The 72,089-nt window shown below is 43.1% G+C and overlaps 3 protein-coding genes across 7 annotated transcripts; 2 read left to right on the top strand and 1 right to left on the bottom strand.

Annotated features, from left to right (window-relative positions):
* Nucleotides 1-11,310: 11,310 nt before the first annotated feature.
* On the top strand, nucleotides 11,311-13,153 carry LOC148331495 (uncharacterized). The gene is made up of 2 exons (XM_088303701.1): nucleotides 11,311-11,711; nucleotides 11,781-13,153. Exons 1-2 carry the CDS (start codon nucleotides 11,600-11,602, stop codon nucleotides 12,641-12,643), a joined length of 975 nt encoding a protein of 324 aa, XP_088159827.1. The 5' UTR covers nucleotides 11,311-11,599; the 3' UTR covers nucleotides 12,644-13,153.
* A 9,561-nt stretch (nucleotides 13,154-22,714) lies between these two features.
* Nucleotides 22,715-24,399, bottom strand: LOC148331494 (uncharacterized). The gene is made up of 2 exons (XM_088301688.1): nucleotides 24,157-24,399; nucleotides 22,715-24,087 (listed from the first exon to the last, which is right to left on the bottom strand). The coding sequence occupies exons 1-2, from the start codon at nucleotides 24,266-24,268 to the stop codon at nucleotides 23,225-23,227; spliced, it is 975 nt and encodes a 324-aa protein (XP_088157814.1). The 5' UTR covers nucleotides 24,269-24,399; the 3' UTR covers nucleotides 22,715-23,224.
* Nucleotides 24,400-31,048: 6,649 nt separating this feature from the next.
* Nucleotides 31,049-55,150, top strand: iqce (IQ motif containing E). Of its 5 annotated transcripts, none has more exons than XM_088302452.1 (22): nucleotides 31,049-31,385; nucleotides 32,128-32,241; nucleotides 33,418-33,459; nucleotides 33,543-33,582; nucleotides 33,677-33,817; nucleotides 34,542-34,625; nucleotides 34,711-34,760; nucleotides 35,106-35,219; nucleotides 35,758-35,808; nucleotides 35,886-35,956; nucleotides 36,033-36,105; nucleotides 36,193-36,233; nucleotides 37,252-37,403; nucleotides 37,727-37,782; nucleotides 39,326-39,573; nucleotides 39,648-39,713; nucleotides 42,495-42,602; nucleotides 42,671-42,757; nucleotides 50,301-50,514; nucleotides 50,898-51,010; nucleotides 51,116-51,237; nucleotides 54,629-55,150. In XM_088302452.1, exons 2-22 carry the CDS (start codon nucleotides 32,191-32,193, stop codon nucleotides 54,751-54,753), a joined length of 2,049 nt encoding a protein of 682 aa, XP_088158578.1. In that variant the 5' UTR covers nucleotides 31,049-31,385; nucleotides 32,128-32,190; the 3' UTR covers nucleotides 54,754-55,150. The 5 variants fall into 5 exon arrangements, with proteins under 5 accessions (XP_088158578.1, XP_088158577.1, XP_088158580.1 ...); XM_088302451.1 differs by having other exon boundaries at nucleotides 32,108-32,241; XM_088302454.1 differs by lacking the exon at nucleotides 33,418-33,459.
* Nucleotides 55,151-72,089: the final 16,939 nt, after the last annotated feature.

The raw sequence follows: 72,089 nt of genomic DNA, 5'->3' as shown, positions 1-72,089 counted from the left end.
TGGACAGCTCATCACCCAGTGACCCCACACCCCGCAGCCAGAGCACACCCCACTCACAATCCCTGTCCATAACCACCCGTACCTCTGTTACCGCGGTCCCGACCTCGTTGACCGGCCTGCTTTGGACGCCAGTCTGCTGTGGCGCTGCGTCACCCGAACCTTGCTCAGAAGCAGCAGAACTGGAAGGAGCAGGTCCAATGGGAGTCGCGTGCGTCGGTGGCTGCCTTAGCTGCTTCCTCTTTTTTAATATTTTTATCTCTCTTGGCCTCCTAAACCTGCAAGTACAACAATTTTTAGTCACGCTCCTTAATCCAATCCCATATTTTCCTTTTCTGATGTCGTGCAAAATTAGGTACAAAATGTGTTCTATTTAGGCCGATTAGCATTTTTTCATTGATGGACTATTTCGCCTGATGTCTGCCACTGGAAGGTGCACGCCCTTGTGGACGGCCAACTGGAACAGCTGTGTAATGTCGACATTATTGGATGGGTCACTGCCGGAAGTCTCACTCCATTCACGTCTCGCCCTGGCCACATAGACCAGGCCTGTCTCCCCCTTCCCCACCTGAAAGACACAGCAACATCGACCCCAACGGGCCAGAAATATCTGATGCACGGCACGGCCAATCTCACCTGAGGTGTCCCCATTTAGCTGGTGACCATCATGCTGGTCAGCAGATCTGGCCTCGGCCTCAAGTGAGGACAGTTCCTCTTAAATAAATTTTGTCCCGCTTGTAACTCTGTATAAACCTCTCTTAGTCTGGTGTCTCCTTTGTAGGAGATTTCAACCAACGTGACCTTTTTACAACGTGTCGAATAAACCAATGTTGACCTTTCTGCTATCTTCACAGCTGTGAGAGCTGTTACTAACACTTCCTTCCCCCTTGGGTAATTACGAATGTCTTATCTTCAAACTTCTTACACGCACCCAGTATCCTGGCTTCACTAATTTAGTGCCCTGCTGGGAGACAGAAAGATCCTTATCACTCTAAATTTGCGCCTGTCTTTTGTTTTCCTAACACTTTTCACATATGGTCAGCTAAAGTTGCTTCAACATCTATTACCCATTTGTTCTTAAATTTGAGGTATTCTATAAGTTCTTCCAAACAGTGTTTTACAATGTCTTAGTCCTAAATACAATGAAATACGATACAATGGAAAATATCATAATAACATTGCATACATCCAACATAAGACAGCTGCTTGTAACCACTTCAGGGTCATTTTTGTCTGAAATATCTCCTCTACAACTGACCTACCCTTGCGTTAAGTGAGTAATTTTCATAAAAACAGTGCCACTAATTCGACATTAACTTCAAATATCACTGCTGTGGTGCTGTATTATATGAAAAAGTCTGAACACTCCAAGAAAAGTTTGCCCTATCCTTGACTGGGCGTGTGTTATCTAGTCGCGCATTCAATGTGAATAATAATAACTCCTGTGGAGCACATGAACAGGCTAAAGCAACAACTATATTTTAATCTGTTCCGTGGACCCTAAATTAGAATATTTTATATCTCCCTCCTTGTTGAGGAGAACCTCCGGGATGGGCGTGGTGAGGTGCTATGTGAAGCGTTCTCCGGCCTTCTGGTCACACAGGTCACATGTCACTTCAAACCTGTGGAGAGAGCTGGAGGAGTATCAATTGCCAGTGAGAAGGGCCAAATTACCTCCATCCTGAAACTTTCAGTTTTGCATAAATTTTGTGTAATAACGTCAATCAACCATTCACTTGATGTTTGAATTTAATTACTCCAATCTTTCTCCAATAACACTTTGAAAATCAATACTTGGGAGTGCAATAGGGGTTCAGGTTGATCAGGCCTGTCCGCCCATTGCATCCCTAGTACTGTAAGGGCTTGCTGGTGTCCTCAATCAATTTTCAGTTTCTTTACTGAGGCCCGTCCCTTAAACATTCACTCAAACCACATATGCATCCAAACACTTTTTCTTTCACACTTTCATTCACCAAAAGATACTTTCCAATTCCACACAGAGACCCCTCCCTTGGCGCGTCCGCCTTGATTCCACTGAGATTTGTGCTGGCAGTTCCTTAATTTTGCCTCAATTTAGCCAGCGTATGCCAAAATTTACAACTGTGGGTCTCTTGCTTTTCGCATTCACTCTCCGTGATGTCGTTTCTCCTCTCCTGGACGTAGCTGACGAAACTGCACCTGTGACATCAAACAGCTCATAGATGCGGATGTTAGCAGTCTGGTATTTATGGAATGCTGTCATGTCCTTTAAAATTGTCATGTCAGCGTTCGCGTCGTACAGTCAAAAAAACATCTGTCTTCCACCTTTGTCACATTTAATACACATCAGTTAATAAATCATCTACAAAAATCTTTAGTCCCACTTTATATTTGGTAAACCAATCTCCAATGGCTAGATATTCCCCGTTCCAAAGATTTTCTTTCAACATGTTCATAGAATACTTCACTTAAAACTAATCCCAAAACCATAATCCCTTTTGCTTAAAAATTAAAATTTTAATAAGATTGTCGCCGCCCTGCTGTTCCTCAGGCATCCCCTGCATGTTTCAGTGTTTAACTTGTGTTCTAATTCCCTGCTAATTTGTATTTATTGTTAGGTTGAATACATATATTTTATCCCGTACCTTACTACACTAGCACTGTAAAAAAAAAACTGCTCCACACCTCAATGAGAGGCAGATGCCTGAAGATTAGATCAACGTCTGCAACATCGAGGGGGGGTGCCGAGACACACCTCTGAAACAAAAGGACTGTGACCTTCTTTCGAGAGCACCAAAAGGCATATCTTCCTTTTCAATCAGTTAACGACTGCCATTGATGCCTGTTTTTCCTCTTGTGTCTGAAATGTTTACATGTTCCTGCTGGTGCTCCCCCCCGGGGCCAGCATGGGCGTCTCCACACTCCCCTGCTGTTCTCCGCGCCCCCTCTCTCTCTCATTATTCACAGCCTGTTCGATCAATTGTATGGTCGCTGGTGCCATCCGTGAATGTTATCTTTTGCATCTCAAACCATTCTGCCCCCCCAAGGTGACTACGGGGCCATTAATGGCGCCGTCGGATCGGGCGGCGGCTCAAACACATACTGTTGCGAGTCTGGCAACTGTGGATGAATGCCTCTCAGACATTCCGTCTTTTCTTCCACTTTTTCAATCACTTCATCCTCTTTCTCTGACTTCCTCCCCCTACTTGGGAACGAGCATCTAACTTCAAAGAGCTGTTAACTCTTTGTTATAGCACACTCATGATTTTACGATTACACCTATACCCATTGCCTTCTGTAAAATCTTCCTCACTCTTATTTTATTTAATTTTTTTTCCAAATTCACTGTAGCCTTACCAAAGCCACTCAAAACGATCAAGGTATCAAATCACAAACTACAAAGTCAGGAACCACCTATGCTCTTGCAAAGGTTTCTCATGCTCTCAAAATCTTCATTCAATCAAGATTTCATAACACCAATCTTTTCTTTTTCTTTGTGTCATTTCCATCTGTGCATTTCATTCCAGTTACTAATTACAGTAACCTTAATAGAAAGACCATCAACTCAAGTATGAAACATAAAATATTTATTTCTTCAATTCCTCCTTACAGCAGACCCTAATTCTTATCCTTTTCATTGTTTCTTTTCCTCCTCGCCGACCAGCGAACCTGACACTTTTCTTATTGAACTTCCAATCTCTACACTGACACAATTTCTTTCTCTTTTCTCTAGCTTTCTTTCTTTCTCTTTTCTTATTTCATCCCTACTTCATGTCTTTCTTCTCTTTTTATGTTTCATTTTTATTAATTTATTCTTAATCTCCGTGCCACACCCGGGACCCGAGACCACTATCACACTTACAACTCTCCTTCGCCATCTTGAAATCAAAATCCACTCGTGCGTGTCCCAAACACACTTCTTACGTAGAACAATTTTAGCCTTCACATTCACACAGCTTCCACACAGACACGTAAATCCCAGATTTTAAACCGTGTCCCGATACGTAAATCCCAGATTTTATACCGTATCTTAACCACGAATAGTTCCAAACTATTCTAGTAGATAAATCCCAGATTTTACACTCTACTAACGTCCACACTATTACACTTTCATTTTTTGAACTATACTACTTTACTTTTGCGCCATTAATTATGCTAGAAGGTAAATCCCAGATTTTACACCCTAATAGCGTCCAACACTTTTACGCTTACTACGTTCCGCTCCTCCTTCCTCTTATAATTTAGCGTTGCCAATGTGCAGAATTTGAAAGGGTTCTGCTTACCTTGTTTCACTGTGGGCCCAAGAGGAAAGACGGTCGGATGTGTGGCTCTTTTATCCTTTATCAGGTCGTCACCTGGTGTGGACGTGCGAGACCCAGTCTCATGTGGTTTTTCTCGAAGTTCCAAACTTCTTTTACCTCTCATGCATCACGTCGGCGTCACCATAAATTGTTGGAATTTAGCTTTATATCAATGTAAGAATTTAACTTTAACCCAATGTAAACTCAAATTAGTAATCTGACTCCAATTCGCGACCTTACCCAACTCTCACTCATCCAACAATATGCGCGCTCGTTCTGCAATAGAAAGGTATCAGGAAGCCGGCATTTTCACGCACAAATGGGTTTATTCCCAATACACAGACTTTCTACATGGCACCTGGGTCTCGGGTCCCTCTCAATACAACTCTACACCTCTCTTGCCACCAGCGAATGTACTACCCGAGTTGCCCAGTAATGATTCATCCTATACAATATGCAAATGGCACAGAGACAAAGGCATCCTGGCATGATTCTATTGGCTATGTGTATCCTGCAGTTAACTTTAGCTTGCTCTTATTGGTCTTTCTTCAAGTGGTGGCTCCTCCTGCTTGTGATTGAAGGGTCCAGTTTCTTGTTCGACCCCTTCCCGCTCGAGGTGTCTGTCTGCGCCAGGCACCAACCTAAAACCTCCCAAACCTTCACATTCTTTCACTTTCTTTGTTCAGCTTCACCAGCCACACACTCAGCATTCCACAGAATAACAGTGACACAAGATGCAGGACATCGAATAAAACTAGCCAGGTTTAAACTCTTCCACTCCTTTAATAGTCAAATGTATAAAATCCTTTAGTATCTATTGCATATGTGTTTGTGTTTTAGTTTGTGTTCTAATTTCCTGCTAATTTATATTACACCATATGAAAAGCGCTTTGTTACAGCTCCAGCTGTTGTGAAACGCACTATATAAATGAAGCTGTATTGTATTGTATAACACAATCCGAACAAGCTCTTCTTCCATCCATTTTCTGCTGCTTATCTGGAGTCGGGTTGTGGAGGCAGCAGCTTCAGCAGGTACACTCCTCTCTCTCCTCAGCCACATCTTCCAACTCTTCTTGGATCCCCAGGCGTTCCCAGGCCAGCTTCTCTTCCTCCAACTCTTCAAATACCTCGATCCCCTCGGATATTTTTGAGATTTCGCTTTGCGAGTCAATTTATGACTGGTTTAACACACTTTCTGTGTTAAGCTCTGCCATAGTTGTTGTAGCATGCCCTCCAAACCAAGGATGAGACTTTACTGATGATTTTGTGGTTTATTTTTGAGCAAGATGTATCCATAACCGTGTAACCTTAAAACCGAATCACCGTAAGAGCTGAAACACAGTTCAAAACATACACATACAATTAGCTGACATATTTCACATTCAACACTTAATATTTACAAACACAAAATACTTATGGCCATCGTTTAAAGATAAGATAAAAGATAAAGATGTCCTTTATTAGTCCCACAATGGGGAAATTTGAGGTGTTGCAGCAGCAAAGATATAGATCACACAGAGTCGGCGGCGTAATGTAGCCGTGAATGTATAACATTAGCAGCAGACATTCATAAAAAGCATGCAAATATACACAGTATAAACGTATCTAAGTGTAAGGAAACACTCCTAATGCCTGTCCATTATACAGAGGGGGAAACGCTGTAATGATAAAAACTACTGAATGATTGAAAATATTGCAATGATAAAAATATTGCAATGATAAAAGTACTGTAATGGTAAGAGTACTGAAATAATAGAAAATACTGCAATGATAAAAGTACTGTAATGGTAAAAAGTACTGCAATGATAAAATATACTGCAATGATAAAAGTACTGTAATAGTGAACATCCTGCAATGGTAGAAATACTGCAGTAATAAAAGTACTGTAATAAGAATACTGTAATGGTAAACAAAATACATCATTGGTCAATATTTAAGTACACCATTGGCTGAAAGTACAGTAGTAGTGTATATTGCATCCTAGGACTGCACAATTGCATTAATGCCCTCCCGTTTGTAGGCCTGACCCAATGTTCTTGTTAAAAAGTCTGACAGCAGTCGGCAGGAAGGAGCGGCGAAATCTCTCTTTGGTACAGCGAGGGTGTAACAGTCTATCACTGAAGGAGCCGTGGAGTGTTCTCAGAGTGTCATTGAGTGGGTGGGCTGGGTTGTCCAGCATTGATGACAGTTTTGCCGTCATCCTCCTGCCCCCCACTGAGTCCACAGAGTCCAGGGAGCTGGCCCTCCTCACTAGTTTGTCCAGTCTCTTTTTGTCCCGGCCCGAGATGCCTCCTGCCCAGGAGACCACTCCATAGAAGATGACTGATGAAACCACCGAGTCATAGAAGTTCCTGAGGAGTGTTCCCCGAACGCCAAAGGACCTCAGCCTCCTGAGTAGGAAGAGTCTGCTCTGACCCTTCCTATAGAGAGCGTCTGTGTTGTCGCTCCAACGTCTGTTCCCTGGATATTCATTGGCGCAGGTGGAGAGTGCCGACGCTTGCGGAAATCCACCACCAGCTCTTTGGATTTCCCAGCGTTGATTTGGAGGCGGTTCTGCTGACACCAGTCCACGAACCCTTGCGTAATCCCACTGTACTCCCGATCGTCACCGTCAGTGATGAGGCCGACAATCGCAGAGTCATCAGAGAACTTCTGCAGGTGACAGGTTGTGGAATTGTATTTGTAGTCCGAGGTGTAGAGGGTGAACAGAAAGGGAGCCAGAACAGTTCCCTGCGGCACTCCCGTGCTGCAGAGTAGCAAGTCAGACACACAGTACTGTGTTCTCACGTACTGTGGCCGGTTTGTGAGGTAGTCGTGGATCCATGTGATGAGGTGGTGGGCCACTCCCGCCTCCTCCAGCTTGTCCCCCAATAAGGCGGGCTGGATGGTGTTGAAAGCACTTGAGAAATCAAAGAACATGATCCTCACCGTGCCCCCCGCCTTCTCCAGGTGGGAGAGTGAAGTGTGGAGCAGGTAGATGATGGCATCATCCACACTGATGCCAGGCTGGTATGCAAACTGGAGTCGGTCCATTGAGGAGCTGACCAGGGGGCGCAGATGGACGAGGACCAGTCTCTCCAGGGTCTTCATCAGATGAGACGTCAGTGCCACTGGTCTGAAGTTGTTGAGCTACTTCGGATGGGGTGTCTTTGGAACCGGAACCAGGCAGGATGTTTTCCACAGCTGGGGGACTCTGCCCAGCTTCAGGCTCAGGTTGAACATGTGCTGGACGATTTCACACAGCTGGTCTGCGCAGGATTTGAGGAGCTGGGAGCTAATCCCATCTGCGCCTGCTGCCTTCCTCGCCTTCATCTTCCTCAGCTGGTTCTTCACCTGAGATGTTGTGAGGAACAAGGCTGAGCAGGAGGAAGTGGTGGTTGTCTGATGAGGCTGGGAACTGGAGCCTGTGGAGAGAGAGAGGGGAGAGAGAGGGGGAGAGAGGGTCTCGTTTGCAGTGGCAGGAGGGGTTGGTGGGGGCTGCAGCAGGGGAGCCTGAGCGGGGTCAGGCATTTGATCAAACCTATTGAAAAATAGGTTCAACTCATTTGCCCAGTGAAGCCCCCCCTCCTTCTGGGTCCTACCTGGTTGTCCGTGGCCTGAGATGGTCTTCAGGCCCCTCCAGACATCCCTGGCATTGTTCCGCTGCAGTTGTTCCTCCATCTGCATCCTGTAGGACTTTTTCCCCTCTCGGTCCTCCTTCTCAGCTGACGCTGCACTCTCTTCAGCTCGTCCTTGTCGCCTGACACAAAAGCCCTCTTTTTCTCCTTCAGGAGAGCTTTAATGTCCGGTGCGATCCAGGGTTTGTTATTGGAGAAACATCTTACAGTCCTGGTGGGAAAGGTGTTCTCCATGCAAAAGTTAATATAGTCTGTAATTGTGTCTGTTAGACCATTAATGTCCTCACCGTGAGCTTTGCTGAATACCTCCCACACAGTTGTGTTGAAACAGTCCTTTAATGCCTCCTCGGCTTCTCCAGACAATGACTGAACTGTGCGTGTCACAGCTGGCTGCCTGCGGACCAGAGGTTAGTACACAGGCAGGAAAGCAACCAAGTTGTGATCAGCTTTGCCCAGCGGGGGGACGGGCAGTGATGTGTACGCCTCCTTGGTGTTGGCATAGAAAAGGTCCAATATTTTATTTCTCTGGTGTGGCAGGTTACATATTGTGTGAATGGAGGCAGAGAGGAGGAAGGAGAAGCATGATTGAAGTCACCAGAGATAAGGAGCAGAGCATTTGGGTGCTGTGTTTGTAGCCTGCTCACAGCTGCAGTCAGTACGTCACAGGCTGTCTCACTGTTAGCACAGGGTGGCACGTACGCCGCCACCGCGATCACATGACTGAACTCTCGCGGTAAATAGAACGGACGCATGCTAACAGCTATCAGCTCAATGTCCCGACTGCAGAGTTGATCCTTAACACTTATGTGCCCAGTGTTACACCATCTATCATTAACAAACACAGCCAGCCCTACTCCTTTCCTTTACCGCTCTCCAGTGTCCTGTCCGCCCGTAGGATTTGAAAGCCATCCAATTCCACGACGGCGTCCGGTGTTATCTCTGTTAGCCACGACTCCGTGAACATCAGCAAGCTAGCCTCCCGGACAATCCTCTCGTGCCGGGTTAGCGCTGTTAGCTCGTCCATTTTATTGGGGAGGGATCCAACATTTACGTTTCGCCCCCGCACGACATCCCCGTCTCTTCCTTCTCAGCTCGCGGGGGATATCGGGTCTCGCTCCGGGAGCCGACGCGGGGTTAGCACGGAGTGCTAACAGCTGATCTCTTGAGTACACAATCGATCCGTAGCTCAGAGTTTCGTCTCCGGACACGATCGCGCAAAAAACAGCCCCCAACAGCAGTAAAACCACCGCAAGTTGTATGTCCATTGCTGAGATGAGGTAAAAAGAAAATAGAACAGGGTAAAGGGAAAAAACACACGAAGAAGGCTCAATAGTGAGCCACGCTGCTGTAAACAGGCAGCCACTCGCGCGGCACCGGAACCGGCACACACTTGCCTCTTCGGAGGGGGTGCTAGAAAAATAAATGTCCGTTTTCTGAGGCTCAATATGAAACTTTTTGCTGTATTCTTCGTTAATTTAGCTTAAGTGTGAACAGTATTAAACAGAATGTTTGCATTCAAAATAAAAGCACATAGCTTAAACCGGAAGTAGAACCGTTCAAAAAATAAAATACAATAAACAAAATCACCGCTGCTGTCCACAAAATATGAATATGGTTAGTTACACTCCCACCAAAATTATGAGTCTTAGTGTGCATTAACAACTGTAACAAATATTTTTTAACAACTAATTAACACTTCTAGTCATGAGCTTGTAAACATTCCAATAACAAAACTAACTTTTGCACAGGGCGCTCTACAATAGAAGGCCTACTAGTGCGTTGACCTCTGTCATTCAGTTTCTTATCTCCAAAGGAGATTTTCACTCTTCTCACGAGTCTGTCCTTGCCACTGACAGTCTGCAAGACTCTGGCAAGTCTCCACTCGCCTCTGGGTAACTGTTCATCAATATCCAACACAACATCGCCTACTTTGAGATTTCTTTTCGGAGTCTGCCAGCGCTACCTGGCGATGATGTAGAGCAGATACTCGTGTCTCCACCGGCACCAGAATTGTTCAGCCAAAAACTGAACACGACGCCATCTCTTTGCGCTATAGAGGTCCTCCTGTGGGAACACTCCGGGAGGGGGAAGTGCTGCCCTTGATTTCAGGTGCAAAAGGTGGTTAGGAGTGAGAGGCTGCAAGCTGTCAGGGCTGTTGAGGTTGTCTACAGTCAATGGATGACTATTGACGATGGCCATGGCTTCATAAAATAAAGTCCTTAAGGAGGCATCGTTGAGTCGTTTTTGTTGTTTCCTGCCCGCTGTAGTGACAAAAGGACCAAAACAGTCCATGCCGCAGTATGTGAAGGGCGTAGATGGCTCTAACCGTTCAGCAGGTAAGTCGCTCATTCTCTGGCCCTCTGGAGCTCTGCGAAGTCTGCGACAGATGACACATTGGCGGATAAAAGAACCAACTGTTCTGCTCATGCCAGGGATCCAGTAGCCACTGGATCTGATTTGATTGATGGTGAAGCCTTTTCCTTGTTTTACTTCTTCACGACAGTGAGCTATTATAAGCTTGGTCACATGATGTTAGAGATAATAGAATTACGCTTTTTTAAATTTTGATGACGTCATAGCCCCGCCTACAGAATTACGCTTTTGTCTCGTTGTCCCCGCCTACAGAATTACGCTTTTGTCCAAAATGGCCGCTATCCCCGCCCCTGTGTTAAAACTATCCAATCTCCAGCCACCTATTTAAAAATATTTACATATTCCCTGCCCCTTGAAGGTTTAATACCACGCCTACAGAATTACGCTTTTGTCGAAGTGGGCCCCGCCTACAGAATTACGCTTTTTGTCTCGTTGTGATGACGTTGTATGTGTGTGTGTGTGTGGGCCAAGGGCCCCGCCTACAGAATTACGCTTTTTGTCTCGTTGTGATGACGTTGTGTGTGTGATTGGGAGGGGGGCTTGGCCCCCCTCCCAAACTGTATGCTTCTTATGTTAAAAACAATGTGTTCCCTGCGTGCGTGCGTCCCCAACCGAAACTGTACTTATGTTATTCATATTTTAATATCTGAAGTATATAAAGCATCCAATGAAATGAGCTATATCTAATTAAATAAAATTAAATTAAACGAGTGAAATAATATGAGTTGAGAAGAGCAGGCGTTGTTTTTACCTTTGAATAAGATGTTTATTCGGTGGATATAGGTCATCCATATTTAAATATCTGAAGTATATAAAGCATCCAATGAAATGAGCTATATCTAATTAAATAATGTAGATGTATAAAATTAAATTAAACGAGTGAAATAATACGAGTTGAGAAGAGCAGGCGTTGTTATTACCTTTGAATAATATGTTTATTCGGTTGATATTTGCCCTTTTTGCAAACATGTCTGGACATATTCCCAGCGACATAAGTTTAAACATGGTATTGTGCAGGCTTGGGGGTTTGTCCGGGCAAGACGCCGGACAACCCTCCAAGCCTGCAGCAGCCTCAAGGTGTTTCAAAAGATAGTGAGTGGCGACATCCTGTCGATCGATGGGCAGCCGTGGGCATCCGGGCGACCACCCTCCTCCTTCTTACCTTTTTGTAAAATCTGCCGAGTCATGTTTACTTGTCTGGACATGTATCTGTTGGCTACATTTGGCCAATCGAACCACGCCATTTAACCCTCCCCCGGTCTCAAACCAGTATAAGTAAAGCCCAAGTCACGCTCTGCACAGACAAGACAATTTTTCCAGCTCGTGAAAGAAATGAAGACGTGTAGACCAAGACGTCATCTGGGTGTGAACAGCAAGGCCCGAAGGGTGACAACCATCGCCGCACCTGATCATATTGACAACAACATTGCAGAAATCTCTTCAGGTAAACGATGCAATTAATCTTTAACTATATAGCTTTCTAATATTTAATCATGGTATCTTTGTATTACAGATAGCGGTGTGGATGAACCTACATGCGATCAAGATCTGAATATGGATGTTGTGGAAACCTTTACAACTACAAACATGGAACAGGTTGAGACCTCTACAAATGTAGACCAGGATGGACCCTCTACAAAAACAGGCGAGGACCAGACTGTGCCATCATACTCCTTGTGGATGGGGGGCCCAGGAATCTTAGCAAGACCTGTTGCACCCTCGTACAACAACGGCGAGCCATCGTATTCAGGGTGGAGTCGTCCCGTTTCGCCGACACCGTCGTCGACACCTCCGATGACCCCCACCTCGTCGGCCGAATCTTCACAAAACGAGAAGGTACAACTGTCCAGTTGGTCCGACCAGGCTGATTCTCCACAAACCACGGAGATCAAGGTTCAGACCGTCAACGACCCTGACCACGGACCAGCACCTATTTCCGAAGATGAGGCAAAACATATGTCATGGGATAATCCTCCTAAGGGATGGATTGATATGGATGTCGTATTAGTTGTTAAGGCGGCTATTATTTACATGGTCAGACGTTTTTTGATAAAGTATCACAAAAAAAGGGGTTGTTTGCATAGCTATAGATACCTATGCAATTGTTATTATCTAAGACTGCACTATGACCGCATCATGCCCATCCTTTGCGGTAAAAAGTTTTTACCATGTATTCACTACTTGTTGGATTTGTGTTCTGTAAAAGCGGATAAAGAAACAGTCAAGCGAATTGCAGAGATCTTAATGGTGGATTTAGCACTCGTAAAGGACTTACCGGACCGCCTTAAAGCGGATGAGCCCATATGTTTTATGATATATCGTGATCAACTTGATACTTTCGAAGAATATCTTATAGAAAATATTAACTTTGAATAAAAAATGGGTAATGTCTTCAGAAAATTATCGTTTTTTGGCTATAGAAGCCAAGGGTGGGCAGATATAATAAATAGAGCAATTACATATAACCCCGATGATAAAGACCCTTTCATTGAAAATTTTTTATTGTTTATGCAAAAAGTGCGTGCCATGTCTTTAACAATTTTTCAGGAGCCTTGGGAATTGTTTGTGCAACATGTCATATTTTTGAGTCGCTCGGGATTGATCGACACGTTTCAAAATATTTTGGAAAATTGGGAAAATGCGATAAGTGTAGGACATGTACTTACCATACTCACGCTGTTTAACGATGTGATAAGATACCGTCTCCGTCATCAACAACCTGTGGATCTCGCGCACGAATTGAAGCTGTTTGAAGACCTGTTAGAATCAAAAGTTAATCCATCTGTTTTAACCCTGACCTATAGACTTTTTACATCTTAGAGAATCCTTATCACGTGTAACCATACTTAACCTTCTTTCAATAAAAAATGGATGTTTTTAAAAAGATGCTTTTGTGTCTGTCTGTGTGTTTAGATAAATAGCGATGTGATGTTTGTCACTAAATCATAAACCGTCATGAGCGTTAAGCGGTGGTTGAAAAAACTGTACTACGACCCCGCTCATCCAGCCAGCTTTGGAGGTGTAGAACGCCTTCATTTAGCTGCGTCGGAGAAAATGGGTCAAAAAGTGACGCGTCATAAAGTCAAGGATTTTTTATCTTCGCAAGATGCATACACCTTGCACAAACCAGCACGAATTCATTTCCCTAGGAACAGAGTTTTTGTGTCCAGTCCTATGAATCAATTCCAAGCCGATCTATGTGATATGCAAGCTCTGACCGAGTACAACGATGGTTTTAAATACCTACTCACAATCATCGATGTGTTCTCAAAACGAGCGTATGCCCGTGTGCTGATGAACAAGACGGGGCCAGAAGTTGTTCGAGCCTTTGAGTCGGTCTTATCCTTTAGCGGCATCCCTAAAAAGTTACAAACAGACAAGGGGAAGGAGTTCTTCAACACGCAATTTCAGAGGTTGATGAAAAAACACAATATTAATCATTTTGCAACAGCCAGTGATTTGAAAGCCTCGGTGGTCGAAAGGTTTAATCGAACTTTAAAAACTCGAATGTGGCGATATTTCACCGCCAACAACACACGTCGTTATATCGACGTATTACAAGATTTAATCGATAGTTACAATGAAAGTTATCATACAAGTATAAAAATGAAACCTAACCAAGTCACACCAGATAACACATGGCTTGTCTTCCAAAACTTGTACGGCAACATACCCTCTGGGGGTAGTGATAGAATAAAAATGATATTTAAACAAGGAGATCTCGTTAGAATATCAAAAGTGCGAGGTGTGTTTGACAAGAAATATGAACAGAGTTTTACAGACGAGTTATTTACGATAGCGGAGTGTGTACCGCGTTTTCCACCTGTTTACAAGCTTAAAGACTACGACGGTGAAATAGTGCAAGGAACTTTTTATGCACACGAGCTCCAGAAAGTCACGATATCCAAGGATCAAATCTTTCAAGTGGAGAAGATTATCAAACGGCGTAAAGTCGGCGGACAGAAACAGTTTCTCATACGTTGGAAGGGCTGGCCTGTGAAATATGACAGTTGGGTCCCCGCTACACAAGTCGTCGACGTATAAATAAGAAGCTTTACAACGAATCTCGACATTTACCAACATGGATCCGAATCTTGAAGGGGGGTTTTACGTCACCTTACCCTCCAATGCAAGTTCTGATGTGTATGTAGACAATACGATAGCTGAATACAGAGTGAATCTGGCTCATCATATCGATCTCGAAGGTAATTGGGAAGTAGCTCTGAGTGAAATATCCTACCCCCATACATGGTTCAACGTGCCTGAAGATCAAGCATCTTTTGACTATGTAGATGCATGGGAAAACGGTGAACCAACACCAGGTGCTTTGGCACCTCTTTACTATGATGAAAACAAATTCACCATCAAATCCTTAAGCCTGTCGGCTGGGTACTACGATAATATTAAGAAAATAGGACAAGATGTGGAAGCGCTCCTCAAAAAGATCCATCCGGAAATCCATGTTGTATACCATTATTTAAAGGAGAGATTTTTCTGGGCAGGGAATGGTCATTACAAGATACGCTTTCGTCCCGCGTTAGCCTACATTTTTGGGGCGTTACCCGATGAATGGGTTACCTGCGGACCCCAGTGGACAGCGAGCCAACATCCTGCGGATATAAAAGCGGGGATGTACCATCTATATGTTTATACAGACGTGGTGTATCATCAGGCTGTGGGTGACGCTTTCGCTCCGCTCTTGAGAACGATACCCATCGATGATAATCACGGTGACATTGTATTTAAAGCCTTTAATCCTCTTTATTACATGCCTGTTAGTAGGAAGCATATTGAGGATATAAGAATCGAAGTTAAGACGGATCAGAATCAACCCGTGGGATTTACACGCGGTAAAGTTATCGCTACTCTGCACTTTAGACCCAGATAGAAAAATGGTTGTATTGGATACGCATCATGATCTTTACCGTTTTGTCGATTATTACGAAACGACACCGCCGTCGACACCTCCGATGACCCCCACCTCGTCGGCAGAATCTTCACAAAACGAGAAGGTACAACAGCCCAGTTGGTCCGACCAGGCTGAATCTCCACAAATCACGGAGGTACGAGTACCTAGTTGGTCCGAACAAGAGTTCTCAAACCGTTCGCTTGAGCCCGCTAAGGTTCAGACCGTCAGCGACCCTGACCCCGGACCTGCACCTATTTCCAAGGATGATGTACAACATATGTCATGGGTTGATCCTCCTAAGGGATGGTTTGATATGGATGTCGTAATAGTTGTTAAAGCGGCGATTCTTTACATGGTCAGACGCTTTGTGATAAAGTATCACAAAAAACGGGGTTGTTTGCATAGCTATAGATACCTATGCAATAGTTATTATCTAAGACTGCAATATGAGCGCATCATGCCAATCCTTTGCGATAAAAAGTTTTTACCCTGTATTCACTACTTGTTGGATTTGTGTTCTGTAAAAACGGATAAAGAAACAGTCAAGCGAGTTGCAGAGATCTTAATGGTGGACTTAGCACTCGTAAAGGACTTACCGGACCGCCTTAAAGTGGATGAGAGCGTATGTTGTATGATATATCGTGATCAACTTGATATTTTCGAAGAATATCTTATAGAAAATATTAACTTTGACTAAAAATGGGTAATGTGTTGAGAAAATTATCGCTTTTTGGCTATAGAAGCTACTTTGAGTCGCTCGGTTTCAAAATATTTTGGAAAATTGGGAAAATGAGATAAGTGACTTAGCATACTCACGTTGTTTAACGATGTGATAAGATACCGTCTCCGTCATCAACAACCTGTGGATCTCGCGCACGAATGGAAGATGTTTGAAGACCTGTTAGAATCAAAAGTTAATCCATCTGTTTTAACCCTGACCTATAGACTTTTTACGTCTTAGAGAATCCTTATCATGTGTAACCAGACTTAACCTTGTCATATTTTTGTATTTCATTCAATTAAAAATGGATGTTTTTAAAAATATGCTTTTGCGTCTGTGTGTTTAGACAAATAACAATGTGACGTTTGTCACTAAATCATAAACCGTCATGAGCGTTAAGCGTTGGTTGAAAAAATTGTACTACGATCCCATTCAACCAGCCAGTTTTGGAGGTGCAGATCGCCTTCATTTAGCTGCGAGGGAGAAAATGGGTCAAAAAGTGACGCGTCATAAAGTCAAGGATTTTTTTATCATCGCAAGATGCATACACCTACGAAATTAGGAGCACAGAAAGGTTTAAAGGGAAGTCTCTGCTTTGAAGCTTGCCCCACACAGAGTAATAAAATTGCACTTGGTAACAAATAAATTACCGCAAAAGTCGGCCAGCCAGGATGAAATAGTGAAAGACAGAGAGTTTCCAGAGTTAACAAGTATCATTAAGCGTTCACTGTATCGCGTACCATCGCTATTTAGAATTTATTCTCATTGTGCCCGCAGGTGGTCAAAAGTAAAGACGGCTGCCGCCAGCACAAACGGCCCCAAAACCTGAAAATAATATTGAAGAGAGATAGAAAAAAAATCTGCCAATATGGAAATCCACTGGTGCCCGACTACGAGTCCATCATAAAACAGAAGCATTATTCGGTAAATAAATTAAGGTTGAATGATTTAGAAAAATAACATAAATTATGCTGCTTTATATTTTGATGTAAAATCTCAAGAGCTCCTTTCAGAGCGCATTCTCGCATTTAGTACGAGGGATTGTGTACATTATTTAAGAAATGAGACATTAAGTGATAAAGACTGCGTAAACATCATTTAAGAAATAATAAAAGCCTTGTTCTTCTGAACTGTCAGTAAAACACCGGACTTAATAGCTCTCGGGTGGTGCTTTATGTTTAGTGGAAAACACCAAAATTTGTTTCATACCATTTATGCTTGCATACTCTTACGCTGATATATTGTGTTTTCAGTAAGTCGATGTCAGATACACAGAATGGAATGGTGTTTATCTACTCCTTTGAAAAGGTAAATATTTTACGAATCCGATAAGAAATGTAGCAATTTTTGTAATGTTAGCAAAGTCGAGTGAGTTTTGCTGCAGATATGACTTGACACCGATTTGACAGTCTTTTTCATCCTTAATTTACTTTTCTTTTTTTTTTTAAATTTGACTTGATTTATTATCCTGACAAAATTCTGACTAATAGCTACTGTTAACATCTTTGGCAGCGAGACTTCAGCAAACTATTAAAACAATAACAATAATATGCTTATTCTCTTCCTTTGTTTTTTGTTTCTTTTGTAGGAGACATGACTGTGATATATTAACAAAAAAGATGGCAGGAATTTGTTCATATTCATTTTTTTTTGTCTTGGCGTGTTTAATTTTTTTTCAAAAGGAAAACAGGCAACATAAAAGATAGCCGCATTTTCGCAAATAAACCTCATTCTCATTTTCTGTATTTTGATTATTTGAAAAATATCTCTCGGGTTGTTGGGTGCGTGTCTTGAATTTCACAATGTATTTTTTACCAGTGATGCACGATATTCTTACCATTGTTTTTAACACGCTGGCCATCGATCATGTGGTATTGGCATTAATTTCACAGTTTGCGCCGTGACTTTTGACCGTAGGTCAGTCAAATGGTCCAGGCTGACTTTCTAGACACTGAGCATGAACTGTAAAATAGTCCCACTTTTTCCATGCATTGTAAATGATTCACTTTGTGACTATAGTAACATGGTAGAAAATAGTCAGAAATGTTTATCATTGTTTTCCAAAGTAAATGCCGGTGTTTGCCCGTCTTATTCTGAGTCACAAATCAGAGAAAATTAACTTTCGAGAGGCTGAAGTCAGGACTTGGGCAATTTGAATTTTAAGGAGTGTCTCTCAATGATTAACCGATTATCAAAATACTTAATATTTGATTCCAGATTAATTATAGCGGTCACTGAAGGTGTAGTGGTACACTCGACTCGACCGAGTTGTGTTTTTTACCCTTCACCTGTGCAAACCAGAACACTAAGAGCAGAGTTGTTGAACTTACATGTCCGTAGTTGAGGAACCCTTGTTTAATGGCAATTTGTTCTGCTTCCTCCCGACCTCCTGGTATGTGGACAGCTCATGTGTTGGTGTAGACCCTCTGACCCGTTGTTGGTTGCAGCCCCGAAACCAGTAAGATCAACAGGGATTATAAAATCAACTCCACCAGTGTGAGCTTTCGGTTGCTCGCAGAGGGAGATGGTGGGCCCGCAGCCATGGGGTCTCCAGAAGCAGCACAGTTTACGAGTACTGCCCCTTTCCGCCAGGCTAGGACTGCCCGCGGTACTTGCCAGTGTATGGAGTGACAAAGACAGGAAAGGTCACAGCTTACCTGATGGAAAACACAGGGGGAAGGTGGAAGAATAAATACAAGAGTGCATAGTTACACGTTTGAAAAGTAGCACGCAATAAAACGGTCGTCATCAGGCAAGAAAAGGTGCAACAATTGAATGATTAGGCTATCATTAATGTCATGTCATTATCCACACCGCTTATCCTGTACAGGGTCGCGGGAGGGTGCTGGAGCCTATCCCAGCTGACTACGGGCGAAAAGCGCACAACACCCTAAGCTGGTTGCCAGCTAGTCACAGGACGGACATAGACACCGTCACTGAGTGGAAACTGAACCCACGCTGCCCACACAGCACACAACTCGGTCGAGTCTATCCATTAGTCACAAATAATTACAGTGGAACCTCGGTTCTCGAACGACTCTGAGTTCGAACAAATCGGAGTCCGAACAAAAAAATAGAGAAATTCTTGCTTCGCAGTTCGAACAAACATCGGAGTTCGAACGCCGGTATGACGCGTGAGTGCGTACGCGAGGGTGGGATGCTGAGCGGCGTACGGGTGTAGATCGCTCTCTTGCTCTCTTCGTGATCAACTGTTGTCGCGTGCGGACGTGCTGCGTTTTGCTCTCGCATTTTATATAGGTGTACGAAGTGTTTTATCCCCTAATCATGCCTCCAAAGAAAGTCAGTGCAAGCAGCAAAGGAATGGTTTCGGTGTTCGAACAATTCGCTTTTCGAACAGGGTTCTGGAACGGATTATGGTCGAGAACCGAGGTTCCACTGTATATTGAAATTAGAGGACACTGCAGGGAATGTCATGGCCATCTTGACATCAATTGCGACAGAGAGCCTGAACTCGACGGTCCAATGATGCTCAACTGTTTACATCAAGAACATTGATGACTCTCATTACACTGGCAGCTCAAAGTGATTCCTGTCTGGGCAGTTGCATGTGAAGATAGCCAAGGAACTTGTTGAGGGCAGGATGGAACCACATGTATGGCGGGCACCGCAGGCAACAACACTAATGGACTTCGGAGATCCTGAGCCAAGCCACCTCCCAAATTTGGCCACCCTGTGCAAGGCAAAACAAGGGAGAAATGAGTCGGCATTAGGTGATAAAAATCCAATTTTGTCGTTGCAGCTGTTAAAGTACAGTACACCTCACAGTGGGAGCATCAAAGACATTGGACTTGACAAATTCTTCTGTCATTACTGGAGTCAAACACAAATGCATGTGTACAAGACATTGTCAAAAAAACCTCATCCAACTGTATGCTTTGATGCTAAGCATGATGTTAGCGCTATCACAGGGTGGCTAAAAGAATGGATACATGCAGGTGCACCGGTCCCAAAAGAAGCTGTAAGTGATTTCTCTCTCGCAATTCTTGGATCTCTGGTCAAAGCTTTTACCCCACATCCCGATTTGAAGAGCTACATTAATGAGTGCTTTAAAGTCTTACTTGGGAATCAGCATGCAAACCTGCCACCATGCTTTGTCAGGGTAGATGTTGCACATTGCATCAAAATGATCTGCCAGTGGGACTGCCTGAAAAATAAAAGACATTGTGTTAAAGAGTTTTATGTGAGATCATTATCACAACTACTCAAGTCACAATGTGTGGAACATTCAACAGAACTTCTAGGTGCCATCACTATTGTGGCACTGAGTGAGTCCGAAGGTAATGACAGTTCTGGAACCCCTCTCCCATCAGAAAAGCGGAAGAAATATCTAAAAACACAAATTGCACAAGAAGACTGTATCAGCATGCCAGACACAGAGGTTCAGGCACAGGAACCCGTCGAGCCAAATAGGGTGCCGATAATGATGACCAACATTGTTTTTATTTGTTTCCAGTGCTGAAGGTATTTTAATGGCTCCTGGGTTAATTTGGGCTGCTGGGTCCAAAAATGGAAAAAAGAAATCAGTTTCTTTGAGGTGCAATCTTCAGATCAATTTGCAATCAACAGAGCCACATTAATGCTCGACAGTGGGTGACTGAATTATGCGAGGAGAGCAGGTCACTTGCCATGGCTGAGGGAGACGGAGATAACATCCACTTCCTCCCTGAGATTATTCCCCACATCATCAGACTGGGAAGTTACTTACCACTCTGGACAGGAGTAATGGTCCCTCTCTTCCGAAGCACCACCATCACTGCAAGTTCGGCAGCTGTTGAAGCAGAGTTCAAAAACATAAAAAATGGGCTTTTCAAGCATGAAAGCCTTCCCATTCGTGTCGACCGGTTTGTTGCCCGTCATCTTGCCTTCATTGAGGGAAATATGCGGATTTCTGCTGCAAAACAAAAAACAGAAAAGGCTGATGTAGGTGATGCTACGACTGTCTTACGACCTGACGATGTCTCTACTACCCAGAGCGGGGGAAAAAAATTTAAAAAAGGATGCTGACCTTGGTGATGAATCTGATGCTGCTGCAAACAATCTTCATATTACCGAAGTTGAGAACTGGAGAGGCTTAGAAGTTCCACCCAAAAAAGGAAGATGAGTTCATATCTCTCTCCTTGTCCTGAGTGGCTGCATGTGGATTCATCCGTTGAACGTAAAAAAGTCAAGGTGCAATTGTTGAAAAATGGAAACCAACAACAGCCTGTTAAACTTTCCAAATTGAAAGTCGCTGTGCTCAACATTTGTGCATTTGATGTCGTGTTTCAGTGTCTTTCTTGCTCTTATTGTGACAGCTTTTCATTTGAAAAGGCTGTAAGCAGCAAGACCTGTGACAATCCATTCCTCCACTTGGTAAAAACCATCGCAACACGAGGTGTGACACAACACGTGTATTCCAAGAGGGCAGAACTCCTGAAAGAAATATTCAAGCCTGTCCACCTAACCTCTGGTGCTCCCCAAATAGATGCACAATGCCAAATCTCGACAGTGATTGAGAGAGCCACGGGGAATCTTCCAAGTGTATACTTGAAAAAACAATGTTCCTCACCGTACTGCAGCCTAAGCACTCAAGTAATAAGGGAAGTTCCGCTTGTGTGTACCAACATTGCTGTCCTGCAGACTTGTGGCATGACTTATCTTCAGACTGCTGCTGAAGAAGGACTGAGCCTTCCTGACTCTACTTGCCTCCGACCAATCCAAAATGCATCTCAGTGTCCATCTACATTTAAAAAGCAAGACAACAGTACAGGAAAGGCTCTGTGTTCAGCGAATGTTTCCCACAGCTACAGTCTTGGAGAATGGTTGTGGATTGACACCGACCTTGGTACGAGTTGGACAGAATTTGCCCTGCTTGAAATTCCCTCTAGTCTGGTGCTGCAAGAGAATATGTTTACTTTGAGAGCAGTCATAGGATTTCAAAGAGGCTTGACCCAGGATTCTCTTGGACATTATGTGACATACTGTGGGAGGGCTGCTTTTGCCTGGGAGATGTACAATGACCTGGAAAGTGGAGTGAAAGCAGCATCAGAAAAGACAAAGATAAAGTGTTATCTGGTGTGACTTGGTTAGGTTTCATTTTTATACTTGTATGATAACTTTCATTGTAACTATCGATTAAATCTTGTAATACGTCGATATAACGACGTGTGTTGTTGGCGGTGAAATATCGCCACATTCGAGTTTTTAAAGTTCGATTAAACCTTTCGACCACCGAGGCTTTCAAATCACTGGCTGTTGCAAAATGATTAATATTGTGTTTTTTCATCAACCTCTGAAATTGCGTGTTGAAGAACTCCTTCCCCTTGTCTGTTTGTAACTTTTTAGGGATGCCGCTAAAGGATAAGACCGACTCAAAGGCTCGAACAACTTCTGGCCCCGTCTTGTTCATCAGCACACGGGCATACGCTCGTTTTGAGAACACATCGATGATTGTGAGTAGGTATTTAAAACCATCGTTGTACTCGGTCAGAGCTTGCATATCACATAGATCGGCTTGGAATTGATTCATAGGACTGGACACAAAAACTCTGTTCCTAGGGAAATGAATTCGTGCTGGTTTGTGCAAGGTGTATGCATCTTGCGAAGATAAAAAATCCTTGACTTTATGACGCGTCACTTTTTGACCCATTTTCTCCGACGCAGCTAAATGAAGGCGTTCTACACCTCCAAAGCTGGCTGGATGAGCGGGGTCGTAGTACAGTTTTTTCAACCACCGCTTAACGCTCATGACGGTTTATGATTTAGTGACAAACATCACATCGCTATTTATCTAAACACACAGACAGACACAAAAGCATCTTTTTAAAAACATCCATTTTTTATTGAAAGAAGGTTAAGTATGGTTACACGTGATAAGGATTCTCTAAGATGTAAAAAGTCTATAGGTCAGGGTTAAAACAGATGGATTAACTTTTGATTCTAACAGGTCTTCAAACAGCTTCAATTCGTGCGCGAGATCCACAGGTTGTTGATGACGGAGACGGTATCTTATCACATCGTTAAACAGCGTGAGTATGGTAAGTACATGTCCTACACTTATCGCATTTTCCCAATTTTCCAAAATATTTTGAAACGTGTCGATCAATCCCGAGCGACTCAAAAATATGACATGTTGCACAAACAATTCCCAAGGCTCCTGAAAAATTGTTAAAGACATGGCACGCACTTTTTGCATAAACAATAAAAAATTTTCAATGAAAGGGTCTTTATCATCGGGGTTATATGTAATTGCTCTATTTATTATATCTGCCCACCCTTGGCTTCTATAGCCAAAAAACGATAATTTTCTGAAGACATTACCCATTTTTTATTCAAAGTTAATATTTTCTATAAGATATTCTTCGAAAGTATCAAGTTGATCACGATATATCATAAAACATATGGGCTCATCCGCTTTAAGGCGGTCCGGTAAGTCCTTTACGAGTGCTAAATCCACCATTAAGATCTCTGCAATTCGCTTGACTGTTTCTTTATCCGCTTTTACAGAACACAAATCCAACAAGTAGTGAATACATGGTAAAAACTTTTTACCGCAAAGGATGGGCATGATGCGGTCATAGTGCAGTCTTAGATAATAACAATTGCATAGGTATCTATAGCTATGCAAACAACCCCTTTTTTTGTGATACTTTATCAAAAAACGTCTGACCATGTAAATAATAGCCGCCTTAACAACTAATACGACATCCATATCAATCCATCCCTTAGGAGGATTATCCCATGACATATGTTTTGCCTCATCTTCGGAAATAGGTGCTGGTCCGTGGTCAGGGTCGTTGACGGTCTGAACCTTGATCTCCGTGGTTTGTGGAGAATCAGCCTGGTCGGACCAACTGGACAGTTGTACCTTCTCGTTTTGTGAAGATTCGGCCGACGAGGTGGGGGTCATCGGAGGTGTCGACGACGGTGTCGGCGAAACGGGACGACTCCACCCTGAATACGATGGCTCGCCGTTGTTGTACGAGGGTGCAACAGGTCTTGCTAAGATTCCTGGGCCCCCCATCCACAAGGAGTATGATGGCACAGTCTGGTCCTCGCCTGTTTTTGTAGAGGGTCCATCCTGGTCTACATTTGTAGAGGTCTCAACCTGTTCCATGTTTGTAGTTGTAAAGGTTTCCACAACATCCATATTCAGATCTTGATCGCATGTAGGTTCATCCACACCGCTATCTGTAATACAAAGATACCATGATTAAATATTAGAAAGCTATATAGTTAAAGATTAATTGCATCGTTTACCTGAAGAGATTTCTGCAATGTTGTTGTCAATATGATCAGGTGCGGCGATGGTTGTCACCCTTCGGGCCTTGCTGTTCACACCCAGATGACGTCTTGGTCTACACGTCTTCATTTCTTTCACGAGCTGGAAAAATTGTCTTGTCTGTGCAGAGCGTGACTTGGGCTTTACTTATACTGGTTTGAGACCGGGGGAGGGTTAAATGGCGTGGTTCGATTGGCCAAATGTAGCCAACAGATACATGTCCAGACAAGTAAACATGACTCTGCAGATTTTACAAAAAGGTAAGAAGGAGGAGGGTGGTCGCCCGGATGCCCACGGCTGCCCATCGATCGACAGGATGTCGCCACTCACTATCTTTTGAAACACCTTGAGGCTGCTGCAGGCTTGGAGGGTTGTCCGGCGTCTTGCCCGGACAAACCCCCAAGCCTGCACAATACCATGTTTAAACTTATGTCGCTGGGAATATGTCCAGACATGTTTGCAAAAAGGGCAAATATCAACCGAATAAACATATTATTCAAAGGTAATAACAACGCCTGCTCTTCTCAACTCGTATTATTTCACTCGTTTAATTTAATTTTATACATCTACATTATTTAATTAGATATAGCTCATTTCATTGGATGCTTTATATACTTCAGATATTTAAATATGGATGACCTATATCCACCGAATAAACATCTTATTCAAAGGTAAAAACAACGCCTGCTCTTCTCAACTCATATTATTTCACTCGTTTAATTTAATTTTATTTAATTAGATATAGCTCATTTCATTGGATGCTTTATATACTTCAGATATTAAAATATGAATAACATAAGTACAGTTTGGGTTGGGGACGCACGCACGCAGGGAACACATTGTTTTTAACATAAGAAGCATACAGTTTGGGAGGGGGGCCAAGCCCCCCTCCCAATCACACACACAACGTCATCACAACGAGACAAAAAGCGTAATTCTGTAGGCGGGGCCCTTGGCCCACACACACACACACATACAACGTCATCACAACGAGACAAAAAGCGTAATTCTGTAGGCGGGGCCCACTTCGACAAAAGCGTAATTCTGTAGGCGTGGTATTAAACCTTCAAGGGGCAGGGAATATGTAAATATTTTTAAATAGGTGGCTGGAGATTGGATAGTTTTAACACAGGGGCGGGGATAGCGGCCATTTTGGACAAAAGCGTAATTCTGTAGGCGGGGACAACGAGACAAAAGCGTAATTCTGTAGGCGGGGCTATGACGTCATCAAAATTTAAAAAAGCGTAATTCTATTATCTCTGATGTTTCTTTGGAATCACTATAGGGTGCTTGATAGAATCTTTGACAGGTGACATTCTCACTCCCACCTTGAGTCGACCGTGTGCATCCATGAATGGATCAAGGTGGTACCTTTCCTGCAAGATCCTTTTGCCGTTGAGCACATATGGCGCCAAGAAGCCAAGTGTGTCATAGATGGATGCAACAGTAGACAAAAATCGGGTTGCTGGTTGGTCTTTATCTTCTTCAATACTCCACAGAATGCCCAAAGTTCTTTCTTGTGGCATGTCTTTAAATGTCAGGTCCTTTGTAGTTGTGTCTACAGAACATTCAGAAGGAGGAAAACTCTGTAGAACAGCATGACTGTTCAAGATGAATTCATGCAGACGAAGCCCTCCTTGTTTGCATATTTCCGTGGCCTCTCGCGCAAGTTGTATTGCCTTTTCAACAGTGTCTGTGTTGCCGTTTTCCCACTAAAGGAAACGCAGGTAGTCTCTATCACACTTGTGGCCATGAAACTGGTGGAACATCTTCTCTATATCGCACATCAGAGCAATAGAATGTTGCCTGAATCGAAGTAAGATGCCTGTTAGATTGTTTATTAGGTCTGGCCCTTGAAGAAGATGATCGTTCAAACTTGTTCCCCTGTGTCTAGCAGAACAATCAAACACAACACGTAGTTTAGTGTGCTTTTTGTGGTGATAAATCCCGTGATGGGGGATGTACCATTGCTCACCATGCTTTTCGTCATTCTGTACTTCTTTGACATCACCCCTTTCAATGATGTCTTTCATGTATGCAATGTAGTCATTTCTGTAATTTTCGTCTTTGTTAAATTTTCGCTTCAAGTGTGAAAGTCTGATTTCAGCAAGTTTTCTGTTGTCGGGTAAGTGAGGTCTTTGTTTGAATGCGAGAGGAATCTCACAGTGTCCTTGTTCATTTTTCCTTATTCCTTCTTCTAGCTGGTTCAGAAATATGAGATCCTCTTGTGAAACTGTTTTGTCACTTGCTTTACAGTCCTTGAAATCTGTCTCTAGCACTTTAATTACATCCATGGGAGTTACTTGAGGTTGTTCTTTTATAGTAACTCTGTGGCACAAACTGGATTCAGTTTCATTGGGGGATGTGGTGGAGCCACCAACAATACTCCACCCGAGATCTGTGCGGATTGCATATGGTTCATTGACTTCTCCTAGGAGAACTTGTTTTGGAGCTAAACTTCTAGGACAGTTGAATCTAATGAGGAGTCCAACGTCACAATTCAAGAAAAGTGGTAATTTGTCCAAAATTTCTGTAAGGTGTGGCAATTGCCTTGCTGTGTCACAAGTGGGTATATTTTCATAATTAATTGGAATGGAGTCCTTTGTGAATGGGGGGGGTGGGGGGGTCAATGCGAATGTCTGAGTTATAATTTCTCACACACAGGCCAGGTACTTTGTGACTCTTGACAATAGAGTTGACACCAAGCATGGTAGTTAACTTTAACTTTACAGGGTGAGTGACTGCTTGTAACCGGTTGCTTAACTCTTCACTAGCGCGTACGCTAACTGTTCTTTGAATGGATTCTGGACCGTGGACACCCATACTGGAACTATCATGGATGTGTTATTTGAATGACCCACCTTCGTTACGTTGAGAGCAGTGGCGGCAGTTGTGTCGTTCGGGGTGTCGTCTGGAGCGTCGTTTGGAGTGGTGCTAACAGGGGGTGAAGGCCTTTCTCGTGCCTTATGATTTTCATTGTGCACATAAGTTGGATGCCTTCCCTTGCAGATGTCACAAATCTGGCGATGGCGACAATCTTTGACATTATGGCCCGCCTTCAAACATCCATAGCACTGTTTATTTTCCTTGATATATGTGTGCTTCTCTTCATGGGGCTTATTTGAGAAGCTTGGGCACTTTGACAACTGGTGTTGTTCATCATTGCAGAGCATGCAAGGTGCCTTCGGTTCTGTGCTGGTAGTCCTTGCCTTGTCGTTGTGTACCATGGTTTGCATTGCAAATGCTTGAATGGATTTATTTGGTTTAGAGTTTTTTTGTGTGACTTTTCTCAAAGGATGAGCTACATGAATGAAGGGCATATGAAGAAGTGACAGGGTTACATGCGATCTCAGCCTCAACAGCTATGAACTGTGTGCAAAGTCCATGAAAGAAGGAAAATTTGCCTTCCATAAGTGTAACTGTGACCTGTCGATTCCAACGGGCTGCCAACCACTCTGGAATTTTATGCAACAGCTTTTGATTCTCCTCACAGTCATTTAGTATTCTGAGACCCTTCACATGTGGTGTGGCTTGTAGACATGCATTTAAAAAGTCTGAAAATGTCCTTAACCCTTCTGCATCCTTTGAACTTATCTTGGGCCATTTTGCTAATTTGTCTCTCAAAGCCTTTTGAATAGTAAAAGGTTGTCCATAACATTGGCCAAGCTTTTGCCATGCATCCTTGTATGCGTCTTCATCACTGCGATAAAATGTGCCTTCAAGACAATTTTGTGCTGAGCCTGAGACGTATCCCTTTAGCAAATGAAGTTTCTCAGCTGGTGAAATGCCTTTGCAGTCTATAAGTGAAACGAATGAAGCCTTCCATTCAATGTAGGTGATTGGATCACCATTAAAAACCGTGGGCATCGGCACTGGAATTCTGTTTATCGCTATGCTGTCTTGGATAGCCTGGGCCAGCTGGGAAATGTCTGTAGGAGGAGCCTGTTTGGAAACGTGGGGACCTTGATAAGTTACATTGGCATGTCTCGGGATAGACGGTTTGTTTTGCGACGTGAATGGGCAAAATGAGCCAATAGGGGGTGCTGGTGCTTCAGATATTGATTCATGGTGAGTGAAAGCCACATTGTAACGCATTTGCTGATTTCCCATATCCATGCTCATCTCTCTGCTTATTTCTCTGTCATAAATCTCAAGTTTAGCACGAGCAGCTTGCATTTCCTTCTCTGTTTTTAATCGCTCAAGTTCCGATTTCTGTACTTCCAATTCCCTTCTGTGTTGTTCCTCCATGTCTCTTATTTTCTGCCTTTGCTTCATTTCATCTTGCATTGTTTTATATTCTGCTTCCTTTGCCGCAAGTTCAGCGGCTGCCTCAATCCTTTTTGCTGTGATGCTTGAGGTGTCCGACTGCTTACTGATGCTTGATTGTGAAGCTGTACCATAGATGGAATGAGCATACTCATGAGACAGGAGTTGATCAAGGCGAAGCTTTTCTCTATTTGGATCAAAATCATCAATTGCTGTTATTCGTTCAATTTTCATAATGTCTCTAGTTACTGCTTCACAAGCGTCCATTTTGCGTCTTACGTCAGGGGATAGAGAAGTACGCTCTCTTAATTCACGGTACACTTTCACCACATCATGCATTCCTTTTTCAATGTCATCAGCCATTGTGCATAAGTTGTGCTCTGATAAGTCAGTCTTTAAACTTTCTCGGGCTGTCTTGACCAGCCCTTTCCATTGCTCATACACACTAAGCAGCCTTTTGTCTCTTTTAATCAACTCGTCTCGCGGGTAGGCTAGCATTTTTTTCTGTTAGCAGGCTGGGTCACTCTGACCGCCTGGGTAATGCTAACTTAGCTGCGGTAGCATGCATTTTGTTCAGTTCAGTTAACTGACGCTCTTTACGTTTAATCTCGTCCGTTAATTCTTCACTTGAAATGTTTCCGTATTTCCGTGATACAATAAAGCTTTCGCTTCACTAATTTCTGTTTGTAGATTACGAGTTCGCTCTTCGACGCCGTCCATTTTCCGTGTAGTCGTCACGTCCTCTTGCGTCTAGCTGCTGCCGCGAGCTGCCTTGCCGTTGTCGTCGCCGTAGTCCTTAACCTTCACTAGCAGCTCCGTACAGCACGCCGAGGAAAGCTCTTACTGTAGCATGCCCTCCGAACCAAGGATGAGACTTTACTGATGATTTTGTGGTTTATTTTTGAGCAAGATGTATCCATAAGCGAGTAACCTTAAAACCGAATTACCGTAAGAGCTGAAACACAGTTCAAAACATACGCATACAATTAGCTGACATATTTGACATTCAACACTTAATATTTACAAACACAAAATACTTATATCCATCGTTTACACACATTTTGCCTCTTCGGAGGGGGTGCTAGAAAAATAAATGTCCGTTTTCTCAGGCTCAATATGAAACTTTTTTGCCGTATTCTTCGTTAATTTACCTTAAGTGTGAACAGTAATAAACAGAAAGTTCGCATTCAAAATAAAAGCACATAGCTTAAACAGGAAGTAGAATCGTTCAATGCAAATTTCAAATGAAAATAAAATACAATAAACAAAATCACCGCTGCTATCCACAAAATATGAATATGGTTAGTTACAGTTGCCTTGCAATGATGTCAGACATCTGGGTTTGTCGCTCTGCAGAATTATTTTGTCAAATATACCAAATAAATATATTTTTTAAGGCTTAATGTTTGTCATGTCATTGTCATTATCCACACCGGTTATCCAGTACAGGGTCGCGGTAGGGTGCTGGAGCCTATCCCTGCTGACTACGGGCAAAAGGTACACTACACCCTGAACTAGTCACCAGCCAGTCACAGGGAACACACTGTCACTGAGTGGGAACCGAACCCACACTGCCCGCAAACAAATCAGGCAAATGTACCACTACACCATCAGTGGCTTAATGTTCGTATTAGGTCTAATTACTTTACTTGTGACTCAAAAAGATTCAATTTGGCATTTTCTGAATTTAACTCACAATGGGTCTTTAAGGGGTAAGAATCGTTCTTGGGTGTGATCGAATGTACACTTTTCTTTCTCTCATATGACCAGTTTGCATCATTATCTATATCAATGTAGTAAAAAAAAATACCCGGTGTGTCAATGACAATATTTGCTGACCCCCATACTCCACATCTCGCCGTTTAGTTTCGTCATTTCTCCAAGTGCCTCTTGGCTGTTAGTAAGGACATTAATCTAACGTTAGAGCAATTACGTCCGATTTATGTAAAATTCGCACTGTTGCCTCTGCAGGCAGATTGTTCCACAAGTGAAACAAATGTCATCTACCGTCACAATTTAAAGACAACGACCCAAATTTCAATACTTTTCAATGAGCGGAGAGTTTGTTACCCCCAACTTGACCGTTTGACCATGCGTACTTCAGATATTATTGCAATAGTCATCATAGCTATGACAGAGAAGCAGCATCGCTGTCAGCGACCAGTACACAGTTGAGGCGTAATTGGCGTTTATCGATGTGTTTGAGTAATTAAATTTGAGTTTCAGACTGTATCGTAGGTTGCCTAGCAAAGTTCCACTGGAAATGGATTACGCGTTTTACCCTAGTATAGGAGGAGAGCTCTTTCAGACTCGCCTTTTTAGCGTTGCTGACCAATGAGAATGCACAAAATAAGCGGAAGCGGTGCCCTCACACCACAAAACGTTGTCAAACGTGTGCCTTTCACAATACGTTTCACTTTGAGCTAGAAGTTCCATATATTTGTTGGTTTACTTGTTTTTAAATATGTTTGAACTGATATATGTATATTCTAAAGCTATATATGTGGATAAATGCACATTGGGACTCAATAGTTTGCCAAAACATTGTCAATCAATACTTTTATTTGTTAGATGGTTGTTGTGTTTCCGGTTTACCCTCCGGTTTTCCCGTGTGTCTTTCCCTAGTGCCTGGTTGCTAGACGACCCGATGTGAAACAAGTCACCTCTTCAGCAAGACAAAAATAACTACTCGTAGCTTGGAGAGGCCATGTCTCCAGCAAACCGACAGCGACTTTGTGGAGAACGAGGGCGAGTCAACGCGTAGTGAGAGGGGACGGTCAGGCGGCCTGTGCTAATGCTATTGCTAATACTGACGCCGCGGTCCGTTTATAGGGAATGATGGCTCAATGCTAGCGATGCGACTGAACTATTGTGCTAGTCCCCTTGGAGATTTTGAAAAAAAAGAAAAAGAAAATGAAGACGACTAACAAGGCCAACGAAGGTACAGTCATACTTTTAAAAATCTTTTTTCCCAAGGAAATGTCAAAATTATCACTTGTAGACAAAAGTGAACTATATACAATTAGTGTGACGTCAGAAACATACTAGTGACGCCATTTTTTCTCTTGCATTCTTCCCTGTTTTCTCCAGTATGGAGGGTTTCACAGTGACATCACACGTACACTCGTGTGGCAAAATGTTTTTTTTTCTGGTGCGGGAAAAAAAAACACTTGTCCAAGATAGAGTGGTTGTGAAAACACAGTAAATGGCTTGGATAAGGTTCGTGTTTAAAGTGTCAGTCGAAATTATGCTACATGAGGAGGTCACTTGCTTAGGCTACAATACGCCAGCTGTAATTTACATTTCAAAGGTTTAGTTGATTTGATAATTTGGAAGTTGTGGGGAAAAATCTGAGGGGTATATCTGGCAGACTAACCCCAAAAATGAAAAACGTTTGTCAGCGTTTTCACTTAAGGGGAAGGATGTAAGATTCATTAAAGTCCCCCGATTCGATTAAAATTGTTTAGTTTCAGCTTTCTTCAGGCCATTGGCGGGGACACCCTGAACTGGTTGCCAGCCAATCGTAGCTTTGAAACCCAACGAGATTTCACTTGGTCCGTTGATAACTTGAGTGTTTTAGGGTTTATTTGGGGGTCCCTGTGTGTAAACGGTTGTTACAAGTAGACAGTGAAGTACTATTGTCACACTGAGTGTCTCCGGCAGCCCACTCCTCATGTCTGCAGTCCAGTCTAGTGCCTCCGCAGGCTGACATGTCTGCTTAACGAGCACCCTCGACGGCTTCCAACATGTCAGCAGGGGCGAGTGACGTCCCGACAGATGAAGACGGCGAGGTGCTGGTGAGTTACACTGCTCCCATAACAAAAATAATGACATTACTATGTGACATCGCACTCAGCATCTCAGCTGTGTACTGGATGGTCAACTAGGTTCTGACAGAGGCCAGTTTGTCACAATAATGTATCCATCCATCCATTATCCGCCGCTTATCCGGGGTCGGGTTGCGGATGCAGCAGCTTCAGCAGGGAAGCCCAGACTTCCCTCTCCACAATCACGTCTTGTATATCTTCTGGAAGGATCCCCAGGCGTTCCTAGGCCTGGGTTGTCCTCTGGGCCTCCTGCCGATAGGATATGTTCGGAACACCTCACCAGGGAGGCGTCCAGGAGACATCCTAATCAGATGTCCGAGCTACCTCATCTGATTCCTCTCAGCGCGGAGAAGCAGCGGCTTGCTGAGTCCCTCCCGGATGGCAGAGCTTCTCACCCTATCTCTAAGCGAGAGCCCGGACACTCGGTGGAGGAGACTCATCCGAGATCTTGTTCTTTCGGTCACGACCCACAGCTTGTGACCATAGGTGAGAGTAGGAACGAAGATCGACCGGTAAATTGAGAGCTTCGCCTTTTGGCTCAGCTCCCTCTTCACAACGACAGACCGATACAGCGTCCGCATCACAGCAGACTTCTGCACCGATCCGTCTGTCACTCTCATGCTCCATCCTCCCTTCACTCGTGAACAAGACCCCAAGATACTTAAACTCCTCCACTCGGGGCAGGATCTCTTCCCCGACCTGGAGAGGGCACTTCACCCTTTTCAGACTGAGAACCATGGTCTCAGATTTGGAGGTGCTGATCTTCAACCCAACTGCTTCACATTCAAGTGTGAACTGCTTCTGTGAGAGTTGGAAATCAGAATCAGAAATCCCTTGAAGAAGCCAACTGTACCAAATCATATTTTTATACAGTACAATGTACATGCTGTTTTTCTTATTTAGGAAATAACAATTTAATAAGAAAAAAAATACAGGAATCATTTTTGATATTACATAAAGTGTATGTGTAACACTAAAATATAAAATCCAAGTACAGAAACTCTGTTTGATATTTTAAAAAGTGCATGTGTGTATAAGATGTTTACATTTTCTTTGGTGGGCTTACCGCAATATTGCCTCACCACTAAATATGCATTCAATGATGCTAATGCTAATGATAATGCACTTCTTCCATATGTGATTCAGCCCGATATTGGCTTCTCGTTTTCTGGTGATTATTTGAAAAAGGTACAGCACATAATTCACATTCCAATTCCTCTTTATAAGTAAACATGTCATTTTAAGTTATAAAAGTTTTGGATTTTTCTTAGACACAAAAGAAGAAAACGGGCAAGCCTCCGCCTTCTCTTAGTAAGTCCTTTCTCACTCCTTTTTTCCCCTTGTCTTTTGTTCCACATCAGAACTTCAACCAACACTTGAGTAAATTCGACATTTTCCGCCGCAGGGTCCCCGTACCTCTCTAGCATGAAAGTGAACCCCAAGAAAGCGACCATCTCGGCCTGGAAGCTACCGCGCACGTCGCTCTGTGACACACCGGGCGGGGAAACGTACTCTGCTCGCTTCACGTCCCTCAGCAATCACCATGGTACATGTTCTAAGCAGCAGCAGCGCACCCACGGGAGCACTCGCACTTTCTTTGTTTGTGTAGCCAGCCATGATGAAGACATTGTAGTCTTACTTTAAATGACAACTCGTACCGTTCTTGATGGTAATCTTGATTTCACATGCAACTTTTGGAGGATTTATGGAATTTTTATTTCAACCTGCTGAACTTTTTAGAGAATTATAGTGGTTTATTTTGAAGCAATCAACTTGATGACAATGTTCCCTTATTTTCACCTGAGCAATGTTTGTATGATTTAAGGTACGTGGTCTTATTTTAACCACGCCCTTTTTTGTTGGCATGGTTTAATTTTAAACAGCACACATTTTTAAGGCTTTTTAGCGTTCTTAGCTTCACTTGCATGACTTTTGCAGGATTTATGAGATTTATAATTTAACCCGACCCATTTCCGGGTGCTTAAAATAGTTTGATTTCAACTTTTGATTTCAACTATAACCTGTATAATTTTGAGGGATTTACCGTTAGCCAGTAATTCAACACTAATGTTGTTTTAAGATGGTCACCTTTTGGAGGGATTTATGATCATCTTGTTTAAACCTGCTCAACCTTTGGTAAATGTATTATTTGTAATTGTTCAACTTTTTGGACATTTATTTAGTTTGATATTAACCTGAGCAATTGTCAAAGGATTTACAATAGTCTTAATCTACGCAAGTTTCTTTCACACTTTACTTATTTTTTTTAGATCAGCGATCAGAAAGGGATATGACGCCGGAGTTTCCCAGACACACTTTGCCCACTAGGAATCATCATCACTCGGCGCCCAATGGTAAGCGCAGGCCTCACAAGGGAAACGCAAGCAGGCGGCCTTTTGAGTGCCATGCGTCCTTCATTGTTGTCCGGCTTTGTTGCAGTTGCCAGAGACAAGGAGGAAATGCGTAATGAGATCACACTCCTTAAGAAGGTAAACTTCCTGTTATTAAGGTGGTGTTTGAACAAGCTCAATTGCACAACATAGCAAAGAAAGGACAGGAAGAATCGTCAGGAACAGTTACGTGTTAAAAGTCAGTGATTTGAGGGCTTCAGATAGAAGATGAAACAGGCGCTGAGTTCTATGTGAAAAGCAGACAAATAGGACATTGTGGGGCACTGTACCCCCCACGCCCACAACGTCCCCCCCCAAATAAATAAAGACAAATAGTTTTTTGACCAATTTATTAGATACACATTCACCATCTAATGAGAGTTGATGATTTGTGACATATCATGACGTGTCTCATGTAATTTTGTCCCCATTAATGGTATTCAGAGTCTCCATGAGCAGAAGTCAGACAATCAGAAGATGAAAGTAAAACTTCGGCGTCTGGAGGAGGACAACGCCAAAAGAGAGAAGCAGCTGGAGGAGCTCCTGGATCCCACCAATGTGATTGCATTTTTAGGGGGACAGTCTTTGCCATGTAACCAGTGTAACTTTGGGAAAGTTACGTTGGGAAGATTTGCAGTAGTTTTGATTTATGATGCACAACATTTGAGGACATAAACCTCTGGTCAATTTACGCTGTGCAATTTTTGGGTCATTTTCGATGGTCGTATTTTTACATTCACTGAAAAAAATTGTGTTGAATTTACTTAATTTTATTTTGTCAAGTGGCTCCACAAAATAAAATAATCTGGATTTTGTTGTACAAAGCTTTTTTTGGAAATTGTCAATATTTTTTAGCATGCAAAACTTTGGTAGGCTTTATGGTACTTTTGTTTTAATCCGTGCAACCTTTTGTGGATTTACATTAGTCTTGTTTTAAGCAAATCCACTTTTTTTGGGAATTAGAGTAGTCTTATTTAACTTGCATAATTTTTGTGAGTTTTAGTCATATTTACACCAGTGCAATTTTAGGGCTAGTCTTTTAACAATCGTTAACTGACTGAATACAGAATCCAACCTTTAACACGTTTCTCCACAGAGGTCCGAGTTCATCCGCAGCCTTGTGGACAAAAAGCATGAGGGAAGCGTGGTGAGTATTGTGTTTTTTTAATTTATTTATTTAGATTAAAATGGCCCCTAAACTTAAGATTGCGTCCATGCATTCAGGTAGTGAATGGACTGAAACAGAGAATACTCAAGCTGGAGCAGCAGTGTCGCGAGAAGGAGAACGCTATTGGGTAACCTGTTGTGATACTCTGGATTCTGCTCTTTTTGGGGCTAAAATGAAGAATAATATTTAATTTTATACCACAGTAACCTTCAGAGTGATTTGAGAGCCACCAACCTGCTGGAGATGAGGATGACTGTGAAGAACTATTTTGAGGAGGTGAAAAAAATGGCATCTGTCACACATTAAGTTGACAAAAGTATTGTGACACATTCATGTCTCAATGGGACACGCCTCATTTTTCAGATCCAAAGACTGAAGTTGCTTCTGGAAGCTTCAGAGAAAAGGTTTGGTAGTGCTCCTTCAAGCATTCTTTTTGTTTCTGTTGGCTGTCATTACAAGCACAAGAAAGTTACATAACTACCACGTGGCAATACTAAAATGCTGCTCACACAGATTTTTTTAAAATGGTGTTTGTTGGTTTTAATTGCACATTTTCGCCATCTTAATTTTTTAAACCCATCTATTTGTTTTACTTCCCTTTAAAAATATTGTGTGTTTATATATATATATATATATATATATATTAGTCAGGCGATTAAAATATTTAATCATAATTAATCAAATTTTTTCATAGTTAACTCGTAGTTAATCGCACATTTTATTAATTGTAAAAAAAAATTGTGTTTTAAACTGGACGTGCCACGATAGTAGTTCAGTGCACGATGGTAATACACACAAATGACTTTGCTCTTATCAATGACACCATTGGGTAACTTTAAAAAAAAAAAACTTGGCGTTCAGAATTGAATTTGCATCATTTTTACCACTCCCATGATGATTTTAGTTCTATAAACCGGCGAAAACTCCGCACAGCAAGCCCATGCAGGCGTGTCCTAAATTTCGCGTGCTTGATGTTTTTTTCCGGTCTCGCAAGCGTCAGCGCACGTCATTGGACTACATTGTTTATTAGGCCAAGATGACTCTTAATCAATCGTTAAAAAAAATTGACGGCGTTAATAGGAGGTTGGATTAATCCCATTAATAACGCGTTTTTCTGACACCTCTTTTATTTATATATATATATATATATATATATACACACACACACCAACACACCCCCACACACACGCCACACACACATTATATACAACCAGCTCGAAGACAGCTGGGATAGCTCCCCCTCTCCCTCGACCTTTGTGAGGAGAAGCGGAACAGATAATGGATTCTGTTGGATTTCGCCAGACCCTCATGTGAATAGCAGGGGGGCAATGTCACACTGACGAGTGAAACACAAGTATATACAAATGGGTCAGAATGAATGAATAAAATTTAAACATCTCTCCTCCTTTTTCCCCCTTACAGTGGTATATCAGAGAGTAAAGTTTTCCGTAGGCAGCAGAAGGCGCTGAGCTCCACTGTGCTGCGTCTGTCTGAGGATCTAAAACAGTTGCAGCTGGACAACGCCACGCTCAGGGAGGAGCTGGACACAGACAGCCCCGCCTCCGGCATCAAAGGTTCAACAATTCAACTGTCCACAGACAAAATGGGCACTCCAATGCCAGGCTATGTGAAGTTGTTCAACTCCACTATTTATTCAGCACAAATAAAGTTTTCTGTTTGTAGTGTGTGTGTGAGTAGGGGGGGCTGGCAATATTTTTTATCGGGATGAGTTAAAAAAATGTTTAATTTAGTACAGTAGATGTTAAAATATTTTTAGGATAAAAAATGTCAGTTTGTTTAGCATTTTCCACTATTCAAGTTTCTAATTTGAAAATGTATAATAATAACATATTATGATATTGATATGTAATAGATAAAATTGGTGTGCGTCTCGTAGGTTACAAAGAGTGGAGCAAATACAGACTCTTGAGGAGGCTGCTTGAACTGGAAAAGGTAAGTTGAAACTCATGTTTTAAAAATACTTTTATTCAAGCCAACAATTTACATTGATATATTTACAAATAGTAGTGACAGCAAGTGGCGTTTTCTCCAGTGGGGGCGTGAAGAGTGATGAGAGCCTTCACGGGCACGGGAATCGAACCTATCTTGATCCTTTGTGCTATCTTTTGCTTTGTTGATGACCCTATTGCACATGTTAAACCTATTGCACATGTTTAAACTGTAGCAAGAGTCAATACGGAATCATCATTCCGCCCAAAATGCAAGTTGCATCATAAAAATGCAATTTTACTCAACATAAAAGAGGACAAGACCCAAGATGGCCCATTTTCACTCATAAGATCTCTTTATAAATTTCGTAATCAGGAAACTGAAATTATTTTCTTTTTTATCAATTCATTTTGGATAAATTAGGAAAAAAGGGACGACTTGCAAAATGCCTACTTTTAATGAGGAATATGCTTCGGCAAGAATCATTGAAGGGACCGATTACAAAGCACGCAATGTAGCAACACACCTTTGGAGGTGGCTTCCCTCCTGGAACTTTTTGTTCAATGAACATTGACGCTCCCGAATCGGCCCCGCGATGTGCACTGTTGAAGAAGACCCCCGCCAGGCTTCATCAATGAAGAGTTTACACGAAATCGACACAAACCTGCGCCGCAACGCTGATAGTTTCATGAACTGGCTACAAGTGGTGGTGGAAGCGAACGTGCATGAGTGGAAACAGCCAGGCTTTCCCGGCACGAATTCGGCGGTAAGCTGTTGACGCTGAAACCGGAAAAAAATAACAAGCTCGAAAAGGGGGTGTGCCATTTTGTCGTAAATCCATCCATCCATCCATTATCTGTACCGCTTCTCCTCACTAGGGTCGCGGGGGTGCTGGAGCCTATTCCAGCTGTCTTCGGGCAGTAGGCGGGGTACACCCCGAACTGGTTGCCAGCCAATCGCCGGGCACACATAGACAAACAACCCTCGGTGTTCACCCTCATACCAAGGGGGAATTTAGAGTGTTCAATGAACCTGCCATGCATGTTTTTGGAATGTGGGAGGAAAGTACCCGGAGGAAACCCATGCAGGCATGGGGAGAACATGCAAACTCCACACAGGAAGGCCTGAGGCGTAAACGAACCCACGACCTCCGTATTGTGAGGCCATCAAGCTAACCACCGTGCAGCCCCTTTGTCGTAAATCTCATCACAAAATAAACCCTAAATCACCACAGTCTTTTTGGTGGGTGCATTTTAGTACTGATGCCATTTTTACATGCAAACCTATTATATAAGTGCCAATGTCAGTGGAGCGTCCCTTTAAATTGTATCCTACTGTATTTATCTTTCTCATCTAAAGATAGATATCCGTATATTTTGTACTTTAATACTTCAATTTCCTTTTTATTATTTAACTTTTGTCATACTCAAGGTGATTCAACTGAGAGGTAGGGCGACGCCCTAGCACCCTCTTTTCACCTGCCGCCACCGGTTGAAACTGAAATGTAACTTTGTGTTTATGACATCTCATGCTTGTGTCCTGTCAGCGGCTGGAAGAGAGAAATGCCCTAAAAGCACAGAGTCGATTAGAGCAGGCACCTGCTCACGTTGTGCACCAGGAGGCTCAGACCACACCACGTAAGCTCTTGGATGTGGCCGTCCAGACAGCACCCGTGGACACGGCGCACGCTGGGACAGAGACCATGGAGGAGGAGGAAGTGCCAAATTTGCAAAGGCGTGTGGAATCGCTGGAGGCTGAGAGGATGCAGCTGCACGAGGCACTGGCCAGTAAAGAGTGAGTGACGACACCAACGCCAGCGTCTTCTTGTTTGTGGGTCCAAGTTGAAAGGAGGCTGATTGTGTTTGCAGAGAGCAAGTGAGACAGACGATGACACGACAGCAAGAAGCAGAAGAAGAAATTCGGCTGCAGCACGAGTATGTTGACTATGTGTCGGCCATTTTGCACACGTGTGACATGAGTGTTCCTATTGCCAATGTCAGAATACATGAATGTAGCCCGATTTTGTGCTGACAGACGTGTCGCAGACAAACGTAGTGTCTTGTAGCCGATTTTGAGTTGTCTTGACTCAAGCCTGTGTAGTGTGACATACTCAGTGATTGGTTGTTTGGCGTCTGAGATGCATTACGACCACCACAACGAAAGTCTGGCTTAATAGTGTGACATGTCCTACGTTGTTATTCAATTGGTTCTTCGGCATTGACCAATAGGAAGACAGTGCCCTCCTCCTTATGACAGACTGGACATGGCGCGCGCATACATACAATCAAATCATAGAGACAGGACCATCAACAGAGGTGAGGGGGCTTACATGCACGTGAGCTGATTGGCTGCGCATCATCGCAGCCTCACCCAGCATCTTCCCTCTTTGCATCTCGCCAGTCTCGTCCCCGTTAATAAACGAACAGAACTTTTGGACAATGTTGTGTTTGGAAATTTATAACGCTATTCAAATACCGTATTTTCCGGACCATAGGGCGCACTTTAAAGTCCCAAATCTTCCCCAAAACAAACGAGGTGCCTTGTAAAGCGACGCGCCCATTGTATGGACTGGGCATCACTCTCGACCATCAACCCTTTTACTCATTGGGCTGTTCGGAGTGCGTGCTAGCACACCCTGCTGGTCAAAGTCTGAGTCAACTATGCTTCGAATTGACTGTGACTAATACATTATGTGACTATGGTATTTGGGTGATGGTGTAGGAGAAAGCTGGACAAAAGGGCAGCTGTTCACAATGTTGTGGTCCGTCTTATCATTTATGTTATTGCAAGCAAGAAACGTCCCAGTTTTAGACAACAGACTGCAAAAAGCCCAAAGCACAACAGCACATCTCTCTAAACAGCCATGCACATCTCTAAACAGCCATGTGATTGGCTGAGTCTGAGTGGCTCCCAAGAAGCCATTGCTATAATCTTTTTGTGTTATTTTTATTTCTTTTGGGTATATAGATGGCATGAGAGATACATGTTTTGTGTTAATCTTATTTCTTTGTTTCACTGTGTGCTTGTATGCTGAGTTTTTTTGGTTTTGATTTGAAACCGTGACTCTAAGGAGTGAGGTGACCAGTGAAGTCCCTCCCCTGACGTTGTCTAGTAGACGTATTGGTTCGAGTCAGCGTTATTGGCAGTGATTCCTTATAGTTTCAGGACATCTGTCATTGACTTGGGGCGATAACCTCTGGCAGCGATCCCTTAAGGGATTGAATCCTGGTGAGCTGGCTACTTGCGCGAGCTGAGCTAGCGCGAGCACAAGCTCGCGCCCTGTAGTGCGGCGCGCCTAGTATATGCATTAAATACGAAAATAGCACCCTCAACTGGTGTTGCGCCCTTTGATGCAGCGCGTCTTATAGCCGTAAAAATACGGTATGCCGTTCAGTGATAAGCAAACAGTAAACAGCTGTGTTCAGCAGTGTTGTTTTTGGCCGGCATTTTAGATTTAGCCCTAGTCTTTTGGATGAAAACGCTTATTAGTTTTCGTCACATTTAGTCATTCCTTTTCGTGATAGTTTTAGTCTAGTTTTAGTGGACAAAAACTCAAAAACGTTCCAGTCGACAGAATTAAAAAGTTTTAATCTAGTTTTCGTAAATTTAGTTGACGAAAAGTCAAAAAGATTTTAGTCTGTTTTTGTTGAAAGTAGGCATGCAAGATTTCCCACCCAATAGCAAAGACTCTGGTTGACTACTAATGAATATGCATTACAAATAGATAAAGTGGTAACAGTGGAATCAATGCTCATTGCTCCAAAATTAGCCGAGAACCAAAACATTTTATTTGGCATTATTTCACTTAAAGCAACATATAATTAAAAAAAAAAAAAATACGTCTTAAGAACATACACTTGCAGATGTTCCATAATACAGTTCCACAAGTACAAACTCTATCAAACATATCTTCTTTACTTGTTACAGCTTGCTGTTATCAGAACCAAGTAGCCAACTGAGTGTCACTGTCGCCAAGGTCCGTCAAAGGAAAGCGTGTCAGTGTGTGTGAGCCGAGACAAATGACCGCAGAAAAGTTTGTGTTTTGTTATACCGGTGGGTGCAATGTTGTGTGTGAGGCGTGCCCAAACGAGGATAGGTTGCACTGCGATTTTTTTGAACGACAGATTACCTGTACAATAGGAAGTGATGTTATCAATTTTGAACGTCTGACGGACCTCATGCTAACAATTTCGTCCTGTCTTTTTCAATTCATGTGTCACATCATGTTTTCATCATCAAAGAGCCACGTTTAGCTTGTTCATCTCGTTATCGTCTTGAAAAAAAAATGGACGTTAACGAAATATTTTCATCATTGTCATCGTTGACAAAAACACTGGTGTTCAGAAGCTGTGATTCATGCCGACTAGCACGGCTTGCTCAGCAAGCCAAGTACGAAGCATCAGCAAATAAAATGGTAAAGTGTTTGTTAAAGTTTGTCTTAAAACAACTTACCTTAAATAGAGTCCTGTGGTACATTTTATTCAAAGGTCCTTGTTTATGTTAATTGTGCAAAGGGAAAGTTCAGCCATGATTACTTCCAGCGACAGTGCTGCTTCATGGGTTTGAAAGTACATTGATCCACCGGGAATGTACCTTTGGCTGAAATGCACTCCGGGTTTCTCAAGTAAAAAAGGTGTTACTGTATTTGTCATGAGCCCTCTTATTCCGCCTCATGATTTCAATCGTGAGAATAATAATGTGTGTGTTGTTGGCAGCAATGAAGTTGTAGAGTTGAGGACAGAAATGGTAGAGCTTGAAAAGCAACTGGAATGCTGGAGAGCCGAGCAGATGAGCGAGCTGGAATTGGAACGAGGACGGCACCGGTACGTTGATGGGTGTATGTGTCGTATATGACTGTTTGTCCTCCATTTTGAAATTTTGCGTTTCACAGCAGGGAAGTGCAACAGCTGACAAGCGAAAGGGAACAAGAGGCTGAACGATGGCAATGCAAACTAGAAAGAGAGCGACAGCAGCATGAGTATGTTTGACTTTTGATACACAGCATATTAATACACACTTTAAAGGGGACATAGATCAAACTTAGTTTTTTATGGCTTGTATATCGTATGGTCTGTGGGGTGTCTACCCAGCCTTCAAGTGTGAAATCATTTCTGAAAATCAAGTCAGTGAGCGAGCTGCTTCTAAATTTTGTTTGAACATCACAGTTTGGCTCATTTACATAAATAACTACCCCACCACACCGAGTTTCCCCACCCATGACTTGTCAGCTAGACTGCCCCAACATACGCTCCAACTATGCTGTCTGAAAAACTATCATGCCAAAGCCAAAAGGTAAGCAGAGCTGTATTTGAATTTGTTTGATGCAGTGTTAGTCTCTGATTCAATATGCAAAAAAGTTTGAGAGTTAAATTGGGAACTTAAAGCACAATATCCATCCATTCAGCCATTATCTGCCGCTTATCCGGCTTGTCTCGAAGATCATGTTCTTACAGTACAATACAATCCAATACAACTTTATTTATAGAGTGCATTTCGCAACAGGTGGAGCTGTAACACAGCACTTTCCATATGGTGTAATTAAATTTGTGGGAAATTAGAAAACAAATTCAAACACATATATAATAGATACCAGAAGAATAGCAGAACAGTGACTGTCTCATGTTGAGTCGAAAGCTAAAGAATAAAATTGTGCCTTCAAACGGGTTTTAAAAGTGGACAGAAAAGGGGCTTGCCTAACATTTAATGGGAGGTCATTCCACTGGGATGGGCCGGCAACAGAAAAGGTACGCTCCTCCATGAGGCTGCGCTTAGTGGTCGGCACCTCCAGCAGCATTTGGTCCATAGATCTGAGGCAGCGGGCAGGTGTGTAGTGGTAGAGGATCTAAGAGAGGTACGCTGGGGCGAGGCCATTTAAAGATTTGAAGATGAACAAAAGTATCTTAAAGTAAACTTTAAAGTGCACGGTGAGCCAGTGAGGAGAGGGCAAGATCGTCTTCTGAGCTCCAGTTAAAAGGTGAGCAGCAGCATTTTGGACCAGTTAGAGGCGCTTGAGGGAGGATTGACTGACTCCATAGTAAAGCGCATGACAGTTATCTAGCCTAGATGTAACGAAGGCATGGATTACTGTTTCTAAGTGCTGTTGGGAAAGAAAGGGCTTCACTTTAGCGAGCTGCCTAAGATGAAAGAAGCTGGATCGAAGAACAGCACTGATTTGCCGATCTAATTTAAATTCACTGTCCAATTTAAAACCCAAGTTTACGACTGTTGGCTTTAGATGAAATACCAGGGGGCCGAGGTCAACAGGGTTGAAAGTAGGGCTGGGCGATAAACCGAAAATATACCGTTACCGAAATGTATTCCAATGGCCGACATCATTTTGCCCATGTCGGTAAATTCGGTGTCATAAAAAAAAAAAAAAGGAAAAAGAAAAGTATTTTCGATGTTCATGCCCCTTTAAGACGGCTAAAGCGCGTGTAGTCGCGTTTGTCCCGAAAAGAAATTTGACAACTGTCGTTTGGAAATGTTTTGGGTTCCATAAAGACGATGTTTGAGCAAAAGAACATGAACTACAAAGTGCGTCGTAAGCACCCGAAACAGCGCGTCCAACCTTTTTCTTTTTCACCACCCACAACACAACCATGCTGTGACACCATACGAGAGAACGTCTCAGAGGTGGACGTGATAGCCGAGCACATAGCTAAAGATATAGCTCCTCTAGTTACAGTGGAGCGCACAGGATTTAAACGCCTCATGAAAGTAGCCGACACAAGGTACGAAAATATTTGTCGCGAACCGCACTTCCCGATATGGACAACATTGGGACGGGAGCGTAGACATGTCAAGCATTTTGCGTCCACATCCGACTTGTGGTCGAGTCGCAACATGGATCCCTGTTTGAGCCTGACTGTGATAGACACAAAAGGCGGCTGCGCATCAGAGTACTCGAGACGGTACATTTTCCTGATGATGCACACTTGTTTATTTGGCATTGGCCTTCCATTGACATTTTTTTCATTTTATTTAGCATTTTGTTTACAGGCGACTAGCTCCTTTGCACATGCCATTATTTATATTGTTTACAAGGTACCTTTACACAAATCTAGGCCTTTGCAAATGGCATGACAGCATCTCGGCGCAATCTATTTGTAGAAAAAGATTTTGTGAGAGGTACCCTTTTTCTCCTGTTCTTTGTGGCATGCAAAGCAAGCTATTTGGAATGTTTGTACAGATGATTTTTGAACTTTTATTTTTCATTGAAAGTAATGGATACCAGTTGGTCAATAAAAAAAGGAATTAATATGCATTTCCTGCAGGTCACTGATGGTGTAGTGGTACACTCGCCCGATTTGTGTGCGGGCAGCGTGGGTTCAGTTCCCACTCAGTGACGGTGTCTATGTCTGCCCTGAGACTGGCTGGCGACTAGTTCAGGGTGTAGTGCGCCTTTCGCCCGTAGTCAGCTGGGATAGGCTCCAGCACCCTCCCCGCGACCCTGTACAGCAGAGGTATTCACTTAAAAGTCACAAAGGTCCACGACTAAAATTTCTTCCAATGAAAAGGTCCGAACCAAAGTCCAACTTCCCTTAATGTCTAGCCTATGTTCACATTTTTATATACTTTCGATATTTAGTCATTTTCAACAGAGCGCACTTATATAATAAATATTTAGCAATGTTCCCATTAAACACCTTTGCCAGTGAAACAAATAAAAGGCGTTTAGTTCACATTTAAGAAAATATGGCTCCAGGAATTTAAGGGTGCCACTTACAGAAAAAACAGTAAAATATCTCCTGCGGGAAATATATCACGTGCTAAGCATTGAGTTAACATCTTTGACCTTTTTTTCTTAAAGAGTTATCAGCCTAAAAAAAACGGAAAGCCTAATTATCCAAGTAAAACAGGTCAACATGTTCAGTACACAATCAGTAAAAATGGCTGTCCTCATTAAAAACTAATTCAAAATGAGCTTTGACACCACCTTTTCTTTTGAATATTTTTTAACTTCTCTTAATGAGAAAAATTACCGTATTTTCGCAGTCATAGGACGCGCTGCCTCAAAGGGCGCAACACCTGTTGAGGGTGCTATTTCTGTCTTTGAAGCACACACTGGGCGCGCCCAAGGTGCTAGCTCAGCTGCTTTTAGCATAGCAATAGCTCGGCTGCTCGCGCTGACTCAGCCCATGGCAATTCACTTTGCCTCAATACCATAAGCAATCGCCACATTTCAAAGACAGTTGCTATGATATCATTGACAATCACTATCATTAACAATGACTCTAACCAATAATAGGTATCATGGCAATAGTCTACAAGACTACGTCAGGGGAGGGACTTCACTGGTCACCACACTCCTTAGAGTCACGGTTTAAAAAAAAAAAAACTCAGCATACAAGCAAACAATGAAACAAAGAAATAAGATTAACACAAAACATGTATCTCTCATGCCATCAATATACCAAAAAGAAATAAAAATAACACAAAATGATATAGCAATGGCTTCTTGGGAGCCATTGGAGCAATGCCTTCTGGGAGCCACTCAGACTCAGCTAAATCACATGGCTGTTTAGAGAGATGTGCTGTTATGCTTTGGGCTTTTTGTCTGTTGTCTAAACCTGGGACGTTTCTTGCTTGCAATAACATAAATGATAAGACAGACTACAACATTGTGGACAGCTGCCCTTTTGTCCAGCTTTCTTCCACACCATCACCCAAACACCATAGTCACATAATGTATAGTCATGGTCACTTTGAAGCATAGATGACTCACACTTTGTCCAGCAGGGTGTGCTAACATGCACTCCGAACAGCCCAATGAGTAAAAGGGTTGATGGTCGCGAGTGATACTTTGTCCATATAATGAGCGTAGTCGCCTTACAAGGCGCTGTGTTAGTTTAGGGGAAGATTTGGGACTTTTAAGTGCGCCTTATGACTGCGAAAATACGGTAGTTTGTGACTGCCCTGCCAGTGACTTAAATCTGGGTTGGAACGGAGGCAGGGCCATTGGGATTTTTTAGATTATTTCTCACATCTGGGCTTTGTGTTTTCCTTTAAATAATGTTTGTGCAACCGCATTTAAGCACTCCTTCCTTTTTCATGTTTCCCCAAAATCCCTGATACTTTCAGTGAACATTCGTTTGCATGCCGCTGGGCTGTAAACAAAAATGTAAAAATCTGTTAGACTGCACTTGAAGTTCGATGTTTTTACGTGCGCTCACCTCACACTTCAGCGGATAACTTTGCACAAAAGGGCGGTGCTTTGTTTTGTAGTGGCGCTTCGCAATGTTGCGACGGTTTCGGAGCATATGATGCACGCTGGTTTTGAATCGGCTGCAGCCAGAACGAAACTAAATTTCTCCGTCCATTCATTTAAAATAACACGCATCGACCTTGCTAACTTTTTAGCAACGCATACTTTCAGCAGCACTCTCTTTCGGTCTGCTGCGCAATTGGCAGTGGATCGTAAAAAAAAGATTTGACTGGCTTAAATCAGTTATGCCATTTCCGCATTAACTAGAATTGCAGCGTCAACGTTTGCAAATGCGCCCTGAAAAAAATTCATCATAGATTGGTCATGGGTCCGGTCTGAACCATCTGTCGGCCCGGATTCGGACCGCGGTCCGCCATTTGGTGATGCCTGCTGTACAGGACAAGCGGTGTGGATAATGGCATGACATGCATTTCCTGCATTTATTTTGACTTTGGTCCACGGGGGGAATTTATCGGGCACTTATCGTCATCAAGGTCAAATTGCTCAATTTATCGCAATATTGATTTTCGGTCATATCGCCCAGTCCTAGTTGAAAGTGGAAGGGCCACTGGGACCGAACACCATAACTTCTGCCCTCTTTTTGTTTAAATGCAAGAAATTAAGTGACATCCAGATTTAGATTTTCTCTTGGCAAGACAGAAGTCGTCTCAAGGAGAAAGTGTCTTTTTTGCTCATCTGGACATAGATCTGACCGTCATCTGGATAACAATGGAAGGAAAAATCCATGTTTTCGTAAGATGGAACCTAGGGGCAACAAGTATCACGAAAACAGCAAGGGTCCCAAAACTGAACTTTGTGGGACACCCTACGAGAAAGGGGCACAGCGGGACTCAGTGCAACTTCGGCGAATGGTCCTGCCAGTCAAATAGGATCTAAGCTATTCTGGAGCGCTACCACTAATTTCCACCTGGTGCTGTAAACAAGCCAGAAGAATACTGTGATCCACTGTGTCAAACGCTGCAGTTAGATCTAACACGACAAGACACACATAGTCTCCAATGTCATTTGCCAGGAGAATATAATTCAAAACTTGTAATTGCGCTGACTTTGTGCTATGCATTTTCTTGAAACCTGACTGGAAAACCTCCATGACATTGTGTTTATACAAGAAAGATCGTAACTACATGTGTGCCACCTTTTCCAAAATTTTAGATATAAAAGGCAATTTGGAAATGGGTCAAAAGTTTGACAGCACATCTTGATCAAGGCCAGGTTTCTTAAACAGGGGTTGCACCATATTATATTTAAAATGTTGGAGGGCTACCCACAAGAAAGACTGCTGTTGATAATGGCCAAGACTGATTCGCCAATACTTGGGAGAACTTCCTTAAAGAACTGAGAAGGGACAACATCATATGGTGAGTCGGATGAAACAAGAGCCCTGGCTGTAGCAACCTTGTCCATAAAAAACTGCAAAAATGTATTGCACATAACAGAGGACAAGTCTGTGCAATTCTGCTGACTGGGTTTAAGTGCAGAATCTATAGTTTTAAATAGAGTACGCAGATTATGACAATTGTTCTGAATAAGACTGGACAATTATTTCCTCTTGAACTCTTTCACCTTGCTTTGGTAACTGTGCCCGCAGTCTTTATGGATTTGATACGAGACCTGCAAGCCTGTCTTTTTTTCCACCTGCATTCAGCTTTGCGGCATTCAGAATCAGAATGCCCTTTATTGTCATTGTAATCTGTGTGCAACAAGATTGGAGAGCTCATGTTTATCTGTACAAGTTCTTTCATTTCACCATGGCTCCGGTCTTACTTTTGACCGCATGATTTTTAATGGAGCCGCAGAATCCAAAATATTACTACATAAAGAGTGGAACCAAAAGCTGAGTTCCTCCGTGTTTGATGAGGGAACACAGAGCTGATCAAAGGCTTCAGAGAACCGACAATCAGTAATTTACTGCACCGATCCGCCTGTCGATCTCACGCTCCACCCTCCCGTCACTTGTGAACAAGACCCCAAGATACTAGAACTCCTCCACTTGGTGAAAGATCATGGTCTCAGATTTGAAGGTGCTGATCTTCATCCCAACCTGTTCACACTCGGCTATGAACCACTAGAGTGAGAGTCTGAGATCAGTGCTTAAAAAAGCCAACAGTACCACATCTGCAAAAAAACAGTGTGTGTAAAGCTAGTCCACTGTTCCACGGCCGGGAGGAAAACCACACTGTACCTCCCGAATCTGAGATTCGACCTCCCGACGGACCCTCCTCTCAGCACTCCTGATAGACTTTGCCAAGGAGGCTCAGGAGTGTGATTCCTCCGTAATTGGAACACACTGGGGGACCACCACCCCGGTCTGCCAATCCAGAGGCACTGTCCCTGATGCCCATGTGATTTTGCAGAGTCGACCATGACAACCCCCCAACATTCGGGCTTTGCCACCGTGGAGCTTGTTAACCACCTCAGTTACTTCAACCCCATAGATAGGTGAGTCCACCTCGGAGTCTCTGCTTCCTCAATGTAAGGCGTGTCGATGGAATTGAGGAAGTATTCTCCCCACCGACTCAACGTCCCGAGTCAAAGTCACCAGCTCCCCATCTCCACTATAAACAGTGTTAGTGGTGCACTTCTTCCCTCTCCAGAGACGCTGGATGGTGGACCAGAATTTTCTTGAAGTTGTGTGGAAGTCGTTTTCCATGGCCTCATCAAACTTCTCCCACGCTCATGTTTATGTGTCAGCAATCACCAAAGCATTACGCTTTGCCAGCCGTTACCTGTCAGCTGCCTCCAGAGTACCACAGGCCAAAAAGGCCCAATAGGACTCTTTTTTTTTTCCAGCTTGACAGCATGCCTTCCCGCCGGTGTCCACCAGTGGGTTCGGGGTTTGCCGCCACAACAGGCACTGACCACCATTGACTGCCTTTCACAATGGAGACACGAAACATGGTCCACTTGAGCTCAATGTCTCCTGCCTCCTCCGGGATGTGTGCAAAGTAATGCCTGTGGTAAGAGTTGAAACTCTTTCTGACAGCGGATTCTAACAGACGTTCCCAGCAAACCCTCACAATACGTTTGGGTCTGCCGGGTCGGACTGGTATCTGCCCCACCATTGGAGCCAACTCACCACCAGGTGGTGATCCGTTCGCAGCTCTGCCCCTCTCTTCACCTGAATGTCCAAAACATGCGGCCGCAAATCCGATGACTCGACTAGAAAGTCGATAATCATCGCTTGTCAAAAGCACAATGTCTAATTTAAAGATACAATATCACATCATATAAACTGTTCGCATGATACACTGGTTTTATAGCTGTTGTTTTTTCTTTTTGTTTTTTTTTTGTTCAGAGAGGAGTTGAGCCAGTTGAGGACACTAGTCCAGACTTTGAAGGAGAAAGGAAACAATCCCCATGACAAAGGCCAGGTCAGAGCACACCAGGATGAGGTGGACGAAGAAGTCAAGGAAGACGACGATGACGACGTTGAAAAAGAGGAAGAGGGACATGAACATCCAAAGCCAGATATGGAGACCCGTGCAGATAGGACAAAGAACAAAAGTGAGGTATGGAAACAGGCTCTTGTGGGCACTAAAAAGCTTCAAAAACAAGTCAGCAGGTTCTAGAGCATTCTCCATTCGAGCTACAGTACTCTGTAGTGGTATATTCTGATTCTGATTCTGATTCTGATTATATGCATTTTTAAATCTTGACTGAAAGACTTAATTCTACACTCATGCATTTGGTTAAACTACACCTAGTATGCTCGTCTCTTACCCTGCCCTGCCTTACAACTGACATCTTGATGTTAACCTGTTTTACTGCTGCATTTATATTTTTATTTTGATACAGTTTCTTCACTGAACGCAAATAAACGCCACGGAACGACAATCAACGGTACTAGTGCAACTTCTCATGAACTTGCATGTCATTTAAATTTCCTCTTCAGGCTGGTGATTCCACCAATCCAAAGGATGGAGGGGTCTTGGATGAGGTCTCCTTGGTCAGCATCCAGGCTGCGTTCAGGGGCCACCTGGCTCGTCTGCGTCACCTTGCAGACAGGTGAAACCAATCATACGCTTTCATTAACATTCATTATGTTCCAGTGAACAACTCAAGTCCTGTGTGTGTGTGTAACAGCTCAGAATCCTTTCTGTGTGTAACTAGTTTGCCAAGAGGAGCGACATCAGAGTTGGAATTTGACAGTGCTGCAGCCGCTAAATCGAGCTTGGATGAGGACGCTCTGTGGCCCGTCTCCGGGACTCATAGATTATTGATGCCCTCTAAAGGTTAGAGCGAGGAAATTACCATTTGATCGAGGGTGCTGCTGGGCTATAGCAATGGACCTTCGGACATCATGCATATTTTTCACATTAATTTCTCTCCGTAAGACATAATACAAGGTAGAAGAGGTGAAATTAATTTGTCCCAGGGTTTGTCACAGACTGTTGATTGACTCAATGTACTACTGCCCCACACAAGTCAAGGTTTCTGTTCTGTTGTTAGCATTAGATGTTTACTAGGGGTGCAAAAATCGGTTAACCGAAAACTAAGCAATAAAATAATCCAAAACTATTTTGCTTGTTTGAACTTAAAATTCTCCAAATCCTCTAATTTCAGCATTTCAACAAAAAACTTGGACTGGCGCGCGAAGTCTCTGTTCACCTTTTGTGTATAAATCAATAAAAATAGTCCAACGCATGAAAAATCCAATTTGATTAAAAACAAGTGAATGGAATGCCCTTATTGATAGATCAAAGACCAAAGATCTTGACAATGTCTCACATTCACTAATTTACAAACGTAATATATTATAGAAGGCTGGTTGCCTGCCAACGTTTTAATTTCTAAAACATCCAAAAGTTTGACTTTTTAGTTTAAAATGGCTTATTTTAACCGAGGGTCGCTGATGGTGTAGTGGTATACTCGCCTGACTTGTGTGCAAGGCAGCGTGAGATCGGTTCATATTCACTGTTGGCGAGTCCTGTCCACCTGTGAAGTGGTTGGCTCAGTTACGCAAGTTAATACCCCATGGCATTATGGGAAAACAAATATCATACATTTTCAAGACGTTTAAATGGATTTATAAAGATAAAGATGAAGATGTCCTTTAATAGTCCCACAATGGGGAAATTTGCAGTGTTACAGCAGCAAAGATATAGATCACACAGAGGCGGCGGCGTAATGTAGCCGTTAATGAATAACATTAGCTGCAGACATTCATAAAAAGCATGCAAGTATACACACTGTATACGTATATACACAAATCCCCATGTATATTCACACTTACATCCCACAACATATACAAGTGTAAGGAAACACTCCTAATGTCTATCCATGGTACAGAGGGGAAAGAAATAAAAACGCTGCACTGATAAAAAAAAAACACTGAATGATAGAAAATACTGCAACTATAAAAGTACTGTCATAGTAAAAGTACTGCAATGATAGAAAATACTGCAATAATAAAAGTACTGTATTGGTAAAAGTACTGCAATGATTAAAAAAAATATGGCAATGATAGAAAATGCTGCAATGATAAAAGTACTGTAATAGTAGAAGTACTGTAATGATAGAAAATACTGCAATGGTAAAAGTACGGTAATGGTAAAAGTACTACAATGATAGAAAACACTACAATGTACTGTAATGGTAAAAGTACTGCAATGATAAAAAAAATACTGCAATGATAGAAAATAATGCAATGATAAAGGTACTGTAATGATAAGAATACTGTAATGGTAAACAAAATACAGCATTGGTCAATATTTAAGTACAGCATTGGATAAAGCACAGTAGTAGTGTGTATTGCATCCTAGGACTGCACAATTGCACTAATGCCCGCCCGTTTGTAGTCCTGACGTAATGATCTTGTTAAAAAGTCTGACGGCATCCGGCAGGAAGGTGCGGCGAAATCTCTCTTTCGTACAGCGAGGGTGTAACAGTCTATCACTGAAGGAGCTGTGGAGTGTCATTGAGTGGGTGGGTTGGGTTGTCCAGCATTGATGACAGTTTTGCCGTCATCCCCCCTGCCCCAAATATGTTTGAACAAATTTGCAGTATGTTCGAATTACTTTATCAATATGTTTGAATGACTTCACAGTACTTTTGAATGACTGCAGTCAAAACTGTTAACTCCTCATTGGTAGTTCCACAATTTTTTTTATTCCCACACGCACTGCTCAGTGCACTAGAACTGCCTGAAAATGCTCTCTGCCTCTCTCTATGACTATAAACAGATATGCCATGGTGGGCATTATTGTGGTTGTAGTTGTAGGTGTATAGTGTAATATGCTGGGAAATAGAGGTATATGTTTCCAACCACACTACAGACCGCTTCCAAGATTTGATACAGCCTATGTGCTGTCCAAGGGTTTTACTACGGCCCTCTAACTGATCAGCAGCACCAACCATGCCGCTATTGGTGACTGTAAAATCCATAATGTTAATGTGACTGCAGCAATCTCTTCATTTATACTTTTTGTCATTGCAAAAACACCACTAAAGCAATGGATCCTTTACAATCCGCTACCACTGTACAGGTGAAGTCAGGACTATCCATCCATCCAGTATTTGTACCGCTTCTCCTCACAAGGATCGCAGGGGGTGCTGGTGCCTATCCCAGTTATCTTCGGGCAGTAGGCGGGGCACACCCTGAACAGGTTGCTAGCCAATCGCAGGTCACATATAGACAAACAACCATCTGCACTCACACTCATACCTGGGGGCAATTTGGAGTGTCCAATCAACCTGCCATGCATGTTTTTGGAATGTGGGAAAAAACCCACGCAGGCACAGACAGAACATGGACACTCCACACAGGAAGGGCGGAGCCGGAATCGAACCCACGACCTCTTCACTGTGAGGCCATCGTGCTCACCAGTCGCCCACCGAGCTGCCCAAGTCAGGCTTTTACATTTTCCTGCCTCTCAATGGATTTTAATGCATTTGTCATTGAATTCACACTTCAATGCAATAGACTAAAGATTAATTAGAGATTGAAGATTAAATAAAACAGCTTTAACCTTATATCACATAAGAAGTGTCCGGAAAAATACATTTATGAATGACCGTAAATGATAAAAGAGCCCAAGGAAAGTATGTGAGTTTATTTTTGTTTAATTACCATAATGAGTAGTTAGACATAATTACGTTCATGTTTTTTTCTGTCTTCCCTCATGGTTTAAGATAAAATGTACCCTAGATCATTAGGATCATTATTATGATTGTTGCTGTCAAATTATTAAATAGATCATATTGTTAGCACATTGGTGCCAAACTCATTTTAAATACAAACAAATACATAAGTAAATATCATGAAAACATCGGCAAAAAAAAGCCTCATGCAAGACATTGAGTGCAGGACATCTTTAGTCCATGCTAGCTAACTCTGACGTTCCTGAAAATAAAATTAATCGGCACAGCGCACAGACACAATTCAAGCTTATTTTCCTTTTAAAATATCGGTCAACATAAATAAAGTTCCGTCGTGTGATGATGCAGGGGTTGTGGGGGCATTAGCGGTCTAGGGTTCTCATCCCGTCGCACCTTGTTGTCTCACAGCCATCGAGTTATGGCCACAGTGGCCACAATTGGAGTGGCCATGACCGTCGGGAACATGGTGTAAACATGTCTTTCATTTGTCATTATGCTTTTCAACCTGGTTTGTCTCTGACGCAGCCCAAACAGAGCCGGACATGGGAGACGACGCCTATTCTGGGGATTCTGACAACTCAGACGAGTCGGACGACATCATCATGGCCGAGTCGTACCCTCAGAGAAGCAGAGAGTCCAGGATCTTGTGACTGAAAAGAGACGAGCAACATGGAAAACCTTTAACTATCACGCCATATATTTGGACTGTAAATTAGTTTATGGATTTCATGTTGGCAGGGAACACTTGTATGAAATGTATCACTCCTGCTGCCAAAGTGCCTACAAACGTGGACATTCCAGTAGCTGATAGCAATAAAAACATTATTTTTCTTGTACTGAGTGAGCCGTACTGGAAAAATGTCTGAATGAGCCTTACTGACGTGTGTTTAAAAGTCTTATTTACACGACCGTGTGATTTCATCCATCTACAGGACAGTTCCTTTACGGGTTACATGATTCAAGTTTTTGTAAAACTTGAACTGATTTCTTAAAACGGATTTCCATCACATTTTAATTGAGGGTTCTAATAAATCAACGTCAATGGTCTTCCCTTTTTCCTTTTTTTTTTCAAAACAAAAAATAAGTTATTGTTTTCAGTGCAATAACTTTAGATGTTTGTACATTCACTGAAAACAAAAGTAAAACATGTATGATTACTACATGAAAAAAAGAAGATAGTCCTAGTAGTGTCAAAAAGGTATTTATGACCCTATGATTTATGACCCCTATGATTTGCGACCCCCAATAAAAGTGTTTATGACCCCAATAAAAGGTGTTTATGACCCCGATAAAAGGTGTTAATGACCCCATGATTTATGACCCCTATGATTTACGACGTCCGGGTAACGTCATGGCCTTTCCCAAGGCCAGGTGCGTCATAACACCGCCCATTTCCTGGTATGTCATAACCCCTCCCATTTCCTGTCACTTCATGTACGGTTGCCATCTTGGTTTGTAGTTCTCAGCATCTGCCATGTTGTTTTGTAGTCATCTGTGGTTGTCATGTTGGATTGTAGTCCATGTTGATAAGAAATAGCATCCGTCTAGGTTAGATATAGCATGTAGCTATGCTAAGATATAGCACCTAGGCTAAGCTTTAGCATCCAGCTAGGCTAAGATATACCACAGAGTTTAAGATTGAGCATACAGCTAGGCTAAGATATAGCACCGAGTTTAAGATATTGCATCCAGCTGGGTTAAGAAATAGCATGCAGCTAGGTTAAGACCTTTGTACCGACATTTGCAAATCATGAATGCATTGTTACTTTTCAATGGGGGTCTGAAATAATCATATAATCGTTGAACCAATAAATTCTGACGGGTTATTAAACAAACCATATAAAAACGGAAGGAAAGTAAACATACTTACCTTTGTGAAACGTGTCTATATTTGGACATCCGGGTGGCAAAGCATCCCCTTCCTTTGCTGAAACAAGTCTAGACATGTTACCAACCATACGGCAAAGAATTCCTTTGTAGAAACAGGCCTCTGCATGTTACCAACGATACAAGCCAGGACATGTACCCCTTGGGCCTCCTATATTTGGGCAGCCGGACTACGTCATTTAACCCTCCCCCTGTCTCAAACCAGTATAAGTAAAGCCCAAACCAAGCTCCAGACAGACAAGCCAATTTTTTCCAGCTGAAGAGCCATACCTACACCTCATGAAAATGAAGATGCTCAGAACAAGACGCCTCCTGGCCCTGAACACCAACACCCCGAGAAGGTTTGTCACCCATCAGGGTACCTGAACGGATTGAAAACAACATTGCAGAACTCTCTTCAGGTAAACGATGAAACCATTTATGAGTTATATTTCTATAAATCTATATAATATTCAATAAAAGTATCTTTGTATTGCAGATAGCGGTATGGACGAACCTACATTCGACCATGATCAGACTACGGTTGAAAAAGTTGTCGATGTAGAGACCGTTACAACTTCAGACAGGAGCCGTGCTGACACCCCTACAAATGTAGGCGACGACCAGGTCACAAACGCACCTGCATCGGCAAATGATGTCACAAACGCACCTGCCACGCCAAATGAACACGAGCCCATGCAAATTGATGATGTCAATGATGAGCCCAGAAAAACGTTGGTTTTGGTGTCAAACAATTGTTCACAATTGAGCATACCCGGTGATTTGCGCGTCATGGTGAATGATATAAACACTTCGACATCAGATCATAACACACCATGCCAAACACATGATGATGATGATGATGATGATCCATTCAAGGCGATACGACAAATTGAGGATTTTATAGATTTTTTTCAATCCGTTAGAAGAGGCTTTAAACCGCTTAACACACCCACCTCAAAACACTGACATGACATGTGACTCACAACCTGATGATGTCACAAACTTACCTGCCACGCCAAATGAACACGAGCCCATGCAAATTGATGATGATGATGATGATTTCACAGACACACCTGCCACGTCAGACGATGCAACAAACGCGACTGCATCACCAAATGAACACGTACCCATGCAAACTGATGATTTCACAAACGTACCATCCACATCAAACGGTCATATGCAATCGCAACACACTGGTTTAAACTACCGGTCGTCAGCTGCTTCAGTCGGACAGGGGGACAATAGAATTAGAAATCCCTTTATTGTCATTGTACTCAAGAGTGCAACGAGATTAGAGAGCTCCCCTCTCCAGTGCATTACAACAATAATACAGACAAATATATAAATTAGATAAATAAGAGAGTGCAATGGAAAATAATACTGAAGGGTATATAAAAACACATCACGATGCTGTTCTGCAAGGTAAGGGTGGTCTCGTGTGTGTGTGAGAGTTCAGAATAGAGATGGCTCTCGGAAAGAAACTGTTTCTCAGTCTATTTGTCCTCGATTTGATGCATCTGTAGCGCCTGCCAGAGGGCATCAGGTCGAACAGGTGGGAGTTTGGGTGGGTATTGTCTTTGACGATGTTGAGAGCCCTGCTGAGGCACCGGGCGGTGTAGATGTCCGACAGTGAGGGGAGAGGGCAGCCAATAATCCTTTGCGCTGTTTTGACTGTCCTCTGGAGCCTCACTCTGTCCGCCTCAGTGCAGCCGCTGTACCAGGTGGAGACACAGTACGTCAACAGGCTCTCGATGGACGAGTGGTAGAAGGCCAGCAGCAGCTTCCTGCCCAGGTTGAATTTCCTGAGGACTCTCAGGAAGTGAAGACGCTGGTGGACCTTCTTTACCACTGCTGTGGTGTTGTGAGTCCAAGAAAGGTCATCGGAGATCTGTACTCCCAGGAACTTGAACGTGTGGACCCTCTCCACACGCACGCCTTCGATGCAGAGGGGGGGCGGTATCGTCTTGTTCCTCCTGAAGTCGACGACGATCTCCTTTGTTTTTGCAGTGTTGAGTTGCAGTCTGTTGTCCTCGCACCAAGCCGTCAGCCTCTTTACCTCCTCTCTGTAGGCTGTCTTGTCACCTTCCGAGATCAGACCGACCACTGTCATGTCGTCAACAAACTTGACGATGGTGTTGTTGCCGTGGGCTGGGCTGCAGTCGTAGGTGTAGAGGGCGTATAGGAGAGGGCTCAGCACGCATCCTTGAGGGGAACCGGTGCTCAGCGTGCGGGTGGAGGACGTGTAGGGGCCGAGCAACACAGTCCGGGGTCTGTTGGTCAGAAAGTCCTTAATCCAGATGCGTGTGAGGGCAGGGAGGCCGTCGCAGCCGTAGCAAGACACCGGACCTGCAGCCCCGCTTCTGCTTCCTCTCTCTGCGTCGCCTGCGCCGCCTCCCGGTCCCGATGACAAGCCACGGTGAGCAGGGCGGCCTCGCCAGTTCGTCCGGAATTTTGCGATCGAGTTTTCTGTGATGGTTATTTCGCATCGATATCCAATGTCCACAATGTCCTGGCGGGTATATCGATGCTGTGCCTCAGTTGGTGCCTATAAGAGCAAACACTAATAAAAAGCAATAAGGAGCACTGGGAGGGAGAGCTGTTAGCTGCTGCGTCCATGCGAGCCGCCATCTTGGATGAAAAAAAAAATAAAAATCGAGTGATCATACGAGATCGTTTCAGTAATACAGAACTAAGACATACCAGAGGCCCATGATAACACTGATTTTCCTGCATTTTACACAGCTATCATGGGCACGATAAATGAGCAGCTGGATCTGCGAGATCGATCGTATATCCAGGGGATATGATTCAATTGGAGGTGGTGGGGGAAAATGTAAACCAACACGAGGCTGTTCGCATGTCAAACGACCCGGATGTGTGTGCAAACGCTGTTCAAAATCTGCTCGATCGCCTTGTACAATCTAACGCACAAGTCCTGTTTGATGGGCATCTCGAGTTTGTCGTCCAAATTGTGAATGATAACCGAGGTGGGATGGGAGAAAAACGCAAAATAGGGGATCTTCTGGATCGTGAAATACTTGCTAAAAAAAGAAAGCATTTGCACGTACCGGTCAATCTACGCGGTACGCAACTGTGTTTTGCTAGCTCGCTAGCTCTCTTAATGGATAATTCACTCACGGTGCAAGAGGTCAATCGCCAAGCGCTCGAGTATCAAAGAGCTGTGGGTTTGGATGAAATGACACCAGTCGGGTTTAATGATATCCATAAATTCGAGACGTTTTTGGGGTGTAAAATTATGGTTCTATACAGAAAAGAAGGAGAGTATGTTCCGTTTCTTCGCTTCGAGACAGATTACCCCAAATCTACAAATGTCTTGGTGCTGCTTTTACAGAACCAACACTTTTGCGGTGTGAAAAATCCAGCGGGTCTGTTAGGCTATAGCTATTTTTGTTGTTATTGTTACAAGGGACACAACGACATGAATCAACACAAATGTCCCGGCCATTGTGATGTTTGCGCGGACCCCGTCTGCAAAAGCCGCCCTTCAAAGCACATCCTTTGTAAGGGTTGTAACAAAACATGTCTAAATGATGTCTGCTATGCCAAACACAAAATAGCTGTTAAGAAAATCGGCAGCGCTTGTGACAGATACAAAAAATGCCCCGATTGTGGTTTTACCTACTACAAGGCCAAGAATGTGCAGGCGGGAAAACATGACTGTTTAGTTGTTAAATGCTCCTCATGTAAAACAGCCTTGAAAGATGTTGATGTGACTAAGGATCGTCATCAATGTTATATCCAACCACTCGCAAAACAAGACCCTCGGGATAAAATCGTCTTCTATGATTTTGAAACCTATGAGGATCCTGAAAAGACGCACAAACCCTTTATGGTCTGTACAAAATCGCTCCAAGGGGAAGAGCATCAATGGGTGGGACCTGATTGTGCCATAAAACTTATCAATCATTTCAGAAATCCGCGTTACAAAGGCACCACTCTTATAGCCCATAACGCCCGATCGTTTGATTCCCAGCTCATTGCAACAGCGATGATCAGCATGGGTCTCACGCCCGAAGTCATTTTGACAGGCAGTAAATCTTATGCCTCAGACTAGAGTCAAATTGTCTCCGATTCATCGACTCTTTGTCATTTTTACCCATGCCTCTGAGCGCGATGCCTAAAACTTTAGGTTTTGACGATCAATGTAAAGGCTATTTTCCTCATTGCTTTAGCAAGCTGGAAAATCTCGACTACGTGGGCCCCTACCCTAGAGCCACCGAATATGGGGTAGACCGCATGTCGGCGGCTAACCGCGCCAAATTCCTTGAATGGTATAAAAAAAGAGTGTCAGGGAACCTTTGATTTCAGGAAGGAAGCGATGATATACTGCAAAAACGATGTTGACATTCTAGCCGAGGGTTGCACAAAATTTAGAAACGAGTTTCTAAACGAGACAGGCGTTGATCCGTTCAATTTTGTCACTATAGCGTCAGCCTGCATGGGTGTTTTCCGTACCAATTACCTACAACCTAGCACATTGGCTATAGCATCACCCGATGATTACAGACGTCAATATAAAGCCTTCTCACACGCTTCCATCCAGTATTTGGAGTGGATCATACACAGTCAAAAACTGCCGATTCAGCACACTCTGAATGGCGGTGAAAAACAGCTCGGCCGTTACACCGTGGACGGCTATGCCGAAATAGACGGTATAAAACATGTTTTTGAATTTCTAGGCTGTTTTTACCACGGTTGCCCCGACTGTTTTACATCGACCGAGCGGTTCCCTTTGACAAAACAAACCTTTCAAGAATTGTTTGACATCACCCAAAAGAAACTCGATACTTTGAAATCGGACCCGAGCGTACGTCTCACTGTGATGAAAGAGCATGATTGGGTCAACATGAAAAAAAACACATCCGGGTGTGATTGAGTTCCTGCTTACTTATCAACATCCTGAACCCCTCACCCCCCCCATCAGGCTCTTTTCGGGGGTAGAACTAGCGTGTTTACGTTGCGATACACGGCCTCTCCAAACGAACGAGTGTTCTACGTCGATGTCACCTCTCTGTATCCTTTTGTCAACAGCAACTGTGCCTACCCTCTCGGTCATCCGATCATTATCCGCAAAGACTTTGACGATCCCCACAAATATTTTGGACTGATCAAAGCCAAAGTCTACCCACCACGAGGTCTCTTGCTGCCTCTGTTACCTTACAAAACAGCTAAAGGTAAACTAACATTCCCTCTTTGTAGAACATGCGCTGAAAGCAACAACCAGACCTCACCGTGTCACCATGATGATGAGAGCAGAGCTCTGCTGGGTGTTTGGGTGACCATTGAGTTCAACAAGGCTCTTGACCTTGGATACAGATTGGTTGAAATTGTGGAGGTGTGGCATTTCGAATCAGTGAGCAACAACATCTTTAAAGCTTACATGAACACCTTCCTCAAGGGGAAGCAGGAAGCCTCTGGCTATCCATCCAACGTCACTGATCAGGAGGGGAGGGACAGATACATCAATGATTACATGACACACCAAGGTATCCGGCTGGATCCTGAACGCATCAAAGTGAATCCTGGTAAGAGACAGGTTTCTAAACTTTGTCTAAATTCTCTCTGGGGAAAATATGGACAGAGAGATAATTTAAGACAGACAAAACTGACCAACAAACCCAAAGATTTTTTCAAAATCATGTTTTCGGGTTTGTACGAGATCGAATACTTTGGTTTCATCAGCACCGACACCGCTATGATTCAATACAGCAGCAAAAAGAACATCCTTTCACGACCCTCCAAAACCTCAAACATCTTTGTGGCTTGCTTGACAACAGCACATGCGAGATTGTTCATGTACAGATTTTTGGAGCAATTACAAGAGAGGGTTCTATACACAGACACAGACAGCCTCACTACATTGTCAAAGATGGGGAAACGCCTCTAAAATTAGGACAATATCTCGGTGATCTGACCGATGAATTGGACGGTGACAGCATTCAAGAATTTGTCTCAGCAGGTCCCAAAAGCTATGCCTATCAAACCAGAGAGACTAAAAAAACGGTGATGAAAGTCAAAGGCATCACACAGACGTACAAAGCGTTCACAACATCAACTTTGACAGCATCAAAGACTTAGTGGAGGGCTACTTAGGTCACACAACACAGGGGAACGAGACCAACACACACACACTTGAAACCCCACAACACAGCATGGTTCGCGACAAACAGGGGTTTCGCGTCAGAAACACCTCATTCGTCAAAAGGTTTAGGGTGGTCTATGACAAACGAAGGCTTTTGCCAGACGGTCGCAGTGTCCCGTTTGGTTATGAGAGAAAATGGAATTATCACAGGTAAAGGATAATGTAAATGGCAGTCAATTTAAAACTGAACAAAGGTTAGACTGCTCGGAGCCACTTTTGTGATCCTGGCATGGAAGTCCATTGTTTCAGAGGGGTCTCGTTCACACCTCCTGTGGTGCAGCTGTGATCTAATCTTCCTGCATTCCTCTCCTGAGTGTCTGGTCATTAGCATGGTCTAAACTTCAGTTACACTTAAAGGATTTCATACTTTTGACTATTAAAGGAATATAAGAGTTTGAGCTTAACATAGTTCATTAGATGTTGGTGCATCCAATGTATGAAAATGTGATATTGTAAAATGCTGAGAGTGTGACTGGTGGCGCGAAACTGGTTGCGGGGGTTGTGCATGAATGGAATGTTTTAGAAGCAGATGGTGCTGAGCGAGACGAGATGACTCCGGGACCAGTGGACGAAGGAGAGGCCATCGGGGGATAGCACAAGCAGGAGGAGTCGCCACGGGATTCGGCGGGAGGAGAAAGACCAATGAGAGCGAGCTAAAGTTAACTGCAATACACATAGCCAATAGAATCATGCCAGGATGCCTTTGTCTGTGCCATTTGCATGTTGTATAGTATGAATCAGTACTGGGCAACTCGGAGGTAGAACACATTCGCTGGTGGCATGAGAGGTGTAGAGTTGTATTGAGAGGGACTCGAGATCCAGGTGCCATGTAGAAATCTGTGTATTGGGAATAAATCCATTCGTGCGTGAAAATGCCGGCTTCCTGATACCTTTCTATTGCAGAACGAGCGCGCATATTGTTGGATGAGTGAGAGTTGGGTAAGGTCGCAAATTGGAGTCAGATTACTTATTTGAGTTTACATTGGGTTAAAGTTAAATTCTAACATTGATATAAAGATAAATTCCAACAATTTATGGTGACCCCGACGTGATGCATGAGAGGTAATAGAAGTCTGGGACTTCAAAGAGAGTCTGGGACTCTAAGAAAAGAAAAGAAGTTTGGAACTTCGAGGAAAACCACTGGAGACCGGGTCTCCCACGTCCACACCAGGTGACGACCTGATAAAGAATAAAGGAGCCGCACATCCGACCGGCCTTCCTCTTGGGCCCACAGTGACATAAGGTAAGCAGATCCTTTTCAAATTCTGCATATTGGCAACGCTAAATTATAAGAGGAAGGCGGAGTGGAACGGCGTTAAAATATATAAATGAATAAATAAATATATAAATAAATAAGTGTAAAAGTGTGGACGATAGTAGTGTAAAATCTGGGATTTACCTACTAGAATAGTTTGGAACTATTCGTGGTTAAGATACGATATGGATAAATAAATAAATAAATATATAAATAAATAAGTGTAAAAGTGTGGACGATAGTAGTGTAAAATCTGGGATTTACCTACTAGAATAGTTTGGAACTATTCGTGGTTAAGATACGATATGGTTAAATAAATAAATAAATATATAAATAAATAAGTGTAAAAGTGTGGACGATAGTAGTGTAAAATCTGGGATTTACCTACTAGAATAGTTTGGAACTATTCGTGGTTAAGATACGATTTAAAATATCAGCGTGGAAGCGGTGTGAATGTGAAGGCTAAAATTGTTCTGCGTAAGAAGTGTGTTTGGGACACGCACGAGTGGATTTTGTTTCAAGATGGCGAAGGAGAGGAAGTATGATAGTGGTCTCGGGTCCCGGGTGTGGCACGGAGATTAAGGATAAATTCATAAAAATGAAACATAAAAAAGAGAAGAAAAACATGAAGTAGGGATGAAATAAGAAAAGAGAAAGAAAGAAAGCTAGAGAAAAGAGAAGAAATTGTGTCAGTGTAGCGATTGGAAGTTCAATAAGAAAAGAAAAGGAATGTGAAAAAGATGCAGAATGTGTAGAAAAGAGAAAGGAACAATTAATGTTCCATTGAAAGGAGGATGGTGAAACAGGCAGTATTGAGAATGACAGAGTTTGGTGATTGAAGAAGGTGTGACTTGAACAAATGAAAAGGATAAGAATTAGGGTCTGCTGTAAGGAGGAATTGAAGAAATAAATATTTCATGTTTCATACTTGAGTTGATGGTCTTTCTATTAAGGTAACTGTAATTAGTAACTGGAATGAAATGCACAGATGGAAATGACACGAAGAAAAAGATTGGTGTTATGAAATCTTAATTGAAGGAAGCTTTTGAGAGCATGAGAAACCTTTGCAAGAGCATAGGTGGTTCCTGACTTTGTAGTTTGTGATTTGATACCTTGATTGTTTGAGTGGCTTTGGTAAGGCTACAGTGAATTTGGAAAATTAAAGGAAAAAATAAGAGTGAGGAAGATTTTACAGAAGGCAATGGGTAGAGGTGTAATCGTAAAATCATGAGTGTGCTGTAACAAAGAGTTCACAGCCCTTTGAAGTTAGATGCTCGTTCCCAAGTAGGGGGGGGGAGCACCAGCAGGAACATGTAAACATTTCAGACACAAGAGGAAAAACAGGCATCAATGGCAGTCGTTAACTGATTGAAAAGGAAGATATGCCTTTTGGTGCTCTCGAAAGAAGGTCACAGTCCTTTTGTTTCAGAGGTGTGTCTCGGCACCCCCCCTCGATGTTGCAGACGTTGATCTAATCTTCAGGCATCTGCCTCTCATTGAGGTGTGGAGCAGTTTTTTTTTTACAGTGCTAGTGTAGTAAGGTACGGGATAAAATATATGTATTCAACCTAACAATAAATACAAATTAGCAGGGAATTAGAACACAAGTTAAACACTGAAACATGCAGGGGATGCCTGAGGAACAGCAGGGCGGCGACAATCTTATTAAAATTTAAATTTTTAAGCAAAGGGATTATGGTTTTGGGATAAGTTTTAAGTGAAGTATTCTATGAACATGTTGAAAGAAAATCTTTGGAAAGGGGAATATCTAGCCATTGGAGATTGGTTTACCAAATATAAAGTTGGACTAAATAGTTTTGTAGATGATTTATTAACTGATGTGTATTAAATGTGACAAAAGTGGAAGACAGATGTTTTTTTGACTGTACGACGCGAACGCTGACATGACAATTTTAGAGGACATGACATCATTCCATAAATACCAGACTGCTAACATTCGCATCTATGAGCTGTTTGATGTCACAGGTGCAGTTTCGTCAGCTACGTCCAGGAGAGGAGAAACAACTTCACGGGGAGTGAATGGGAAAATCCAGAGACCCACAGTTGTAAATTTTGGCATACGCTGGCTAAATTAAGGCAAAATTATGGATCTGCCAGCACAAATCTCAGTGAAATCAAGGCGGACGCGCCAAGGGAGGGGTCTCTGTGTGGAATTGGAAAGTATCGTTTGGTGAATGAAAGTGTGAAAGAAAAAGTGTTTGGATGCATATGTGGTTTGAGTGAATGTTTAAGGGACGGGCCTCAGGACAGAAAATTGTTTGAGGTCACCGGCAAGCCCTTACAGTACTTAGGATGCGATGGGTGGACAGGCCTGATCACCCTGAATCCCTATTGCACTCCCAAGTATTGATTTTCAAAGTGTTATTGGAGAAAGATTGGAGTAATTAAATTCAAACATCAAGTGAATGGTTGATTGACGTTATTACACAAAATTTATGCAAAACTGAAAGTTTTGGAAGGAAGATAATTTACCCCTTCTCATTCTCACTGGCAAGTGCCACTCGTCCAGTTCTGTCCACAGGTTTGAGGTGACATGTGACCGGTGTGACCAGAAGGCCGGAGAACGCTTCAAATAGCGCCTCATCACGCCCATCCCGGAGGTTCTCCTCAACAAGGAGGGAGATATAAGATATATTCACATTGGATGCGCGACTAGATAACACACACCCAGTCCAGGATAGGGCAAAATTTTCTTGGATTGTTCAGACTTTTCCATATAATACAGCACCACAGCAGTGATACTTGAAGTTAATGTCGAATTAGTCGCACTGTTCTTATGGAAAATTACTCACTTAACGCAAGGGTAAGTTGTTGTAGAGGAGATATTTCAGACAAAAATGACCCTGAAGTGGTCACAAGCACGTGTCTCATGTTGGATGTATGAAATTTTATTCTGATATTTTCCATTGTAACGTATTTCATTGTATTTAGGACTAAGACATTGTAAAACACTGTTTGGAAGAACTTATAGAATACCTCAAATTTAAGAACAAATGGGAAATAGATGTTGAAGCAACTTTAGTTGACCATATGTGAAAAGTGTTAGGAAAACAAAAGACAGGCGCAAATTTAGAGTGACAAGGATCTTTCTGTCTCCCAGCAGGGGCACTAAATTAGTGGAGCCAGGATACTGGGTGCTTGTAAGAAGTTTGAAGATAAGACATTTGTAATTACCCAAGGGGGAAGGAGGCGTGAGTAACAGCTCTCACAGCTGTAAAGATAGCAGAAAGGTCAACATTGGTTTATTCGACACGTTGTAAAGAGGTCACACGTTGTAAAGAGGTCACGTTGGTTGAAATCTCCTACAAAGGAGACACCAGACTAAGAGGTTTATCCAGAGTTACAAGCGCGACAAAATTTATTTAAGAGGAACTGTCCTCACTTGAGGCCGAGGCCAGACCTGCTGACCAGCATGATGGTCACCAGCTAAATGGGGACACCTCAGGTGAGATTGGCCGTGCCGTGCATCAGATATTTCTGGCCCGTTGGGGTCGATGTTGCTGTGTCTTTCAGGTGGGGAAGGGGGAGACAGGCCTGGTCTATGTGGCCAGGGCGAGACGTGAATGGAGTGAGACTTCCGGCAGTGACCCATCCAATAATGTCGACATTACACAGCTGTTCCAGTTGGCCGTCCACAAGGGCGTGCACCTTCCAGTGGCAGACATCAGGCGAAATAGTCCATGAATGAAAAAATGCTAATCGGCCTAAGTAGAACACATTTTGTACCTAATTTTGCACAACATCAGAAAAGGAAAATATGGGATTGGATTAAGGAGCGTGACTAAAATTGTTGTACTTGCAGGTTTAGAAGGCCAAGAGAGATAAGAAAAAAGGAGGCAGCTGCTCCTTCCACTTCTGCTGCTTCTGGGCAAGGTTCGGGTGACGCAGCGCCACAGCAGACTGGCTGCTGTCCATAGCAGGCCAGTCAACGAGGTTGGGATTGCAGTAACAGAGGTATGGGTGATTACAGACGGGGGTTGTGAGTGGGGTGTGCTCTTGCTGCGGGGTGTGGGGTCACTGGGTGATGAGCTGTCCATGCCGAGCCACTTTCTGGAATGTGCCATCCTCCGGTGCCATATCTGTCACAAAGAGCTCCACCAGCGCAGGGGGCGCCACCGTTACCCACTCCCAACGCACTTGACACAAACCCGCTCGTACCCCATTCCATGACAGGGGGCAGCGGAGCTTCAGCATTCGAGGACTAGCAGGTCCTAGCAGTCCGGGGACGGTGGATGGACAAGTTTTCGATGGTGCTGGATATTGGGGCGAGCTATAAGCTCCTTCCGCAACCCCCACTGAGCCATGTGGACTCTCGAGATTGCCTGAGTCACTGCCATTGACTGAACGAACACTGGAATTCGAGTGGCATTCCCGGATGGGACTGAACTTGACTGTGCACATCCCACGGAGGGAGCATATGTCGTGCTCTCTTCCTTCCCTGTGGCTAAACTGAACTGAAACATTTGAGGGCAGCTCTGAAACCTGGTTCCCATCCTCCCGCGGTGGGTATGCCCTGTTCTTGCTCTGGTCTGACTGGTTTAGCAACCGCCACCCTTTCAATTCACCAATTGACATATCACATTGTACATGTGATCACAAACATGATTTGGTTTATCAAAAATGCACTCATCCAAATTTAGTCATGAGTGCATCATGCGTTAGAATTATATATTTGTTATGTCTACCGGCGTTGCCTCGCACGCGTGCCTTGTCCCTGGGCAGCGGTAATGGTATGAATTGTTTACTTTCGCCGAGCCACAAATCACATTGAATATTGATGCGCGTCATCATACTAAAGATCTAGACCCCATCGTTGTTGAATACTCCGCGTCACAATCGGGAGATCATATTTCAGCACCGACTACAAATTCTTTGGTTTTGGGAACATTACTAAATGTCGAAATTTCCAGAGAAGGGTCGCTCGGAAGTGGTAGTTCTGTGTGTGTCTCTGCTTGAGGTGTTGTGGACCCAGGGCCCGACTGAGTTGGGGCTCGGCTCCACAGCTCCGCGATTGTTTTTACTGTCTCTACCCCCTCCCCCAGTTGACAGAATCAGTGTGGGCACAGCCTGTAGGTGGATTGAGCCAATCATGAGACAATAGGAGGTGAAGACTGCAGCGGTCTTGGAGCTGTCTATGTCTTGTAGAGCACCTTTTCTTCCCATAAAAAAAAGAAAAAATAGAGGTTTAATTCGGTATCTGCGGTATCGGTATAGTTTTGGGATTTTTTATTTTAAGCATAAATGGTTACTATTTCATTTGTGTTGCTTTAAAATTTGTCAATTAACAGTCAAAATTGGAGCGTTAGCTCGAGGCTTAATTTGTAATCTCGGAACACAGTTAGATATTTGAACTCAGTGAACTCAGCATCACTGGAGTCGGACATCGCTCCGTACATCAACCTCCGGGTGCTTTCCCGGAGGTGGTCTCAATCTCGCTGATAAGGACAGTTTAGAGTTCTGGCTAGAACCTCACACGCCATCCAATTGGGAACTACAGGACAAAAGTGGTACCATAACTCACAGTTGCGCCCGGCCCCAGTATTTGTGCCCGCCATGGTTGAGCTTAGAGGTTGACCGCCCGGACGGGCAGGTCAAGAGAGGGAATGTGTAGATGGCATGAATTGGATCAAAGTCAGACACTTTCGAGTCTGAACAAAGACGATGACGATGCAAATGTTTAACTTATTGACTATTTTACCTGCTGGCGTGTGCTTTGTGTGGACGATGTTGGCGTTTGAACATAGGATGCGGGATGACAGAAGTGATGGAGCGAAAGGAGCATGTAATGGAATGGTATGGTATGGAGCAGAGCGAGATGATGGTAAGACGCTGACACAGACACAACAACTACTGCTAAATCTGAAATGTAAACAACCGACACAGGTGAACACTTGGGTGACAATTTTAATTGGACACACCCATGGAATGATGTGGGAATAAAAAAGAAAGAGCCTATTTTTGACACCCAAGTTGCAAAACAAAAGTTCACCTGCCTAAAAGTTAAATGGGACTGGTCCTGGGATTGGAAATCTCCAGGAGTCATGGTGTAATGAAAATGTGTCTTTGCCAGTAGGAATCCCTCTCGCTCATGATGATGTTTGGCTGTGGTGTGGAGAGAAAGTGCTGTACGATAGGCTTCCCACCAATGCCTCAGGTAAGTGCGCCCTGGTAACGCTGATCATGCCAGTTAGTGTGACAGCCTTAGATCTGGCCAAAATGGAGTGGGAAGGTGTTGGACAATGGGGAAGAATCCCCTTCCTTAACAGGAAGAGAAGGGACATGCAAGAATGGTTGAATGCAGGAGATCCCACGTATATAGATGCAATTGGAGTTCCAAGAGGGATCCCTGACGAGTATAAATTGGTGGATCAAATTGCAGCAGGATGGGAGAGTCTTTTCCTGTTCGTTACAGTAAACAAAAATGTGGACCGGATTAATTATGTCCACTATAATGTCCAACGATTGGCGAATTTTACCACCTCAGCACTCCAGGCAGTGCATGAGCAATTGGCTGCCACGTCTCTTATGGCATTCCAGAACAGAATAAGCTTAGATATGGTGTTAGCCGAAAGAGGAGGGATGTGTGGTATTTTTGGGGATCAGTGTTGTACTCTGATTCCCAACAATACATCTCCTGACGGTCGCCTTACCAAGGCATTGGAGGGTCTGCGCACGCTAAGTAACAAAATGAAGGAGCACTCAGGTGTGGACACCAGTTGGTATTCTGACTGGTTAAACATCTTTGGTAAATATAAAAGCCTGATTGCATCAGTACTGATTTCTATCGCTGTGTTTGCCGCTATTATGGTGTTATGCGGATGTTGCTGTATTCCATGTATCAGATCATTAACTGTTAAGACAATAGAACGCACGTTGGGGCCACTCCCTCCGGGGGGTCAGTACATGATGATCCCTCAAAAGGACCCCCAGGAGGCGGAGGTAGCGTGGCCCTCCGGGAGTCCAGGATGTGAGTATGGAAAGATGGCCTCGGGGACCTGAGGCCATAAGGAGGGAAGGAAATGTTCTACTGATTCTTATTCTTTTACTAATTGTTTGATGTGTTTTAGTTTTATGGCAAGTGATGTCGAGCTCGTGTGCAGCAATGAAATAAGGTGTTCAAGTGATGACCTCAGATGTCTGAGGTCATGAGAGGGATTAAAGGATAATGTAAATGGCAGTCAATTTAAAACTGAACAAAGGTTAGACTGCTCGGAGCCACTTTTGTGATCCTGGCATGGAAGTCCATTGTTTCAGAGGGGTCTCGTTCACACCTCCTGTGGTGCAGCTGTGATCTAATCTTCCTGCATTCCTCTCCTGAGTGTCTGGTCATTAGCATGGTCTAAACTTCAGTTACACTTAAAGGATTTCATACTTTTGACTATTAAAGGAATATAAGAGTTTGAGCTTAACATAGTTCATTAGATGTTGGTGCATCCAATGTATGAAAATGTGATATTGTAAAATGCTGAGAGTGTGACTGGTGGCGCGAAACTGGTTGCGGGGGTTGTGCATGAATGGAATGTTTTAGAAGCAGATGGTGCTGAGCGAGACGAGATGACTCCGGGACCAGTGGACGAAGGAGAGGCCATCGGGGGATAGCACAAGCAGGAGGAGTCGCCACGGGATTCGGCGGGAGGAGAAAGACCAATGAGAGCGAGCTAAAGTTAACTGCAATACACATAGCCAATAGAATCATGCCAGGATGCCTTTGTCTGTGCCATTTGCATGTTGTATAGTATGAATCAGTACTGGGCAACTCGGAGGTAGAACACATTCGCTGGTGGCATGAGAGGTGTAGAGTTGTATTGAGAGGGACTCGAGATCCAGGTGCCATGTAGAAATCTGTGTATTGGGAATAAATCCATTCGTGCGTGAAAATGCCGGCTTCCTGATACCTTTCTATTGCAGAACGAGCGCGCATATTGTTGGATGAGTGAGAGTTGGGTAAGGTCGCAAATTGGAGTCAGATTACTTATTTGAGTTTACATTGGGTTAAAGTTAAATTCTAACATTGATATAAAGATAAATTCCAACAATTTATGGTGACCCCGACGTGATGCATGAGAGGTAATAGAAGTCTGGGACTTCAAAGAGAGTCTGGGACTCTAAGAAAAGAAAAGAAGTTTGGAACTTCGAGGAAAACCACTGGAGACCGGGTCTCCCACGTCCACACCAGGTGACGACCTGATAAAGAATAAAGGAGCCGCACATCCGACCGGCCTTCCTCTTGGGCCCACAGTGACATAAGGTAAGCAGATCCTTTTCAAATTCTGCATATTGGCAACGCTAAATTATAAGAGGAAGGCGGAGTGGAACGGCGTTAAAATATATAAATGAATAAATAAATATATAAATAAATAAGTGTAAAAGTGTGGACGATAGTAGTGTAAAATCTGGGATTTACCTACTAGAATAGTTTGGAACTATTCGTGGTTAAGATACGATATGGATAAATAAATAAATAAATATATAAATAAATAAGTGTAAAAGTGTGGACGATAGTAGTGTAAAATCTGGGATTTACCTACTAGAATAGTTTGGAACTATTCGTGGTTAAGATACGATATGGTTAAATAAATAAATAAATATATAAATAAATAAGTGTAAAAGTGTGGACGATAGTAGTGTAAAATCTGGGATTTACCTACTAGAATAGTTTGGAACTATTCGTGGTTAAG

Source organism: Idiotropiscis lumnitzeri, chromosome 8, assembly GCF_059441095.1.
Source record: "Idiotropiscis lumnitzeri isolate Australia: NSW breed Sydney's pygmy pipehorse chromosome 8, RoL_Ilum_1.0, whole genome shotgun sequence".
NCBI lineage: Eukaryota > Metazoa > Chordata > Actinopteri > Syngnathiformes > Syngnathidae > Idiotropiscis > Idiotropiscis lumnitzeri.
The sequence above is the reverse complement of the archived record's forward strand: the minus strand, read 5'-3'. Positions and strand labels throughout refer to the sequence as shown.

Coding starts and splice junctions, on each gene's coding strand:
- LOC148331495 (XM_088303701.1), top strand. CDS start 11,600: ATGAAGACGTGTAGACCAAGACGTCATCTGGGTGTGAACAGCAAGGCC. Junction 11,712..11,780: donor CATTGCAGAAATCTCTTCAG/GTAAACGATGCA, acceptor TTTGTATTACAG/ATAGCGGTGTGGATGAACCT.
- LOC148331494 (XM_088301688.1), bottom strand. CDS start 24,268: ATGAAGACGTGTAGACCAAGACGTCATCTGGGTGTGAACAGCAAGGCC. Junction 24,088..24,156: donor CATTGCAGAAATCTCTTCAG/GTAAACGATGCA, acceptor TTTGTATTACAG/ATAGCGGTGTGGATGAACCT.
- iqce (XM_088302452.1), top strand. CDS start 32,191: ATGTCAGCAGGGGCGAGTGACGTCCCGACAGATGAAGACGGCGAGGTG. Junction 35,809..35,885: donor AAAAGCATGAGGGAAGCGTG/GTGAGTATTGTG, acceptor CCATGCATTCAG/GTAGTGAATGGACTGAAACA. Junction 42,603..42,670: donor TTGGAACGAGGACGGCACCG/GTACGTTGATGG, acceptor TGCGTTTCACAG/CAGGGAAGTGCAACAGCTGA.